Raw genomic sequence first — 72,089 nt, 5'->3', positions numbered from 1 at the left:
ATAGCTTTAGTTTCTATACACCTAGACTGCACCCCCTGTACTGTAGGTCTGAATCAGCAGGGGGTATGTTGGGACCTCTGGAGACAGATCATTACTTCCACGCACAGAGCAAGGGTCCATCTCTGCAGCATGCTTGCATTGGACAGGTTTTTCTTTACTAAGGCTGTGCTGCTTTCTAAAGAAAACACAACGCAAGACTTTGCACATCTTTTGTTCAGATGCTCCTTGAAATATTTAGGTAATTTAAATTGAAAGTTCAATTGAGCTTTAAGTATTCTTGAACATTCAAGATAATGCACATGGATTGTATTTGTATGTTAGTACCACTACCACTCATAATAATATAAACAATAATTAGAATTAGAATTCCAATGAACTCTGGCATGATCCTATCAGTAAAAAAAATGATTCTCTGCACTGGCATGACTAAACAGTGATAGTACGTACGTGATTTATAGGAATTCATATCACTTGTGTATAATAATAACAATAATAATAGGAATAATAATAATCTCCATACATCCTACTGTGAAGCTGGAGACAGTCGACAAAGACTGTAAATAAACTTTTAATGCCGAACGTCAGAGCGCCAAAACAAAAGGTTGATTATATATACGCGGAGCCCCCTCCCTCCCGTATGTATAATCCAATATCAACGGCCATGAAAAACAGCTTAAATTCCAGCAAAGCAGAGCGCTGCCATTCCCTAACTCTTAATTTGCGATGTGCCGGCCATGGCAAGATGGAAAATAAAAGTCCTGTGTTACGTATCAATCAATGGATTCAAATACGCCGCCCGTGATTTATTTCACTTCGACTGTTTTCAAGTGGCGCTTGTAAATCATATTTTGTGTTCAGCTACCTTAGCGTAGTGTTTGAGCCACCGGCAGTAGGGCTGAAGAATGAGAAAGCAGTGAAGTGCACTGAACGTCTCTGCTCCGGGGCTCTCCTCTCGCCGCGTTCTAGGGAGTGATTAATCTTGGTAATACATCACACTTCTTATTTTTTCTCTAGTTTATTTTATTTAGTGTTGTCACAAATAATATCACTTACCCATCTAGTAGAATCGCTAAGCAGTAGTAAATTAATGACGCAAACTATAGCTACAGAGCTTATCTGTCTGAGATTTGATTACAGCCGGTTGTGGAACACCGAGACATTTACAATAGATGAACTTTTATTTATTGCTGTTTCTCAGCAAGTTGTCAACTCTTATGTTTGTAGTCCTTTGAATGTCTGCTTCGCATTTGTGCGGGCCTAGATACTGCGTCCTGAATTATCTGCAGCAAAATGGAGATGGAAGGGTAGACAGATGAAGACATTGTAAAATGGAGACCACAGTCAAAATTGAAAATTAGGCTTGGTTATACAGGGAATATCATAGCCTACAGCCTATGTGCTTAGTGCTTTAGGTTTTTATTCCAATCATTGTTGCATTAGTCAACCACCTTTTTTTTAGCAGTTACGGTATATGATCTGAAAACCTTTGCTTGTGATACTGAAAATCTATTCCTCAATGCATCCACTGCAGAGTATTTTCTGCCTCTCACATGCAGAGGGACTAAAGCTGTTTTTTAGGCAGGTGCCTACATGGTGAGGTGCTGTTAGTTAGGGATTATGAGCTGGCCAGGTGAGGAAGGGTTAACATTGGCTCTGATGATTTCCCAGGCTTTTTTGGGTTCTGTCATCCACCCTGTTCAGTATATAAATCAGGGGGAAGGCTAGGCACAGGGGAGTGAGCGGGAATGCATGGGAAGAGAAGAAGATCCAGTCAAAAAGAAGATGTATCCATGAGCAACCATCACCACCCCAAAGGAACTTACCTGCTAAAGACTTTGCCACTAATGGACTTCTATCTGCAAAGGTATGCCTGGGTATCTGAAACAAGTTAGTTAGGGATTTGGATGTTCATAGACTGTACTGTTGCAGCTGTCAAGTAAAGCTTTGTTAACAGTTCTTGAACCTGGTGTGAATAATAATCAAATGTTCTGAAAACAGCAATTTGTTAACCAAATTATTTAAGTGTAGTTGCAGCCTTAATGGGTTAGTTCACCTTTTAGAAAAAAATAAAAAGATGAACTAACACCCTACACCTTCCCGGTCCCCACTGTACTTACCTCCTTGAGTGATGAGCTGCCCACACTGGGCCCTAGCCGCTGTAATTCATGCTCCCGGTGCCCTGAAAGGGGAGGGATGCATGAATAGGGGGAGGCTGTGGATAGATTTATGCTATAGGGGGTTGCCTGGAGAGAGAGGGCTGTGCCCAGGCACCCCTAATGGACAGGCTGCCCCTGCTGCAAACAAGTTTCATGAATTAATATTATTTATTTATTACAGGCACATATATATCACGGTTCATTTATGCAGCACTTTACATATATTATACATTCACATCAGTCCATGCCCTCAGAGAGCTTACAATCTAAGGTCCCTAACTCACATTCATACATACTAGGGATAATTTAGATGTAGCCAATTAATCAGCATCTCTTTGGAGTGTAGGAGGAAACCAGACTACCCTGTGGAAACCCACGCAGGCACATTGAGAACATGCAAACTCCAGGCAGGTAGTGTCATAGTTGGGATTTGAACAGGTGACCGCAGTGTTAGAAGTGCTAACCACTACTCCACTGTGCTGCCCCATATCTCTTTCTATTCAAGTATGTATTCTTAATTCAAAAAGTGCCTTCTTTTGCTCTCAGCTTCCTCCAAATCTGTAAATTCCATTTTTTGCTGCTGTGACCCGTATTCCTATTAGAGGGTAGTTACATTTTTTTTTTCATGGTCCCACTGTATGTAGAAATGTAGCCACCCTCTCTTGTTAGCTCCTAAAATGGCCTATGTACTATGGACTAAAGGGTTTGCAGTGTGCACCAAGCAGTGCACTTGATCACAACTAATGTGCACTGCTCATTTCAAACAAATGGAAGTTAAGGAGAAAAGGAGAGGTTCATGACCAGACCCCCAAAACGACTTCTCTTTGCTAACCCAGTGGTCCCAATGTCTCCATCATCTTAAAGTACAAAGCATGGACCAACTGAGGATGACAAGGGCCTGCCCATATCCCAGTGCGCTGGGGAGCTGACTAGAGTGTTGTGGAGGAACAAAGAATAAGGTAAGTATATCTGCGCATTCTCTTTCCTCTAGACCAGTGGTTCTTAACTTTGCTAGTGCCGTAACCCCTTGATAAAATTTCCCAAGTTGTGGGGACCCCTAACAATAAAATTATTTTCTGGGCATGGGTTGTCAGCACCCAAGGCAAGACAAGTAATTTGCACCCCTAACCCGTGGACATTTAGCGCTCCCTGAGTGCCTTCTACTCGTACAGTATTAAAACCCCTTATGGTACATTTTAGGATGTACCACTCACTCTTTTTCTTTCCCTTTTATCTCTCTCTATCCTAATTTCTTGTTTTTTTCTTACCATCCCTCTCTCTAGCTGTTTTTCTTGTTCTCTTATTCTTTCCCTTCCTTTTTCTTTGTTCCTCCCCCTCTTTTCCTCTCCCTTCCATTTATTCTCTGTTTTTATTCCTTCTCTTACTCCTTGGTGGGGGGAATGGGATGAGTGGCAGTGCTGGCGGGGAGTTGGGATGAGTGGCGGTGCTGGCGGGAAGTTGGGATCAGTGGCAGTGCTGGGGGGAGTTCTGATTGGCCAACTTAGGTGCTCTTGATTGAGGTCATCTGCTGATCTGAGAACTGTAGTGGGGACTTTTAATGGCAACTATAATCACAGGTAGTGTTACTCACGGTGTCTCCGGTTTCACTGTGTCCCTGACTTTGTGGTGTCTCGTAGCAATGACACCTATTCCGAAATCAGGAGATAGGGTCTCCACCAGCCCATCTCACTTCACATTCCTCACCAGTCAGCTGACCTCTAGTCTCTGCCCCCCCCCCCGCCATGTCGTGAACTGAATGGGTGGCTGCGAAGAGGCTGAGGCTGAGTGGGCAGCCGTGGGCTCCAGGTACAGCTCAGCTGGGCAGCCGCAAAAAAGGCTGGGAGAGCAGTGCAGGCATCAGGAACAGCCCAGGATTCTGTGACCCCTGGAAAATCACCAATCGACCCCTGAGGGGGTCCCAACCCCCAGGTTCAGAACCACTGCTCTAGACCACACAAGCACCCCTTGCCGTTTAGGGAAGGGGGGAGGACACTGCAAGGATTATTCTTAATTGAATCTGGGGTTAGGTTTTAAAGCAGAACTAAAGTCTCTTATCCTTTTGCAGCTGAAGATGGAGCCATCTTAGTCTCTATTTAGATCTGCAGCAACCATGATGCTATGACATCAGCCATTTGAGGGCTTAAAAGTTTGGTTGGGAGCTGACATAAGCACTCTAGCACTGGCACAGACACATGCTTTGCATGTGCTATTAGATGGATCGTACATTTAATCATTGCAGATAATATTACTGGTTCGTTTGATTATAGCTTTAACAACATTTATTGAACATTTCTAACTAGAGCTTTCTTTTGAAAAAACAATTCAATTGATGGGTATAGTTCCTCTTTAAGGTAGATTAAAATCATTTTCTGACTAGCGCAGTTGCAGCTTGGTCCACTGGCTTCGCTTCTTGCTTGGAATTCCTATCTAAATTGCATTTTAGGATATAATATGTAGAGCTGAACAGTAGGCATGTCCTAAGATGTTTGTGGGTTCTAAAAGACTTGTTACCAAAGCTTTTTTGCGTAGTGGCTGATACTACTGAGGTGTGGTTCAGAGGTCTATGAGCATGGAGTTTGTATGTGCAACCCATATTTATGTGGGTTTGCTTTGGTTTCTAACCACATTACAAAACCATAATGGCATGTTAATAGGCCTACTACGTACAACTGTGGTAGGGACATTAGAGTGTAAGCAACCAATATAAGTCCAATGTAAATGGTTGAGGAGTGTTCTTTGGACAGAGACCAATGTGAATGATTGGGTACCCTCGGAACAGAGACCAATGTAAATGGTTGAGCTCAATTGGGGACAGAGACCAAAGTGGAAAAGAGACCAATATGAATGGTTGGGCCCCTCTTTGGACAGAGACCAGCGTAAATAGCTGAGCTACTTTGAGGACAGAGACCGATGCCAATGGCTTATTTCCTCTAGGATGGAAGACCAATTCAAATGGTTAAGCTCCTCTGGGAATAGAAGCCAATTTGAATGGCTGAGTTCCTGAGGTAACAAAGAGTACTTTGAATGCAGTGCCCTATATAAACTAGTAAAATACATAAAAAGTAGCCTACCATTGAAAAAAAATCTCAGCATAGTCAGAGAACGCACAGTTGCCAAGTTGTATGGCTTAGGTGCCCCTGTGGAGGACAAGTAGAACTCGTTAATGCTCTGGAACTCACTACCCCAATATGTCCAGTTATCTCCTAACTCTGTCCACTTTTAGGCAATCCCTGAAAACTCATCTCTTCAGAGAAGCCTATCCTACCTCCAGCTAACAACCAAATCTTCTACTCCCATCATCAGTTCATCCCTCACATGAGCAGGGCCCCCTAACCCTTTTTTTTTTTAATTGTACTGTTGGTATATATTCTCCCTTCATATTGTAAAGCGCTGCGCAAACTGTTGGCACTATATAAATCCTGTATAAAAAAATGCTTGAACTTTAGGCTGAGAGCTTTCATGTGAAAGTTAACTTTAAGGCAGGTCTCCTGGACTTAGAAGCGAGCCGCAATGATACTGTTAACCTGTACCAGGCTCCACCATTCCAGCAGTTCCTGTTACCTCTCTTCCAGTGACACATCCCATGGTTACTCTGGGATATAGGAAATGCTTTCTCTATCTTTCTCCAACCTCCATGCTTGCTGGGGCTCCTCTACAAACCCTTCCATGACTGCAGGCTGGGTCCCTAGGCACTCTGTGCTGTGGGTCCAGTTCCAAAGACTGGGGAACCGGCTGCTAGTGGAGGTGCCAAGCACTAACTCCCTCCACTACCAGAGGAACCATCACCTGTCATGAGAGGGTTTACCCGTTGGTGGCGCTATCGGTCTCTTGGATCGCAGTACCAGTGTCCACCAGCGGGTGTCTTCCAACACCTGGGACCTGTAGTAAGAGGTCTCTCCTGCTGGTGGCACTGCATCCTTGGGCCGTAGTACCGGTGTCCACCAGCAGTGTGGAGCAAACAGCACACTCTGCGCTCAGCTGTAACATGAGGTCAATTACCACAGCCTTATAAATACCCGGCAAGCCCTCATAGGCTTGCCTTGGTATCTTTCTTCCTTGTGCCCTGACCTGTTATCCCGTATCCTGTAAACCTGTATCTGAACCTGAGACTGCTCCTGAGCCTGTATCCGATCCCATCCTGATCCTGTCCCTCCTGTGTTCCTATTCCCTTGTATCCATATCCCATCCATTATCTCCCTCTCCTATCCTGCCCCTGTTCAGTTGCTGATCCCCTGTGTATGACTCTGGCCTGGCTTACGTGTTTGATTTTGGTACTTCCCTTTGGCTGCATATATTATCTGTTGTCTGTGGGTTTCTGTTGGTTGGTTGAGCACTATTTATATTTGGGGTGTTTGTTTATTTATATCACTTATCTTAAATAAACATTATTCTTATTTCACTTTACATGTGTTTTGGTTTCCTCTTTACAGTCCACACAATCTGGTCACACCTGTTCATGACATCACCCCTGCCATGTCACCCATCTCCTGGCTGATTGGCTGCATTGCATATGACCCAAATACTGTAGTCCTTAGTAACAACCATTAACTTACCCTGGACAGTATTGTGTGTGTTAGAGCCATGTATTGCATTATCCTCTACCTCTAGCTCAGTCCCCTTTTTGGGTTGCAAGCCCTGTTCTTTAGATACGCTGGTCATGCACCCCTTTGAGAGACTTCAGATGAGGCAGTTAACAGTTAATGGTAAACTAAGGCAAACCAGGGCTTTTTTTCAGCAGGAACTAGGGGGAACTCAGTTCCACCACCTCTGGCTCAGATCTTCTACTCCCTGCTCACCACTATCACTATCACAGAGCAACTCCCTACATCTTGGCATTGTTTCCCAGCAGCTCTAATAGGGAATTTTAGTGAACCCTTTTGATTTGTATCTCTGGAAAATTGGTGGGAAAATCTAGCCAATAATTTCCTCAGATCCACCACACATCTATATTGTAACAATTTGTACCAGGCTGGCTCAGTAAACTTGAAGACATTGGCACAGAGGGGTAACAGGCATAGCTTGAGGCAGATAGCTACAGAACATGAGTCAGCACAGCAGAAAAACATTAACCCCTTGTAGGCACCTGCCTTTGACCGTATTTCTTACTTACTGAATAGCAGGGGTTCTGTGCAGGTAAGGCACTGATCATTTAACCACTTAATCTGTATAAGTTAGATAAAGGGACAATCTAGCAACCGCAATTAGATATCTAGCTGAATAGTGGTCAGGGAGATTCTTGCTTCTCAGTGAAACTTTATTCCATTGGGGTCTGCCACAATCTTCACTTTGGCCAATGTATAACATGTGTGTGTAAAGGGTGCTTACATCATTTGAGATCCTTTCATCCCACTTAGTTTGTAACCCGGTTTCTGTTCTATGTTTGGTACAAATCTTTCTCCAATTAGATGAAAGGGTTTAGTTGCTGAGGGTAGAAGGAGAGTTTCTTTTGCAGCTGTGTTCTGCAGCTAGGCCCAGCCATATGAGCAGAATGTATCTGTTAAAGCACCTGTATATGTGGGAGGTGAACTGAAGGTGCATGATAGAATGGAAAACGAGGTAAAAGACCTCCAGTTTTCTACAAGCCATTAAATAATACCACATGGTGCTGGAAGTGATTGTGGGCCTACAGTAGTCTATTGCCCTGCTGAAAGAACCAGTTGAGCAGTGCATATAGAGATGGGACACAAGCTTATGTTTACTCAAGATGTGGTCTTCAGAGTTATAAATGAGAACTGTTGAGCGAGCATATGTTATGCCAGAAGAAAAAAACACATATGCTGAGGTACATGTGTGTAATTATTTCTCCTCGAAGTTGACCTATGCCTTCTGGGCAATCATTAAAGCTTTTCCTTTAACCACCTGCAATAGTGCAGGGTTCACTGCAATTTCTCCTTTAAAGCAGGAACAACTGGTGCTATGTGTCTGTTTTCAAATCTGTCTCTAAGAGAATTAACCCCTCTGGTGTATGGAGGCTCATGCAGTCTCCCTTTAGTTAACCACTTAAAGACCGCCCACCGCATATATACTGCAGCAGGGTGGCTCTATTGCACGAAACAACGTACCTGTACGTCATTTCGTGCAATAGATACTGTGGGAGCGCGTGCCCACTGCACAGAGGGGGAGCCAATCAGCGGGTCTGGCGAACCTGATGTCCGCCGGCCACCTGCGATCGCTCCACAGAGAGGCAGAACAGGGATCTGCCTATGTAAACCTGCCTATGTAAACAAGACAGATCCCCATTCTGACAAGGAAGTACACAGAGATCTTCTGTTCCTTGTAAGCAGGAACACTGATCTCTGTGTTCTTCGTGTCAGTCTATCCCCTACTCAGTTAGAAAACACTCCCAGGGAATACACTTAAAGAAGAAGTAAAATCTTCCTCCTTAATGGTACTGTAAATATCTCCTAAACTTGCACCGTTTAGGAGATATAGACTATATACCCTGCCGCTGACATCATCAGTGCATGCGCACTGAAGGAATGGCCCACTCGTGCCGTTTCTTCAGGGCCCGTGCCGTGACTGGCGGAACCCGCGTGCATTTGCGGGAGTGTCATCGCGGCTCCGACCAATCATAGCACCGAAACCTACGAATCCGGAAGCAACTCGGGGAAAGTTGTCTGCCGTGTCAGCGGCCATGTAGGGCATTGTTCTAAGGTAAGTATTTCATGACGAGCTAGTATGCGATGCATACTAGCTCATTATGCCTTTTTCTTGCAGGTTTTATTTTTTTGAATTTTTTTTTGGAAGGTTTATAGCCTCTTTAACCCTTTGATTGCCCCTGATGTTAACCCCTACCCTGTCAATGTCATTTATACAGTAACAGTGCATTTTATTTTAGCACCAATCACTGTATTGGTGTCACTGGTCCCCAAAAAGTGTCACTTAGTGTCAGATTTGTCTGCCACAATGTTGCAGTCCCACTAAAAATATTTATGCCAAATAAAAAAATAATTAAAAGTCCATAAATCTATCCCATAGTTTGACGCTATAACTTTTGCGCAAACAATTCAATATACACTTATTGGAATTTTTTTACAAAAAATATGTAGAAGAATACATATTGGCCTAAATTGATGAGGAAATTAGATTTTTTTTTTTCCAGCGCAAAAAGTAAAAACCGCAGAGGTGATCAAATACCACCAAAAGAAAGCTCTAATTGTGTGAAAAAAAGGACATCAAATTTATTTGGGTACAGCGTCGGACGACCGCGCAATTGTCATTTAAAATAACACAGTGCCGTATCGCAAAAATGGCATTGGTCATTAAGGGGGTAAAACCTTCTGAAGTGGTTAAAGCAGTATTAAACCCTAACTGGGTAACAGTTAGTTTGCTATACATACAGTATAATCTAAACAATTGCCATTTTTTAAAATAAAATACTGGTTTCCCATCCTTTTTTGCAGCTCATCTCCTGCAGCCTCTTTCAAACATTTCCTGACTACATACACTCATATCAGCCTTACTGTAGGTACACTTCACTTCGCTTCTGGACTGGTTTGCGATGGTGCCAACAATGGATCCTTCTTGAGAAATGTGTCAGCATGGCTGCTTGTAGTGTCTACCAGCGGTGCATGTGACAGCACAGTTGGGCAATAGCTGTCAGTCCATAACAGGAATTGCCTAAATAAAGACCTTTATGGCAGGATCACCAGATTTCATTTCATGAATGCTGGCAATTTTGGTGCGTTGACATGCTATTTCGTTTTCTTTACCACAACGTGACATGTTGTAGTAAGTTGCAATGAGTTGCACTACCTTTACCCAGCAGACACCTACGCAGCACTTTCAGTTGAACTGGGCCTTTTGGAATTTTGGATTCCAACTTTCTATTGTGTTGGGTCTGCATTAGGCAACACAGCCCAACAAAAAAGGTGTGAAGGGTCTCTTAAAGCAAGGTTGGATTTACAGCACCTCCATTCCTTTAGCTGAGGTTGATACGCATTAAATGAACTTGAGCGGACATCCGCTGATGTTGAATGTGTGTTGCATAGATATGCATTTCTAATCTGTTGCATTAATGTGCAATTTTTTTTTTTATTTTTTTTTACAGTAGGAATTAAAATGTTTCATTTTTCTTTCATTAATATGTGTTCTCATGCAGAACCCTGTGATGTGTTGTAACATGTTTTAACGCAATGCATTGTTTTTTAATTGCAGTATGTTCCATTTTCACAAAGCGCACACCAACATAATGCATTGATGTAAGATGAGACTTTTGGAAACAATGGATTTCGGTCTGTTATTGCACTGGGCCTGTGTTGAGCAATGAAGCCCAATGCAGTCCAAAGTACGTGTTGAAAATAGAGCTTTAATGTTTATATGAGTTATTGGTAGTTAATTTTGGTACTACTTTACCCCTACAAGGCCAAATCCCTCAAATCTGTAAGTATGTGTGTTTATCAGACTTGGACACTTAGGACCTAACTGCATTTGTTTGATCTGTATTATATATTGCCAGCTTTCAATGCTCAGAAAAAGAAGTTTGTCATCTGTCTCTGATGTAATTTAATGTATAAGTACAGCATCTGGGCTCTGTAAATATATAATGCCAGTTTTCAATATTAGTGAGAAGTGTGTGGGAGGTGGTTATAAGACGTGGCTGACAACTGTCCACAAATTTATAGTCTGTAACAAAAAAATCTAATTAGTTACGTTTCTCCTTAATAACTTTATGATAAGTACTGATTTTTTTTTCATGTTAACTTGCTGCAAGATTGAAAATGTTATCTAGTTGTAGCATTTCAAATAGTGCAAAGTCTCTATATGTCACATAGCTCTCTAACATGCCAATAAAGTACCGTATTTATCGGCGTATAACACGCACAGGCGTATAACACGCACATTCATTTTAAGAGGGAAGTTTCAGGGGAAAAAAATTGTTTTAAAATAAGGAACTTTGAAGCAAAATAAGGGTCAGTGTCCATCTGCAGCCTGATCAATGCCCATCTGCAGCCTCACAATTGCCATCAATGCAGCAGCCTCACCAGTCCACATCAATGCAGCAGCCTCACCAGTCCACATCAATGCAGCAGCCTCACCAGTCCACATCAATGCAGCAGCCTCACCATTGCCATCAATGCATCAGCCTCACCATTGCCATCAATGCATCAGCCTCACCATTGCCATCAATGCAGCAGCCTCACCATTGCCATCAATGCAGCAGCCTCACCATTGCCATCAATGCAGCAGCCTCACCATTGCCATCAGTGCAGCCTGATCGATGCCCATCTGCAGCCTAGAGGGGACAGGGAGGGGGGCGAGATGAGCGCCAACAGATTACATACAGTGAGACTCTCCTATGATAGACAGAACAGTGGTCCAATGGCGGCCCAGGAGACGGGACTTTCTATTACAGAGACCGCCAAGTAAACAGGCGATTCTCACTATATGTAGTTTGATGGTGCTCGTCCCGCCCCCCTCCCTGTCCCCTCCGAGGCAGCTAAAATTGGCGTATAACACGCACACACTATTTGCACCCAATTTTTATGGTGAAAAAGTGAGTGTTATACGCCAATAAATACAGTATATCTGAAATCAAAACTTTTTTTTAGATTTGGAAAGAGTAGGAAATGATTAACTTTTGCAGTTGTAATAGTTATGACGGTGGCTGTACTAGCATGTAAACAAACAGGGCTTTTTTTTCTCAAACAATAGGTACTGGAACTGAACCACAACCCCCCAAAAACCCCTCCCCCACACACACCCTCCAAATCACATCAAATAGTGGGTGTGGTCATGTTTCACAAACAGTAGAAGGGTCTTAAAGGGGCGTTAAATATCAGGATTGCATTATATACAGAGTGCAGAGTTCATGGGGGTTACACACGGAGTGCAGAGCTGTCACTTGTAAACACAGAAACCTGACTTCTGTGTTTACAAGTGATTGTGGTGAGCAGGCACCAAAGGGTCTGAGCCAGAGGTGGTGGAACTGAGTTCCACAAAGTTCCCCCTGAAAAAAAGCCCTGTAAACAAACTCACAGTCATAAGAGCAGTTCAGATTCTGTTAAAAAAAATTCAGCTTTTACATTGAAGTTATTTGGGTGCCTGATCAATTATATACAATGGTAACAGAGCACCCTCCACCTGACCTCCACCACCATGTGTCCTGAGATTACCTCCTGGTAGCTTCTGGTTCCTCCTGGGTGCCTATGACCTCCGTGGTGGGTATCAGGATGAAGAGTGGCAGGAGACCAGCAAACTCCACAGCTGGGTCTTCCAGATAAGCTACATGCTATTGGCTCCTGTATAGATGTCCGCACACCAGTTCTGACAGTCAGGGCCGTCTTTAATATTGATTGAACCCTGGGAAAACATTGCCTTTGTGCCCCCCCAACCTAAAATCAGGTCAGGCAGCAATTGAGATTGGTTGCCAGAGGTTACAGCATATCATTACTGCTCATTGACTGGATGTTAGAGGTCACAGCAAACATTAGGAATCGTTAATTAGTTGTTAGAGGTTACAGCACAGTGTGGCACAGTGGTGTAGTGGGTAGCACTCTCGCCTAGCAGTAAAAAGGGTCACTGGTTTGAATCCCAACCACAACACTCCCTGTGCCTGTGTGGGTTTCCTCTGGGTACTCTGGTTTCCTCCCACACTCCAAAGACATGCTGGTAGGTTAATTGGCTTCTTCCAAAAATTGGCCCTAGTATATGAATGTGAGTTGGGGACCTTGGATTTGTGGGCTCCTTGAGGGTAGGGGCCGATGTGAGTGTGCGATGTATGTGTGGAGCACTGCGTAAATTGACGGCGCTATATGGGTACCTTAATAAAAAATAGGGATAATTGTAGACACGCACCCACTCAGGATGGACTGGTGTCTTTATTCAACCTTTCTAACTATGTAACTATGTAGCACATCATTTCTGCTAACCGATTGGTTGCTAGAGGCTACTGCACATCTTCACAGCTCACTGATTGGTTGCTAGAGGTTACATGTTTACCGCTCACTGATTGGTTGCTAGAGGTTACTGTGACACATTACCACTTACTTATTGGTTGTTAGAGGTCACAGCACATCAATACAGCTCACTGATTGGTTTCTGAAGGTTACAGCACATCATCTCCTCGCTGCCTGCACACCATGGACTGGAGAGGTGAGGGGACCCGCCAATAGACAGAAAATTCCTAGAACTTGCTATTAGCAATGAGCAGAGCACACACAGCTATGAAGGTTAACTGAGTGTAGCTAGGAACAGAGCCTAATAGGAGCAGTATCCCTGAGGACAGGCTACCAGAAATAAATGATTAGTTATGCCACCTGCAGTAGAGCAGTGTGGAGTGGTGAGCTATGTACAGAGTGCAGGGTTAAGGGGTGCGCTATGGACAGAGTGCAGGATTTGGGGGGGATCTGTGTGCAGGATTGGGGGGATCTGTGTACGGAGTACAGGATTTAGGGGGGATCTGTGTACACAGGATTTATGGGGGATCTGTGTACAGAGTGCAGGTGTTGGGGGGACCTGTGTACGGAGTGCAGGATTTAGGGGTGATCTGTGTACAGAGTGCAAGATTTAGGGGTGAGCTGTGTGCAGAGTGCATGATTTGGGGGGAATCTGTGTACGGAATGCAGGATTTGGGGGAATCTGTGTACAGAGTACAGGATTTAGGGGGGATCTGTGTAAGGAGTACAGGATTTAGGGAGGATCTGTGTACAGAGTGCAGGAGATAGGGGTGATCTGTGTATGGAGTGCAGAATTTAGGTGGGATCTGTCTACGGAGTTCAGGATTTAGGGGGGATCTGTGTACGGAGTACAGAATTTAAGGGGCATCTGTGTACAGAATACAGGATTTAGGAAGGATCTGTGTACAGAGTGCAGGTGTTAGGGGGGATCTGTGTACGGAGTGCAGAATTTAGGGGGGATCTGTGTACAGAGTGCAGGAGTTAGGGGGATCTGTGGAGTGCAGGAGTTAGGGGGGATCTGTGTATGGAATGCAGGATTTAGGGGGATCTGTGTACAGAGTGCAGGAGTTAGGGGGGATCTGTGTGCGGAGTGCAGGATTTAGGGGGGATCTGTGTACGGAGTGCAGGAGTTAGGGGGATCTGTGTATGGAGTGCAGGAGTTAGGGTTGTGTTGTGTACATCTAAGTCACCCCCCCCCCCCAGCAAGTACAGAGCTCTTCTCTCCCCAGATTCCAGTTTGGAGCTCACCCCCCATCAATACACAGCATTCCTCTGGCATCAATCCCCCATTTCAGTACTGAGCACATACCGAGTCCTCACCAGCTAAATAACGTCAGAGTGTGGCTGCAGAAGAGCAGCTGTAACCTACTGAATGTCCGTGGCTTGGAGCAGCTTCTGCCTGTGTACATCCCCCCCTCCCTCCTCTGCTCTCTCATAGAGATCGAGGATATGTTTTGCAGAGCAGGGAGGGATGTAAACGGCCGCCAGGAGGTGAGCGCAGTCACTTGTAAATACAGAAGCAGTGCTCCTGTATTTACAAGTGGCAATAGTGGGCAGTTCAGCAAACAGCCCTGAATCTCGGAGGTGGAGGAACTCCGGCTTAAAAAAAAACAGCGGGCAGCACAGGCTCCAGGGTCAGCTGCTTTGGGCCCCTCAACAATGGCGGGACCCTGGGCAGATGCCCCATTTGCCCTGCGGTAAAGACGGCCCTGCTGACAATGGTAGGCCTCTCAACTGACTGCAAATCACTTGCCCATCTAACTTTTACCTTATCAGGTGTGGACTTTCTATGCTGCTGAGGGAGAAGAGCAGATAAACTTATCTTCTATGGGTATGTCCAGGAACCCAGGAAGTTGTGGTAAAGGAGTTGAAGGGCCTGTACTTGCATCAGAGCATAGTGAGTATTTGGGTATAAGGAGGTTGAACAGCCTCCTTGCAATAATGTTAAGTAAAATTAAAAAATAAAAATACCTAACCTTTACATACTTGCCAAGAGACTCTCTTTTTTGAAAAAAAAGTTCCCCAACTTTCACACATTTTACAAATTGGTCTGTGCCCAACATGTCTTGTAGAATGACCAGCCAGACAGGAGACAGCACACAAGTGTACAAGAAATTGTTCTTCCAATTTTCCCATAAAAGTAGGTAACTATGCCACTTTTATCAAGAACCCCTACCCAATCTGCACACCCACCTAATCTGCAGACCTACAACACTAAAAGGAAACTCCAGATTGTTCAATATAGCGAAAGGTTATATGGATCTCAAAGATCCACAGAATTCTGGAACAACTAAGACATTGCAACTCCCTCCTCTGAGGCCTACCTCTACATAGGCTATCCCTCTTTCATCATGAATGCTGCTGTCAGAATTATGTACTTTACCAACCACACAGTGTCTACCACTCCTCTCTGCCAATCCCTCCACTGGCTTCCAATTGACCAGCGTATTCAATTCAAAGTACTAACAACAACATACAAAGATATTTACAATTCTGCTCCAGCTACATCACCAATCTTGTCTCAAAATATCACCCAAACCATCCTCTCTGCTCTCTAGCTCCCTTGTATTCTCCTCCCATGCTCGTCTTCAGGACTTCTCCAGAGCCTCTCCCATTCTTTGGAACTCTCTACCTCATTCTGCCTCATTCTTCTCCTACTCTGGCCACCTTTAGTTAATCCCTGAAAACTCATCTCTTCAGGGAAGCCTATCACACCGAACAACTGTACCTTTAATTCTTCCATAAGCTCATCCCTCACAGTTATTACCCTTTATACCACTTGCCCCACCCTATTAGATTATAAGCTTATATGAGCTGGACCTTCTTAAAGTGTTACTAAACCCACAACAGTAAATCAGTCTATATATGTAGTAAAGCATGCTTGTTATACTCACTGTGGAACCCAAGGGGTTAATCCTCCCCATCGTGTATAAAGGCTGTTTGATCCTGTCTTCTCTGATCCACCTTCTTTTCAATGTCTCCAAAAAATAACCTGGTATTTACAGAGCCAGTGGAAGGGCTGCACATAATCAGTTTGGTGTTTATTGCTAGAGAGTTTTTTTTTTTTCTTGGGAGAGTGCATGTGATCAGCACAGGGCCAATCAGCACTGTCCAGACATGTCCAGACAGAGGATCAGGGGAGAATGAAAACTCCTCCTACAAGGTTTATTAGGAACTGATACAAGTCACAAGACTGCTATATACTGCTGATGAGAAAAGGTAATTATCCATTTATATTTACTAAAATAATTGCATTTCCATGTTCTGTGTACTGTGGGAGACCAGATATAGTGAATGCAGGGTCCTGGGTTTAGTAACACTTTAACCCTCTTGTATTTTATTGCGTTGTAACTGTACTATCTCCCTTTATATTGTAAAGAGCTGCGCAAACTGTCGGTGTCTCAATAAATTATGTACAATAAGAATAATTGTCTGTGGCTGGTGTTTGCATACTAAACTACCATCATTGTAAAATGAGCATAGATGTGCCAAGTAGGCCCTAGTCCATGCAGCAGGTTCGGAAAAAAAATGCCTTTTGCATTTTTCATGTTGGTATTTTCCAATTTCAAGTTGGTAAATGACCCCCTAGTATGTACCGTGACATAATATTACACCTCTTTGCACACGTTTTAAATGTGACCATTTGTAATGTTCTGACATTTCGCGTGGTGGTCAAGTTTTTCTAATAGCAGAAGATTGCAGTTCTTTATAAACTAAAAGCAAAACATTTGCATTCCATTGTGGAAAGACACACACTGTTCCGAGTTGCATGCAGGTTGAAGCTGAAAACATCTTGTAATAAATATATTTTTTTTTCTTAAATAAAGCTCAGTAAGGTGGCCATAAATAATTTACGTTTTTTTTCTGCTCCTTCATGGAAATCTGAAAAAACAGAGGTGAAAATAATGGCTAGCAGCTCAGCTAAGGGCGTAGAGTAGAGATGACAGGTGAAGGGCAAGGGGAGGGGGAGGCAAGCTACCCAAGAGGGCAGATTAAAAGCAAATGTGGTATTTAAAGGAGCACATCTACCTCAACCAGTAAAATCAATCAGCAAGCTGCTAATGCCATTCAAAAAAACTATTCAAATGTCAGAAATCTACCTTTTCTATGACTTTTATTTTATGCAATCCAATACAATATTCTTGAGACTTATGAAGAAGACAGCGATTTCACACAATGTTTTTGCCTTATGCCATGTACACACGACCGGACTTTCCGGCAGAAAAGGTCTGACAGAATCATTTCATTGGATATTCCGATCATGTGTGGGCTTCATCTGAGTTTTTCTTTCGAAAATTCTGACGGACATAGAAATAGAACATGTTTTAAATCCTTCTGACTGAATCAATTCCTATCGGGAAAACCGTTCGTCTGTATGCTATTCCAACGGACCAAAAACGACGCAAGGGCAGCTATTGGCTACTGGCTTTTTAACTTCCTTTTTTCTAGTCCTGTCGTACGTATCGTACATTACCGCGTTCTAAACGATCGGACTTTGGTGTGATCTTGTGTACGCAAGTCAGTTTCAGCGGAACTCCGTCAGAAAAACCGTCAGAGTTTATTCTGACGGAAAAACCGGTTGTGTGTACGCAGCATTACTGTCTCACTTTCATGCTCTATGTAGAGGGATGTGGGCGCAATGGGTTCTGAGTGGGCGGTGCTTGAACCAGTGAACACCCTGGTCAGCAATTTAATGGGCTAATTTGTAGAGCCATTCTGGAGATGAGGATAACAGCATACATTATGGGTATTAGGTATCCAAATCTCTGAATCCAAATAGTAATACATTTCAACGAATCCAAAAAATATTAAAATGAAAACAACAAATTCATTTGTATTCTTTCATTTCATTCAGATGTCATGATGCGATAGTTTGGGCCTTTTGTTAATGTTTGTAGCATCCCAAATACCATAATGATATAATGAATGATCCAAATTAATTCGGATCCATTTGTTTTTGTTCTAGTGAGCTTAGTGAGATTCTTTTTGCATTGGGGTTGGCAAGCGAAGGGGAGGCTGGATTGAAGAGACCATTCGGAATTGGAGAGACCATTAACCACTTCAGTACTGGGCACCCCTTTCCTGCCCAGGACAATTTTCAGCTTTCAGCGCTGTTGCAATTTGAATGACAATTGCACTGTCATGCACAACTTTTCCCCAACCTAAAAATCAAAAGTGCTCATATTAAAGACTTATATGCAAGTTATTGTCATAAAAAGTGTATGGGGCCGCGGCTCCTGCCCCAGGGGACATGTATCAATGCAAAAAAAAGTTTTAAAAATGGCCATTTTTTCGGGAGCAGTGATTTTTTTAATGCTTAAAGTGAAACAATAAAAATGAAATATTCCTTTAAATATCGTGCCTGAGGGGTGTCTATAGTATGTCTGTAAAGTGGCTCAGTTTTCCCGTGTTTAGAACAATACCACAGCAAAATGATATTTCTAAAGAAAAAAAGTCATTTAAAACTGATCATTTAACACCTACCATTTTACAAAAAAAAAGTGTCAAAGATTGTAAAAAAGATAAGAGCCAGCTTGGGACAAGGAAAACAATAGAATCGCGCTAATTAAATAATCAAATGTGAGTTGAAAAATCAAACCATAAGATTAATATATGAGCAAACATATAATAAATGCAGTGATATAATCTAAAACTGTTTTAGATTATATCACTGCATTTATTATATGTTTGCTCATATATTAATCTTATAGTTTGATTTTTCAACTCACATTCGATTATTTAATTAGCGCAATTCTATTGTTTTCCTTATATTCTGCACTGGACTTATGTTATTCAGGAGAATTGCTGCTGTCTATGATCTTGTTTACTTATTCACTTGTTCATTGGTTTATAGTTTGGGTTTCTGTTAGCGCAGTTTGATCCCCTTTTTTTCAGCTTGGGACAAGTCCTTTATTAAAAGATAAAAAATAAAAATGTCCAGTGATGTCCATTCATCTTCTATCCCACCACCCGACGGGCCGAAAAAAGAAAAAAAAAAAGCAACACCTCCGCCTCCATGGGAGGCTCCCGCCGAGTGACGCTTCCCATTGGTGACAGCTGTTATATAGCTGAGGGCATTACGTAAACGGGTTACCCCTCCCCCTCTGACTCCACAGGGAAGCCATGGGGAAGCCCCCGTGGCATCAGAGGGGGTGGGGTCCCCTGTTTACATCACCGGATGGCCCCACCCTCAGCTTTATAACAATTAGTGTCCCATAGGCTAACGGTGTTTCGGCGGCTTTCGAATTTGCCCCGAACACCAAATATTGTTCGTTGTTCGCCGGAACATCCGAACAACCAAAGTTTGGGCCGAACTGTTGACCCATCCCTAGCCAAAATGTAATCTGCCTTATTTGGTGAAAATAACCCAAATCAGTGTATATTACTTAGTCTGTAGGAAAGTTATAAAGTCCACCAGCTATGGCATATATCTGAAAATCAATCAATCCTGATGTACTAATTTCTTGAGGCCCTAAAATACCAGGACAGTACAAATACCCTCCAAATTACCCCTTTTTGAAAAGTAGACAGTCCAAGGTTTTTAGTAAGAATCATTTTTATTTTTAAAGTTCTAATTTTTTATCAGAATTTTTTGGAAAATGGAGAAATAAAAAAAAAAAATGTTCACATTGTCCACAGTGTCATGATATAACTGGTGTGACGGTGATTAGACACTGACTGGTGACAGTACGAAAAAAAAAAGAACATTTTTATCATTTTTTTACAATTAGTTTCTTTTTTGTTACATTTTTTTCTTTTTTACAAATTTTTTAACACACCGTGACCAGAGCAATATAATGTTAGCATGCACCATTGTACCACTCCAGGGAAGTGATCAGGATTTTTTTCTTTACACATTATGATTGCTTATAGCAGTGAATTACATTGCTATTCGCAGGCATTTTACTGAATGAAACTGATTCATTAAGTTTGTTTTGTTGTGATTATTATTATTATTATTATTATACAGGATTTATATAGCGCCGACAGTTTACGCAGCGCTTTACAACATTAGGGCAGACAGTACAAGTAAAATACAATTCAATACAGGAGGAATCAGAGGGCCCTGCTCGTTAGAGCTTACAATCTAGGAGGGAGGGTCAAGTTATACAAAGGGTAATAGCTGTGGGGGATGAGCTAATGGAGAAAATAGTGCAGTTGTTAGATGGAGGCAGGATAGGCTTCTCTGAAGAGGAAAGTTTTCAGGGATCGCCAAAAAGTGGATAAAGTTGGAGACAGTCTGACAGATTGGGGTAGGGAATTCCAGAGGACGGGCGAGGCTCGGGAGAAGTCCTGGAGGCGGATATGGGAGGAGGTGATGAGGGAGCTAGAGAGCAGGAGGTCTTGGGAGGAACGGAGATGGCGATTAGGTTGGTATTTTGAGACTAGGTTAGTGATGTAGCTGGGGGCAGAGTTGTGGATGGCTTTGTAACTTATTGTTAGTATTTTGAATTTAATTCGTTGGGCGAGTGGTAGCCAATGGAGGGATTGGCAGAGAGGGGTAGCAGACACTGAGCGGTTTGTAAGGTGGATGAGCCTGGCAGCAGCATTCATGATGGACTGAAGGGGGGATAATCTGTTTAAAGGTAAGCCAATGAGGAGTGAGTTGCAGTAGTCAAGGCGAGAGATAACCAGGGAGTGAATCAGGAGCTTTGTGGTGTTATTGGTTAGAAAGGGACGTAGTTTAGAGATGTTGCGGAGGTTGAGGCGGCAAGCTTTGGAAAGTGATTGGATGTGGGGCTGAAAGGAGAGTTCAGAGTCCAGGATAACACCTAGTACCCTGACATGTGGGGACGGGTGGATGGTTTTGCCATTGCTCTTGACAGAGAAGTCGGGGGAAGAGGAACGTGGGGGAGGAAATATTATAAGCTCGGTTTTGGACAAGTTGAGTTTGAGGAAGTGGTGTGACATCCATACAGATATGTCGGTTAGTAAGTTAGTGATGCGTGAGGAGACTGATGGAGTGAGTTGAGGGGTGGAGAGATAGATTTGTGTGTCATCAGCATAGAAATGATATTGAAAGCCGTGAGAGGCTATCAGCTGACCCAGGGAAGAGGTGTAGATTGAAAATAAAAGAGGTCCAAGAACAGAACCTTGGGGGACCCCGACAGAGAAGGGAAGAGGAGTGGAGGAAGTAGAATTGTAATTGTGATTAGCTGTGATTGGTCAAAACTAATCACATGTACAGATGGGCTGTGATTGGCTCTGTCTGTACCATGTGATCACATTGACCCAGGGGCGTACCTAGGGCTTTTGGCACCAGGGGCTGATCCTATATCTGGCACCCCCTCCCACAAAATCGCAGCAGGGGCTTCTTTTGAGCGAAAGTGTCGCGTGTTGTGATTTTCCACGACTGCAGCGTGATTTATCGCACCGTGATTGGGGTGTCATTAAGGAGGTTAGGGTAGTATAATGGCAGGTTAGGGCTGTATAGGGTATTATAGTGGTAGGTCTGGGTAGTATAAGGTAATATAGTAACAGGCCAGGGCTGTATAGGGTATTATGGTTAGGGCTGTATACAGTGACAATGTGCTCAGTCACTTACAGCATGCTTGGAGATGCAGACAGTCGCACCTCCTGTGTGCTCTCCTCTTTCTCCTCCTTCAGCTTCAGGATCAGCCAGTGAATCTTTGGGAGGAGGAGTGGAAGAGACAGTCACACCCCCGGCTCCACCCACCAACTCCAGTTGTCTGATATTGACATATTGAAGATCCCAGAGGGACAGCAAGCCTGATTGGATGACTGGTAAGACAGGCAGCTGCCCTCCCCCACACCGCTGGGCCTTAGGCATGTGCATTCCGTTTCGTTCCGAATCGAAATTCGGACGAATTTTTCATTATTCGGAAATTCGGATGCATCCGAATTTCCGAATGACAAAAGTAAAGAATTTAAACGAATCCGAAAAAAACGAACGAATTCGAATCGAATTCGAAAACATATTCGAATCGAATTCGAAAACATATTCGAATCGAATTCGAAAACATATTCGAATCGAATTCGAAAACATATTCGAATCGAATTTCGAAAACATATTCGAATCGAATTCGAAAACATATACGAAATTCGAATTTCAGGACATGGCTTCTGAAGTTTGAATTTCGTATAGAATGAATTCGAATTTGAATAGAAAAGATTAGAACAGAAAATAATAGAAAAGTATAGACTAGAAAAACAATAGAACAGAATAGAAGAAAATATAATATATATATTATATTTTCTTCTATTCTGTTCTATTGTTTTTCTAGTCTATTCTTTTCTATTATTTTCTATTCTATTCTAATCTTTTACATTCAAATTTGATTTCGGTCTATATGAAATTCGAATTTTGGAAGATGTTTTATATATATATATATATATATATATATATAATTTTCTATTCTGTTTCATTGTTTTTCTATGCTATTCTTTTCTATTCTATTCTAAACTTTTCTATTCGAATTTGAATTCATTCTATGCGAAATTCGAATTTCGGAAGAAGGCTTCTGAAAGTGGAATTTCGTATAGAATGAATTCGAATTTGAATAGAAAAGATTAGAATAGAAAATAATAGACTAGACAAACAATAGAACAGAACAGAATAAAATATAATATATATAATTTATTCTATCCTGTTTTATTGTTTTTCTATTTTTTTCTCTTCTACTCTATTCTAATCTTTTCTATTCAAATTCGAATTCATATTATAAGAAATTCAAATTTCGGAAGATGGTTTTATATATATATATATATATATATATATATATATTTATTATACATATACATATATATATATTATACATATACACACACACACACACACATATATATATATATATATATATATATATATATATATATATATATATATATATATATATATATATATATATATATATATATATATATATAAAACCATCTTCCGAAATTTGAATTTCTTATAATATGAATTCGAATTTGAATAGAAAAGATTAGAATAGAGTAGAAGAGAAAAGACTAGGAAAACAATAGAACAGAATAGAATAAATTATATATATTATATTTTATTCTGTTCTATTGTTTGTCTAGTCTATTATTTTCTATTCTAATCTTTTCTATTCAAATTCGAATTCATTCTATACGAAATTCCACTTTCATTTTTTATAGAATGAATTCAAATTCGAATAGAAAAGTTTAGAATAGAATAGAAAAGAATAGCATAGAAAAACAATGAAACAGAATAGAAAATTTTATATATATATATATATATATATATATATATATATATATATATATATATATATATATAAAACATCTTCCAAAATTCGAATTTCATATAGACCGAAATCAAATTTGAATATAAAAGATTAGAATAGAATAGAAAATAATAGAAAAGAATAGACTAGAAAAACAATAGAACAGAATAGAAGAAAATATAATATATAATATATATATATATATATATATATATTATATTTTCTTCTATTCTGTTCTATTGTTTTTCTAGTCTATTCTTTTCTATTATTTTCTGTTCTAATTCGAATTCATTCTATAAGAAATTCAAACTTCAGAAGCCATGTTCCGAAATTCGAATTTCGTATAGAATGAATTTGAATTGAAAAGACTATTATAGAATATAAAATAATAGAAAAGAAAAGCATAAAAAAACAATAGAAGAGAATAATACAAAAAAATTACCGTATTTATCGGCGTATAACACGCACTGGCGTATAACACGCACCCCAAGTTTAGGAGGGAATTTTAAGGAAAAAAAAACTTTTAGGAGGGAAGTTTAAGGGAAAAAAACTTACATTTAAATGCCCATCATTGCAGCCTTCTCAGTGCAGCCTTGCCCCAGTGCAGCCTTGTCAGTGCAGCCTTGTCAGTGCAGCCTTCCCAGTGTCCATTGCAGCCTTATCCCAGTGCAGCCTTGCCCCAGTGCAGCCTTGCCCCAGTGCAGCCTTGCAGCTCGCAGTTTGAAAATCCTGTGATCCCCTGCGATCCTGAGCTTCAAAATCGCCGACCGCGATTTGAAAATGGTGCCGCCGGCGCCAAAATACACAGAGCCGGTCCTCGGCTCTTCTCGGCGGCTCTCGTTCACTTTCGGCTCCACTCGTAGTCCCGCCCGGGATGGGCGTGACTGTGAGCGGAGCTATCCGAACCTAGCCGAGTACACTCGGCTAGGTTCGGGCGGCACTCGAGTGAAGCCGAGGACCGGCTCTGTGTATTTCGGCGCCATTTTCAAATCGCGGTCGGCGATTTTGAAGATCTGTCAGCTCAGGATCGCAAGGGATCGGCGTATAACACGCACCCATGATTTTCCCCTGATTTTAAGGGGAAAAAAGTGCGTGTTATATGCCGATAAATACGGTATATATATTTATATATATTTTTTTTATTTTTATTTTTTTTCTATGCTGGTCTATTGTTTTTCTATTCTTTTCTATTTTATTCTAATCTTTTCTATTTGAATGCGAAATCATTCTATACGAAATTTGAATTTCCGAAAATGGTTATACAGAAACAGAATGAAATAGAATGAAATAGAATTCTAATAGAAAAGACTAGAACAGAAAAACAATAGAACAGAATAGAAAAAAAAAATATATATATATATATATACATATATATATATATATATATATATATATATATATATATATATATATATATACACACACATCTTCCGAAATTGGAATTTGGTACAGAATGAATTCAAATAGAAAAGATTAGAATAGAACAGAAAATAATATAAAAGAATAGCATAGAAAAACAATAGAACAGAATAGAAAAAAATATAAAATATTCTATTCTAATCTTTTCTATTCGAATTCATTCTGTACCAAATTCCAATTTCGGAAGATGGTTTTATTTATTTTTATATATATATAAAATATTTCTTTCTATTCTGTTCTATTGTTTTTCTATTCTATTCTTTTCTATTAGAATTTGATTTCATTCTATTTCTATATAACTATTTTCTGAAATTCGAATTTTGTATAGAATGAATTTGAATTCAAATAGAAAAGATCAGAATAAAATAGAAAATAATAGAAAAACAATAGAACAGAATAGAAAAAATATTTTATATATATATATATATATATATATATATATATATATATATATATATAACCATCTTCCAAAATTCGAATTTCGTATAAAATTAATTTGAATAGAAAAGATTAAAATAGAGTAGAAAGAATAGACTAGAAAAACAATAGAACAGAATAGAATAAGATATAATATATATATTATATTATATTCTGTTCTGTTCTATTGTTTTTCTAGTCTATTCTTTTCTATTCAAATTCAAATTCATTCTATACGAAATTCGAATTTCGTATAGAATGAATTCAAATTCGAATAGAAATGTTTAGAATAGAATAAAAAAGAATAGCATAGAAAAACAATGAAACAGAATAGAAAAAAATATATATATTATATTTTATTATCTTCTGTTCTATTGTTTTTCTAGTCTATTCTATTTCTATTCTAATCTTTTCTATTCAAATTCGAATTCATTCTATACGAAATTCTAATTTTAGAAGCCATCTTCCGAAATTCGAATTTCGCATAGAATTAATTCAAATTCGAATAGAAAAGTTTAGAATAGAATAGAAAAGAATAGCATAGAAAAACAATGGAACAGAATAGAAAAAAAATATAATATATATATTTAACCATCTTCCAAAATTGGAATTTGGTACAGAATGAATTCGAATTCAAATAGAAAAGCTTAGAATACAATATATTATATTTTTTTCTATTCTGATCTATTGTTTTTCTATGCTATTCTTTTATACTTTCTATTCTATCCTAATCTTTTCTATTGGAATTCGATTTCATTCTATATGAATTTCAAATTTCGCAAAATGGTTATATATAGTTTACTTTTTCAAATTCAGTTATTGTTTTTTTCGAATTTTATAGTTTTTTTCGAATGTGGTAGAAATTTTTCGAATTTGACAGTTTTTTCGAATGTGGTAGAATTTTTTCAAATTTAATATTTTTTTCAAATGTAGTAACATTTTTTTTTAATTTGATAGTTTTTTTCGAATGTGGTAGAATTTTTTCGAATTTGACAGTTTTTTTCGAATGTGGTAGAATTTTTTCGAATTTGATAGTTTTTTTCGAATGTGGTAGAATTTTTTCGAATTTGACAGTTTTTTTCGAATGTGTTAGAATTTTTTCGAATTTGATAGTTTTTTTCGAATACGGTCAAATTTTTTCGAATGCGGTCGAATTTTTTCGAATGCGGTCGAATTTTTTCGAATTCGAATACGAAACGAAACTAATTCCGAAAACGAATGTAATGAATGCAACGAATTTAACTAAACGAATTAAGTTAAATAACGAATCGAAACGAAACTAAACTAAACGAATTTTTTCATCCTGCACATGTCTACTGGGCCTCCTGCCGATCCGATGGACTTCTGATGATTACAAAGCTGGGAAAATGCAGGGGCGCCCGCACATTAAGACAGGACCACCCCCTCACCCCTCCCTTGTTACGCTACTGCATTAACCACCCCCTCGCCCCTCCCTTGGTACGCCACTGCATTGACCATCCCCTCGCCCCTCCCTTGGTACGCCATTGCATTGACCAATCACAGCTAGCAACACAATTGTACACAATGGATGGCATGAAAGGAAGCCATCTGTTGTTTACAACTGTCATGTGACCTGCTGTGACATAGTACTGGCAACGGGCCGGTACACCAATCAGGCATTTGGCTGACACAGCCGGTGACAGATCGTGTCGCTACGTAAGCGGCGCTTTCTGAGAGGATGTCATATGACGTCCACTCAGAATGGTAAAGCCACCACCCAACAAGCCAGTTGGCAATTGGAAAATTAATTCAACTTATTATTTCAGGTTCATTTGTTTTATTCGGATGAGGGCGGGGCAGTAATCTTTGACTCTTGGATAATCAGACGATTCTTTTTGCATTAACATTTTTCATTTTTATAAAAAATGCACTACATATGAAATGGAAACATATTGCAATAAATACAGTAAGGTATAGAAGTGAAATAAGATGAAATCCCACTTGTTGTGTTTGGTTTGGATGGAGGTGGATCCATAAGAATCTCTGAATCATAACAACAAATGAATCCAAAATGAATTACGTTCCAGTCGTTACTTTCGGATGCACGCAACTCCAGTTAATATCAAACACGACCAAACGCGTTAAAACTAATATAGCCAATCTTCTGAAAAAAACAAAAGAATAACAGAACTTCCGAAAATATGAATCAATTCGAAACAACGAATATATACACTCTAAGGAAATAATTAGTCGTTCCAAAAACGAATCACTCCAATCATTATCACGAAACAAAATGATTTACTTGACGCATGAAACCAAAACAAAACAGATTTTTCCATCGTGTACATCTCTAGTACATTCACATCAATCCCTGCCTTCAAGGAGCTTACAATTTAAAGTGTTACTAAACCCACAACAGTAAAATCAGTCTGTATATGCAGCATAGCATGCTTGTTATACTCACTGTGGAACCTAAGAGGTTAATCCTCTGCATTGTGCAAAAGGGCTGTTTGATCCTGTCTTCTCTGATCCTTCCCTTTTTTTACTGTCCACAATCCATCTGCTGATAGTACAGAGCCTTGGGGGCACTCTGAACTTGCTCAGTTTGGTGTGTATTGCAAGGTTTTTTTTTTTTTTTGGGAGAGAGCGTATGATCAGCACAGGGCCAATCAGCACTGTCCAGACAGAGTCAGGAGTCCTGCAGCCTCATAGGACAGTCAGAGGAGGATGAAAATTCCTCCTACAAGCTTTAACCAGTGCTCAGCTGGACACTGATAGAGGTCACAAGCCTGCAATATACTGTCCGATGAGAAAAGGTATTTAGCAGCTTATAATTACTAAAATAATTGCATTTCCATGTTCTGTGTACTGTGGGAGATCAGATATAGTGAATGCAGGGTCCTGGGTTTAGTAACACTTTAAGATCCCTAGCTCACATGCATACATACACATACTTGGGCCAATTTAGACAGAATCAATGAACCTAACAGCATGTCTTTGGAAACCCATGCAAGCAGAGGGAGAAAATGCAAACTCCATGCAGGCAGTCTATATACAGTTAAACCCCAGATGTTTTGGAACTACATTTCCCATGATGCTTAACTACACTGCAGGGTGAATGAGCATCATAGGAAATGTAGTTCCAAAACATCTGGGGTGCCAAGGTTCACCATCAGTGAACTAGATGGACTTGTGTCTTTTTTCAACCTGACATGTAACACTTAGCACTAACTTAGCTCATCATATAATCCCAAATTCTAACTTTACCTTTACAAGGACCATTCTCACTTTATTGGGCACTAATTACACCATTCTGGCACATCATTTTTTGTTGCTTTTGCCCAAAGCTATGGGGGGGGGGGGGGGGCACATTTAAAATTTTTATCTTGCGGAGGATTTTATAATCGCTGCCTAAGCAAAGCTCACTTTTTGACTTCTCGTAGATGAAGTAATTACAGAAATGAGACAATTAAAAGAAATATATGACTGAGTGGAACAATATAATTAAAGTTTCACATATCGTTACCTGGTGAACCGGCAGGAGATCATATATTTTCTTGCAAGTATTTGCACAATAATCGCAAGGCAATTTTTATTCAAATTTCCCATATAGTGTTACGACGGACTGTAAAAAATATTTTATTGTACAATCTGAGCAAATCTCTGATTTAATAGCGCCATAACGTAAACGTACGGGCACAATTGCCACGTCAAAGTCTGCGAAAACAAGGGATAAAATTTTTTAGCTTCGTTTTAAAAGCGTACTTGGCTTGTAATTCCAGGGACGCAAGCGTCTTTTCTTAATCTGATTGAATATTGGATTCTGTTGAATAGTTATGTGTTTTTTATTGTGACAGAAAGAAGCTTTATCATTATGCTCAAAATAAAATGTAAATGAGTCAGATAATGGAAGTACCTGAGCCCAATATGCCTTGAGTTCTTTTATCAGTTCTTGAAGGAGAGAGTAAGCTCTCAGATAGGGAACAGGGAATTCTGTTTTATAATACCGTGTAATAACCCATGACTATAGATAAGGCATTAAAGAGGCACTCCAGCCACAGAAGTTATAGCAGTTTAAAGAGGAAGTTCTTTTATGTGACATGTATCCTTTTTCAGAGCTGCATGCTCTCGGCAGTTTTTAGTTAGTGTTCTATTCCAAATGCTCTGATAAACCTCCTTAAATCTATGAAAGACGACCCCTTTTAGGAGTGGGACTATGCAGGCACTAACACAAATACATAGTATATATTGTGTCATCCATTAGGGGCGTCGGAGCGCCGCCCCCTCTATCCATGGCCACTACCCCCGTGCTCTATCCATGGCCCCTAATTTGCAGGACACCGCCACCCCCTAGTCATGCGTCCGGCCCCCTTCAGGATGCCGGGTGAGTGAATTACAGAGGCGGGGGTGTTTTTTTGAAGCACCTGGTTAGAGCCAGAGGCTCTAATAGGCTTAAAAATAGGGTGAACTCGTGGTGCAGAGCATTGCTTCAGGAGCCCACCTAGGTGTTACAACACCGAAAGAATGTTCGCTATGGAAACACTGATCCTCAATCCAGCCAATCAGAAGCAGGTCTGAGACCTGGTTTTCGATTGGCCACAAAAAAAGAGTGCCAATTGGCCACAGAGGACGAGGGAGGAAACGGAAGCCGCCACGATCCCCGTGGATAGCAGGGGAAGGGAAAGCCGCCGCCACCGCCGAGCAAGGAAAGCCACCGGTCAAGCTCGAGAGAAGCACTGCCCACCATAGATGGGGTAAGTGCACCAGACCCACCCAACCGATCGACTGACCAACCAGGGTGGGGGGGTGGTACTGTTTGCCGCCCCCCCCCAAAAGAATGACCACCGGCCGCCACTGGTGTCAACAATAGTACAAAAGTAATATAAAGAGATTTTTTTTTGTTTTTTTCTGCTGCTGTGCTTTAGATGCCATCCTTATCTGAGTGATCATGCACTAGAGCCTGCAGTCCTCTTTATTGAGAGGGTCTGGACCTGATTTCTCAATCCCTATTTTTTGACTGGACAGGCTGGCAATCTATTTACCCTTTCAGTGGCGGCTGGTGGTATATTTTTTGGAGGGGTCAGTCAGTCCCAAGCCCCGCACTTACCCCATCTAGGTCAGGGGCAGCGCTTCCTCCGGGTGGCATCTCCTCCTCCTTAGGCTTCACGGCGGCTTCCCCTGTGTCTCCTCCATCCTTCTCCTCAGTGGCCAATAGGATTGCTCCTCCTCTCGGCAAATCGGGTGATGGGTTTCAGGACCCGCTTCCTGTTTGGTTGGGAGAAGAATCAGGAAGAAAATAACAATAACGAATATTCACACATTTGTGTGACTCCTAAAAACATTGTAAAAAAAAAAATATCTATATATACTGTATATTGTAAAATTGTAAAAATACACCAATGGAGGTAAAGAACAGTTCCTTTATTAAAGTGGACCTTCACTCCAAAAAAAATGTTTGCAGTACTGCAATTCTTCCCCTTCTATTTTTTTCTTTATTTATCTCTTTCCACCCACTTTGCTTTAAGTACTGAGCTATAACACTGGCCATACCTTGGGCTGACTGTAGGAAAGCTTTAGATTCCTTCATCCTCAATGAACAACATGGATGGACAAATCTCCCACTGCTGGCTATTGAGTTTTGACAGCTATCTCCCGCAGAACAACAGAACAAAGGTTATAGCTGATTGGCTGCAGTCACTGTTTGCCCAACATTTTTCCAACTAGCTGCTTTGATTTATCAATTGAAGTTTGCCAAGCAGGGTGGTGTCCACAGGGCCATCCACAGCTTGGATTTCATCTGATTCCTGTGAAATGCAAAATTTAGACTGTGTTGCTTGTACCTGTCTTGTAATTTAATTTTTTTTTTTTTAAGATTTACAATGTAGCCTGAAGGACAGTTTAGAAAGTTTGGAGACCCCTGGCCTAGACTAGTATCAGTTGGACTGAGAACAACCTCAGCCCCACTGACACAGTGGGTTAAGCAAATGGATACTACACTACCAGGAGCACAAATATAGATACCCTACACACAGGTCAATCACAGTTCACTAGACCAGGGTTGTCCAACTTGTAGCCCAAGGGCTGCATGCGGCCCAAGATGGCTATCAATGCGGCCCAACAAAAAATAGTAAACTTACTCAAGCATGTAGATTTTTTTGGGGGGGATCTTTTTTTGTAAAAATGTGTTTACACTTAGCGACACATGAAAAATTCAAAGAAAAATTTGACATTGTCTTTTTACTAGACTTTTATAAGTTTTATCTTCCCAATGAAAAATGCCCCACTGTTCACAATCATGCTTTATTCATGTCATCAGTTTTCGGCAGCACCTATATTTGTGAGCTACTTTCAAGGGTGAAACACAAGAAGGGAAACATTAGAACCAAAATATGTATTTTTAACTCAAATAGGTTCATTATCTATATCAGTGGTCGTTAACTTGTGATCTGCCTAACTTTTTCTGTTCATCAGCTATCCTTATTGTTAGTGTATTTTATGCGTGGCCCAAAACAATTCCTCTTCTTCCAATGTGGTTTAGGAAGGTCAAAAGGTTAAACACCCTTGCACTAGACAATATGTTCATTAGGCTATAGCAGGATAGAATGGAGTTCTATGCAGTTAAAGTAGAGTACACCTGGTAATCCACAAAATCAGCAATAAGTAATGGCATTAGAAACAGTAACATCAATGATAATCAATACTGCAATAACTCCTCTGTAAACAGTAGGCTATATTGACTTGGGAGTGCACTCTATATTAATAGCAGTGATGAAATTTAAAACTCCCTAAAGAGGTATCTCTTAATATGGACAATAGGCAAAGTTCTTGTGAGGCAGCAATTTGAGTGAGCAGTCTTTAGCCCCAGTTCCTCAGCCAGCTAGCATTGGGGCCTAGTCTTTATGGTGGTGCACCTGATTATAGTCACAGTAAATAATGCTGCTAGTCAGATGGCCAGTCCCTATGTGCTCAGTCCCGGCTAGCAGCAGCAGGTTAATGGCAGCAGTGTCCTCTCACCAGTCCCAGTGATACAGGTGTCTCACTGTTCAGATGGCCACTCACTTCTGGTTCTGCCTGGAACAACTCAGGTCCACAGCATAAACCTGCAGGTTTGTAGTAGGTTGATGTGCACACAGGAGCAGTGATGTGCACACCTCTGTCTCCTTGCAGCAAAGAGAGGAAATCCATCGGTATTCAGTCTGTGAAAGTTCAACTCCCTTTCTCCTCTTTATACTGGCTCGAATTAGGAATTGTAGTTCTGTGGTCCATAGACTTCCACAATATGACTCCTCTTCTGAAATCCAATTCCCACAGTCCAATGCAGCCAACATTTAAGACTCTTGAGCTCCTTCTGCTTGTCAGCTCCCCCTAGTGGATGGAGGAGAGACAGTGCCAATCCATATAGCCTCAAGTCTGGTGGGGACACAGAAAGCACTGCAAAGTGTCCTAAATCACTCTCTGTATTTAGCCAGTCACCTGGCTACATAAAGTAGAAGTAATGAAAAACCCAATCACTAAGTTCTCATATAGACTTTAACATAATAAAGTATAGTAAAGACAACTTTTTTTGTATTGGATAGAGTGAAGTGGGATCAGAACACCCGTCAAGTTTTTTTACATTCAAAAGATTTGCATTTCTACGTTAATAACATCAATGTCGCAAAATAAGAATTGTAACAGTGGCATAACCACATCCTAGACACATTTGAACCATGAGAAAGGAGAAAACACATAAATTGTATCATCTGAGCTATTCACACTAAATCCAAGTGCACTGAAAAAAAGATTATCCAGGAGGTACATCTTAGTGGTAAGTAATAGTGGTATTTACCACAAAATTCACATTAGTGAGAGTAAAAAGGCTGACATGAAATGGAAGAGGTAAGGTGTCAAAAAGGATAGAAAAAGAGAGGAAGAAGGAAGGAAAAGGGAAGCCAAGGAAAGTGATGTATCCCAAAAGTAAAAGGAGACCTAGGGTGTAGAAGAGGAGCCAGGGAACTACAGTATCTCACAAAAGTGAGTACACCCCTCACATTTTTGTAAATATTTTATTATATCTTTTCATGTGACAACACAGAAGAAATTACACTTTGCTACAATGTAAAGTAGTGAGTGTACAGCTTGTACACATTTACTTGTGTAAATTTGCTGTTCCCTCAAAATAACTCAACACACAGCCATTAATGTCTAAACCTCTGGCAACAAAAGTGAGTACACCCCTAAGTGAAAATGTCCAAATTGGGCCCAATTAGCCATTTTCCCTCCCCTGGAAGATCAACATGGCACATCATGGCAAAGAGAACTCTCTGTGGATCTGAAAAAAAGAATTGTTGCTCTACATAAAGATGGCCTAGGCTATAAGAAGATTGCCAAGACCCTGAAATTGAGCTGCAGCACAGTGGCCAAGACCATACAGCGGTTTAACAGGACAGTAGACATGTGCACTGACAAAATCATTGTTCGTTTTCGTTTCATTCGGTTTTTTTTTGCTTTTTTTCAGAAATTCAGAAATTCAGAAGTTCGGAAATTCAGAAATTCAGAAATTCGAAAATTCGGAATTCAGAAATCTGGAAATATGAAAATTTGGATTTTCACATTTCCGAATTTCCGAATTTCGAATTTCCGAATTTTTGAATTCCAAATTTTGGAATTTCCGAATTTCTGAATTTCTGAAAAAAGCAAAAAAAGAATGAAACGAAACGAATGTGTGTTGAGTTATTTTGAGGGAACAGCAAATTTACACTGTTATACAAGCTGTACACTCACTACTTTACATTGTAGCAAAGTGCCATTTCTTCTGTATTCTAACTATTAAATTATAGGTATTGGAATTTCCTTTCAAATTTGGCTGTTTGTGAAAGTAACGAATACAAATTTATCTGAAGTTACGAATTATCTGAAATAACGAATGCCGCATCTAAACAAATGGAATGGAACAAATTAATAATAAATAATAATAATAAAAAGGTTTTATTATTATTGTTAATTATTATTATTAGACATTCATTATTTCAGATAATTTATTCAAATACGTTCACTAACAGCCAAATTTGAAAGGAAATTCCAATACCTATAATTTAATATTTATTATTAGTTAGTTATTATTTCAGATTTTCGGGATTACGAATGTTCAGATTTTCATTCTTTGAAAATGTTCAGATTTTCATTCTTATTTTTGGATTCTCTAATTTCCAAATTTTTGAATTTTGGAATTTCCGAATTTCGATTTTCTGAATTTCAAATTTCCGAAATTTCAAATTTACGAAGTTCCAATTTCTGAACTTCCGAAGTTCCGAAATTTCCAAATTTCGAATTTCCGAATTTTCAAAATTTCGAATTTCCGAATTTTCGAATTTCCGAATTTCCAAAATTCCGAAATTTCGAAAATTACTAAATTTGAAAATTCAAAATTTCGGAAATTTGAAATTGCAGAAATTGAAAAATTAAAAAATTCTAAAATTAACGAATTTGTCAAGATTCGTTAAAAAACTAATTCGGAACTAAACAAATTGCACATGTCTACAGGACAGGTTCTACTCAGAACAGGCCACGCCATAACCATACGCCGCACTCTGCATCAAATTAGTCTGCATGGTTGTTGTCCCAGAAGTATAAAGGGACGCCACATAAGACCAAGAATTGTGTTTGCCTTACGGCTCTGTCCGCTCATTCCTCGGCTGAGATTGCGTGCCTGCAGTTTTGGAGATCATGGTCTTGGATATCATTAGATGCCTGTTTGACCCACCGCCGCCGGCATGTGTGTCCACGTCCTCTGTTAAGAGTACCTATCTCTCTCCCCTGGTGGTGGAAGCACAGTCCTGAGTGTTTGAATAACACAACAACATTATTACCTTTACGATCCTTTGACATACTGTACATGTGGAAGAGCACATTATGACATTCAGTATTTGATGGACATTGCATTACGAGTATGTGCATACAGTACAAGTGGCATTCTATTCACCAAGCAATCTGCTAATACATTGTTTTTTGTTTTGTATGTTTGATTGGTATCACAACCATCTGATGTATAATGCACTGATTCTATGGTGTTTTCATTAATACTTGATTAGCACAGTTTATATTATTATTATTTTTGTTTGCACTAGCACTTATTGTGTGTTTTTTATGTGTCACTCAGTTTATTTCTGGTGATTGTATACAGCTATAGCTTGCACTTTTGTTTCATTTTTTGTTATCCCAGAAGGAAGCCTCTTCTAAAGATGATGCGCAAGAAAGCCCGCAAACAGTTTGCTGAACACAAGCAGACTAAGGACATAGATTACTGGAACCATGTCCTGTAATCTGATGAGACCAAGATAAACTTATTTGGTTCAGATGGTGTCAAGCGTGTGTGGCGGCAACCAGGTGAGGAGTACAAAGACAAGTGTGTCTTGCCTACAGTCAAGGATGGTGGTGGGAGTGTCATGGTCTGGGGCTGCATGAGTGCTGCCGGCACTGGGGAGCTACAGTTCATTGAGTGAACCATGAATGCCAACATGTACTGTGACATACTGAAGCAGAGCATGATCCCCCTCCCTTTGGAGACTGGGCTGCAGGGCAGTATTCCAACATGATAACGATCCCAAACACACCTCCAAGATGACCACTGCCTTGCTAAAAAAGCTGAGGGTAAAGGTGATGGAGTGGCCAAGCATGTCTCCAGACCTAAACCCTATTGAGCATCTGTGGGGCATCCTCAAATGGAAGGTGGAAGAACACAAGGTCTCTAACATCCACCAGCTCTGTGATGTCATCATGGAGGAGTGGAAGAGGACTCCAGTGGCAACCTGTTAAGCTCTGGTGAACTCTATGCCCAAGTGCTGGAAAATAATGGTGGCCACACAAAATATTGATACTTTGGGCCCAGTTTGGACATTTTCACTTAGGGGTGTACTCACTTTTGTTGCCATTGGTTTAGACATTAATGGCTGTGTGTTGAGTTATTTTGAGAGGACAGCAAATTGACACTGTTATACAAGCTGTACACTCACTACTTTACATTGTAGCAAAGTGTCATTTCTTCAGTGTTGTCACATGAAAAGATATAATAAAATATTTACAAAAATGTGAGGGGTGTACTCACTTTTGTCAGATACTATATATGGGACAGGGTCAACAATAGAATGTAGTCTGATGCACCCTGTGATATCATGTTGTCAAGCAGATTTGTAATAATGAACATGATCTATCTAAGGCAATATATAATGCTACAAGAATAAAAATCAGGTCAGTCTGAAATTTGTTCAACATATGCATCTTTAGGTCTGATTCATTTCGTGAATCAACGTTCACTTCATCAGAGGTTAATACATGCATGAGTTATAAATCTGCAAAAAAGTATTAAAAGCACATGATCATATTCCAATGATGACCACCAGGGATGTCATCCCCTGGAGCTGTGGGCAGAGGATCAGTGAGGACCCTTTTTTTCGGACTGACCCGTTTTTTATTCTTGAAACATGATATATTGCCTTAGATAGATCATGTTCATTATTACAAATCTGCTTGACAATATGATGTCTGCTTTTTATGTTAATTTGTGAATATTGTATTCTTTAATAAATGTATATATTAATAATTTATTATTTGGTTTGTTACACCTCATTCAAAGTCACAAGGGCAAATCTTTGTTTATACTATGTATATGGGACGAGGTGTAAAGGATAGGGACACATGTATGTATGCTGCCCATGGTTCCCAAGTCTGTTCAAACATATTGTGCTGATCATTAACAATGCTAGTCACATTTTCATGGATCATGATGTTTTAGTTGTCTAAAGGATACTGAGGGCGTCTTCCTTGCTCCTGCTATAGTGATTTTAGCTGCCAGCAGAAAGAAGTAAACCAAACGTTTCACTGGGCATGGCCACCCAGGCCACAGGTCATTAAGAAGTGCAAGGTGGGGTTGTTGTGAATAGGGAACCCAGTCAACTTACCGAGCATCGAAAACACCCTGTTCCAAAAATTCCTAATTTTCGGGCATTCCCACCAAATGTGAAGCACAGAGCTTTGTAACTTGCAATCACACTTTTCAGAAGCTGTCTGATACATTCTGGCCAATGTGTAGGGACCAGATACCATCTAGTCAAGACTTTAAGGCTGGCCTCTATTAAGGAAACATTCAAGATACCCTTATAGGAGACCTGTAGTCTGGACGACCAAGACTTTGGTTTCTCTTCACAGTTAGGGTCCGTCTCCCATGCCAGAATGTATGGTTTTATCTGAGGTGGAGTGAGTAGCGATTTGTACACCATTGAAATACTCCCTTAGTACCATGCTCTCTACTGCACCATTGTTCATACGCTGTTAGAGAGAGTGGATCCCCCAAGGGCAAAATAGTCCTTAAAAAATGAGCTATTTGATAAAAATGGAACCTTTCTGATGGGGGCATCTCTAAGTTTGTACAACAATGGGAGAGGGTGAGAGGGCCACGGTGATTGAAGAAATTACTGATACGATATAGGCCTTTGTCCATCCACCATTTAAATGCCCTAATATCCATACCTGGAGAGAAGTCAGGGTTGACCTTTCAGGTTTTTTTTGCTGTCTGTGCCCCCATTAGAGATTCACCCTCTCTATTTGTCCTGTTTACCGAAAGTAAAAGTGAAGGAAAATCCCAACTTTTGGGTTCTCACCAGAAAAGGAATAGGGGGGGGAATCTTCCAACGGGGACACTAGTTTTGGTTTTGGACAGGAAGAGAAGGGAAATTTCCCAAATGGGACTGCACTAAGGACTTTTAATCATTTACATTATACCCCATGTCACCTTATGAACTGTACAGCTAAGCTTTTGCCACTGTGGAGGCCACTGGCTGGGTTGCGCTATAACATTTTTTGTTTATGTAATCTGAGAAGTAGGACTGTGTAAAACAGCACAATGCAAGTTCTCAACTGGAATGACTAACATGAGGAAAAAAAAGGTGAAAGCATTTCGAAAAAAAAAATGGAGACTGTTTACTATACACAGTGCTTTGAAACTCTAGATGTCAATCAGTTTGGGTCTACTTGAATAATTTTCCTAGCTCTGTGAACACTGTAGATTTTGGGCTTGGAAGTTTTCCTCCAAGAGACTTGTACGTATGAATGTGTGAGCGTGCAGCAAACCAGGAGTGTCTTCATTAGCATCCAGTTACTCCACACATATCATATGTGATTATACCGGCAGACACTTTATATTGAATAACTTATTCACTTAGAACGCGCAAGGTGACTTCCAGTAACACTCTGGACAAATTGAATTTGGTCTTAGACCAAAATTGTTTAATGAAAGGAAGCAGTGGCCTGGGAGACACGGATTTTCTATTTTCTGCTTGATTGTCAAGCTGCTAAAAGAGGCATCTAGTGATTTCTTTATTACTATGCAGCTGTGATGTCCATTATGCAGAGGTTATGAGAGGTGTCACAGCCATGATCAAAGGATAATTGTACTTATATATCACCATAAGATCATTTGCATTAATTTACAAGTCAGTCCGTGATTTACCCATTCTAGCCAACGGGCATACAACACAATGCAAATTAATAGGAAAGATAAATTAAAGCAGGACTCCAGGCACAAATCAGAACTTCAAGATCTGAGTTCTGTGTTCTATTTGCATGTCCCAGTTTATTCTCATAGCTGCGTGCAACCCAAATGAGCTTATTTTAAACCCCCATTCAAAAAACACGTGTAGAAGGGTGTGGGTGTGCAGCTGCTGTTGCACCCAACAAATGGTATAGCTGCTGATTGCTTATCCACTTCCATGCTAGTTGTCAAAAGCAAACATACATTACATTATCACTGTTTACCTTTGGCACCATGTAAACCTTGCAGAAGACTGACTTGTCCTCTGTACTTGGCTCCAGGTGGACATCTTGGGGGAGCCTGTGTCTGATTGGATGTAGAGGGCATATATATCGCCTAGGCTCGGTTTTATGGTTTGCCCGAAATGTTGGAAGTGTGAACATAAGGATAGATGCCAACTGGGTGGGGAAAGGTAGACTAAGCCTAGGGAAAGGTTCCTGAGGAGAAAGAACAGATGTAGGTCTTTGGGAACGCAAATGCTTTATACTTCAAAATGACACTACATGCTATTAGTGCATGCACTTATGACAGTGAAAAAATACCAATAAAAAATAAAGATAAAAAATAAAACACCAAAGGGTTGACAGTGATGAATCATTAAAAAGAGTCCATGTGTAAAACTGAGTGCCAAACAATGCCAAGGAGCAATTGGAAAAGTCCTCCAATAGTGTTCAGCTCTTCACACCACACCACATGTGGGCACACCACCTCTTCCCCATGAAATTTGAACTCACCCGATCAATATGCCTCACATTCTCATGTTTGGCAATAAATCAGTTAACCTCAAAGGGTTAATATTCCACCACACTGATCTCCACCTCTGTAGATATGGATCAAATTGCTAATTTATGGGAAGAAAGAGAAGAGCTCCACTAGTACAGTATGTCTTAAACACGATTTATGTAAAAAGTAACTTCAATCATTACACTTACAATGTTTCAATCAAAAGCAAGCATGTAAAACACATGAATCCACACCACACATATCAGCGGTTAGACTTAATGCCCATAGGCAATGTCTCACCTGACTGGAAAGTGCTTCTGGAACACCATTTCTGGTTTCACATCCTACGTCACTCATGGTTGCCATACAGCTACGTTCCGACGTGTTTCGTCATCACGACTTCGTCCAGGGATCTTTTTTAATGATTCATCACTGTCAACACATGGTTGTTTTTTTATTTAATCTTTATTTTTTATTGTTATTTTTTCACTGTCATCAGTGCATGCACTAATAGCATGTAGTGTCATTTTTGTTGTGTGTATTCACATATTCACTTCTGTATACCTTTAGATATTTGTTTTAGGTGTAAGATTTTGTATTCCACTATTGTCTTAAAAAAAAAAAACTGAGCTCTGAGAAATGCTATGCATCTGTTGCTAGAATGCATGTAGGTGGGAAGAGGCTGCACTCAATCAGCAGTACTGCGATGCAACAAAGGATTAAAAAGGTGAAATTAGTATTTTATTAAAGCAGAACTAAACTCTGCATTTTTTTTAATGGGTTCCCAGAAAGTTTATGCTGTAATGTGTCAGTATGCACCACATTTGGTAGAGTTACCTATAAGGCTGGATTCACACTATCTGTGGCCACGGTTCACAGCAGGGGGTCTGGTGTGTCCCCGTTCACCGTTTCAGGTCCAAATTAGGTCTGAAGTTTTGCATGAATTTGGACCTGAAATGGAGCCAAAGACGCACAGGACCCTTCTGCAGTGCGCTCCACGGCCATCCCGGAGGTGTGTGAACCGGCTCCAGAGAGAGACGGTCACACTCTCCTGTCATGCAAATCGAATGTGGGGAAACCCACATCCAATTTGCATAAGTGTGAACCCAGCCTTAAAGGAAGCCCTCTGGTGCTGCAGTGCCAGCACTCCAGCTGATCCAGTGCGCTACCATCTTTGCCTAGTCTTCCTTTCGGATTTGCTCTGTTGAATAGCCCGGACTGTGATGACGACACTCTTGTGCATGCGCATGGGAATCGCATCATCACGGTGCAGAGCGGTGCCGTAACTTTCCTCTGAGCCGCACATGTGTGGCTTAGTGTACATTGCCGCTGACAGGCTGGGAGGAGCATTCTGACAGAAGAGACCACTAGGGTCTCTGCTGTTATAACAAACCTGCCTGGCAACTTTTTTTTTTTTTTTAAAGATTGCGAGTTTATTTTCACTTTAAAAAAAACAACGTTTTAACAAACTAAATGTCATTCAGGTTTACATCTACTTTAACGGTTAGAAGTTTTTTACACTAAGGTCCCACTTTAAGTGTCAAGAATTTCTTCCCAGTAAATGCTACAATAATGATTTAAAATATGTGCATCCAGAAAATCCACCATTACTTCTAATAAATACAGTTGCCTTCCTCAGAAGTTTTCTCCATAGTTTTTGCTATAGTGAAATGACTTTTTTTATCTTCCTTTTGGCTCTGCTTCAGTGGGCTGCTTGTTTTATGATTGTAATCCAATTTGTCTTTTTATATCATTATCCTCGTAGCATCTCCTTTGTTTCTCCGAAAATAATGGCCTGTTGTATTTTTGAATGCACATTACGGGTATTTCTTTGTCAAAATATTAGGAGATTGTTCCCCATCTGATAGTGAAGAAAACCCTCTGGAGGCTCTCACAAATGGCAAAGCTGCTTTAATTCCAGCCTTTTAATTAGACCCTATTTGACATGGAAGCTGATAGTGAAGTTCATTAGGAGAATTAACAAGTGTTGGGTCACGTTGTTTTCCTTCTCGGTGGCTCTCTTTGCCGGGCCAGATTTATGCCTTTCTACATGGTTGAAAGGTTAAGGAGAGTTTAGAACAATTTGTGCCATGCAGAGATTTCACAAGAGATAATCAGGTCAGATATTCTCAGGGGGACCACCAAGATCTCTCAACAATTGACATCCTCGATCATTGTTAAACAGCAAACAAAATAGAATGCATGAGAAAATAATACAGCATCATTTAGTGTGATATAGCACAGATACTATCTATCTATCTATCTATCTATCTATCTATCTATCTATCTATCTATCTATCTATCTATCTATCTATCTATCTATCTATCTATCTATCTATCTATCTATCTACGTATCACCACTCATCAGTCTTGTATTTATTGGTCTATCCAAAATCTTTCAGAAACTAATCCTCTGTAATTGTTAAACAGCATGACTAAGATTAACTAAAAACCGTGAAAGGAAGTAAAATTTCGGCCCCTTTATTAAAATAATAACAAAACATAACAAACATTCCTTAAAACAGGAAAACCAAAATAATATTACAATAACCAGAAAATAAAGGTTGCCGATCCTTGGAGGCACCAAGAATCAATTATCCACTTCGTATCTGCGTAACTACTTACACGGTCCCCAGCCGCACCACACTGGCTCGGGAACGAACCACATTCAGCAGATACCACAATTTTAATTACGACATAATCCACCATAACTGGCATTCCACTGGGGACTCTCTGTTATGATAAACACACAGTTTGTTTAACCCCCCCTGGCGGTATTCCCGAGTCTGGCTCGGGGTGGATTTTCAATACCAAAAGCGGTAACCCTGAGCCAGACTCAGGATCGTATCGCAGGATCCATGTAGAGGTTACTTACCTTGTCCCCTGGATCTTGCGTTGTCTCCCCGCTGTGATCTGCGAGCCGCCGCGTCTCGCTCGATTCACAGTGCCGAGCTCCGTTCCCTGCGAGTGTTGCGACGCACAGGGGCAGAGTTTCGGCGCCAAATTCAAAAAGTAAAAAAACACAGTATAGATACAGTATACTGTAATCTTACAGATTACAGTACTGTATCAAATAATTACACATCCCCTGGATACTGGAGATTGTCCATAGCAACCAGAAAATGTCAGTTTACGTCAAAAGTGCTTTTAAACCAGCTAGAAAAAAGCGATAATAAATTAGAATCACTTGCAGAATTGAGCGATAGTGATTTGTGGGGAAATCCGTCAACAAACACTGAAAGTAACGAAAGCGACAATTCTGCAACTGAGCAAATTTCAGTGTTTTTGATTTGATTATATTATTGAATAATTTTTATTATTATTATATTATTATTTTTTATAATTATTTATAGTTATTTATTATATTATAATTTTTTATTTAGTTTTTCAAACTTTATCATACCCGGAATGTCTACTAGACTCTTGTTTGGACAGATTTAAGTGAGTTATTCCTAAGAATTACAGGCCTATAATATAAAACGCCAAATTTCTGTGCAAAATAATTGCACCGCTTTCAGCATCAAAAATCTGAAATAATCATACTGCCAGGGAGGTTAAAAATGCCTCCAAAGACCCCAACCGTATTAGCAGGAAAAAAACAGACATAAGTCGAACCAATCCGATACAGGGCGGGCGGGAACGTTCCTCCTCCACGTTTCTTCACTGGATGCTGGGAGATTTTCCCTTCCCCCAAAGACTCCCCATGCAGCCCCACCCAAATGGCTGGCAGCAACAATCCCATAAGAAGTCATTAAACTGCCAGAATTTTTTTTAACCCTATCACCTCCAGATTCCCCTGTGTCCCATACCATGCCAGCCCTACGCTCATTTTTTTTCTTTTTAGTTTGGGCAGTACTAACAAGATAGAAGTGTGGTTCTATCTATCTATCTATCTATCTATCTATCTATCTATCTATCTATCTATCTATCTATCTATCTATCTATCTATCTATCTATCGCCACTAGCCAGTCTTGTGTTCATTGGTCAAAAATCTTTAGAATATCCATCCTCTATAATTATTAAGAAGCAAACAAGACAGAATTTATTGTAAACCAATACTGTACCACTCAGTAGAGTATTGCACTACTAACTGTCTATCTGTTTAGATGTAGCTATCTTTCTGCCCATCTAGATTATTAATCATATTGATATGTTTATAGCTATTAGGCAGTTTTGTTTTTATCAGACTATCCAAAATCTTTAGAATTGTCATTCTTTATAATTATTAAAGGAGAAGTGTGGGTTAATAAAGAGGAACTGCAGTCTGCTCACATAATTTGTAATAAAAACATCTTTTGCCATTCTGTAGCTTCCCTACAACCACTTTGCATATTATGTTACATATACTGTGATATATATACTGTACTTGCCAAATATACTTCAGAAATCTCTCTCCACTAAGTCTGGCTGCAACCATTTTAACTGTGGACAGCTGAAGCTGCTGCCTGTTCACTTCCTGGATTTACACAGACACACAGAGGCACACCTCCAGCTCTCATTGGCCCTCTTATGACTTGTCCCACCTCTCTTCCTGGCAAACTATCACAAGAGCTAGAGAGAGCTGTGCATGATGTCATAAGCCTAGGTTTTTTTCCAGACAAGAAACAGGAGGTGGGCTGTATAAGGTATTTTCTGGCAGAAAAAAAATGTTTACCTGTCCAAAGTTAAAACAACAAGGGCAGAAAATTTAATAGATGGAAAGTTTAAAAAATGACTGAAGGTCCGCTTTAAGAAAAAAATGTAAAAACAAAACAAAATATACATAGTCGCCTATGTGGCTGCAGCATCACCCCAATACTGCAGCTTTCCCCCACTGGCTCTAAGACAGAGAACTGAGCCATCACGTGACTGCTGGTCTTCAATGAGCAGAGAGCCCTGGACTGTCAATCACAGATCTCTGCTCTGCACCTCCAACGCTCACTGGAGCGCCGGGCTGTGGAGGGGCGGGAGTGGTTGGCTCAGGCTTCCAGAAGTGCACTGAGAAGCTGCCATAGCTGCTGACTTTTAATAAAAGGCCACTTACCTGTGCAAAGATCCAGTGCTGTCCTTACTCAGGGAGGTTCTTCACAAGTCTTCGGGTCCCCGGTGCCAGCATGTTTACAGAGGGAAGCCAGCTGTAACTCCTTGTAGCTTCACAGCCACTGAGCAAGCACGACCCGCAATGCACTTTGTGAATGGTCCCACAGTCTTTTGGGATGTGTGATGTGTCCCAGAAGGCTGAAGGCAAAGAGGGTGGGTGAACTTTCACTCAGATGGCCTAGTCCAGTGGTCATCAACCCTGTCCTCAGGGCCCACTAACAGGCCAGGTTTGCAAGATAACTGAAATACATTACAGGTGATATAATTTGCTGCTCAGTGATTGCAGTATTCTAGTCTTTATCTCCCCAAGGTAATACATAAAACCTGGCCTGTTAGTGGGCCCTGAGGACAGGGTTGATGACCACTGACCTAGGCAATCCGAGTGGGAGCGGGTACCTATCAAAACTAGGTTCTCACTGCCCCAAAAAATTATAATGTGCCAAATGTGGCAGAGGAGGGGGGGACATAAAGTAAAACTTCCCTTTTAGGGTGACTCCCTTTTAACCCCTTGGTGATGGCCCTTTAGAGGAATTAGAATTCTGGGAGGCAGGGGTGGAAACTTATGGTCATGTGACCACTGTGATTGGTTGTCACGATGGTCACATGATCGGAAAGCTCCCAATTGCAAGCATCGATCATGAGCTTTCTTTTAGCCGCAGGGCCCATGCTCTCGCCACAGCTCTATTGCAAGAGCGCACGCAAATATGCGGCTGCTCGGCGCCAAGGCCCAGCCGGTAAGAGGCCGCATATTTGCGTGCGCTTGACGCCAAGAGGTTAAAAATAAGAAATGTAGGATTAGCACTCTTTACTGAATACAGTTGATCAACAATATTCCGAATCATTATTTTCAGTGCTATAACATAAAGCGGAAACAGTGGAAAAATCCTTTTAGCAATAATTAAGACGATTTAATGAACACATCATAGTGACCCTTACCTAGAAGTGATTTCATTAACTATAAACTTAATTAATTAGATATAATGCTGCATTTTCAGCAGATGTCTAAGCTGTTGCTCTACAGCTGTTAATCAATCAGGTGATTAAGGAATTCCATATAGCTCATCTAAATCTATAATCACAAACATGAATTAAACATCAGGGGAAAATGTAAAATGAGGGGAAAAAAAAACCACTGGAAATATCCAAGTCTAAGTCAATATAGGACTGAATAGATTTATAGTGTTATGCAATGGGGCATTAAATTATGCACATCTGTCAGATCATCTAGTATAGAAGTCTTTTATTAAATATAAAATGTTCAGTCCACCTACATTTTTTTAATTTGGATTTGTGTGAATGTTAGTTATCTGATTCACCTGCTGGCCTGTTGTATCGCTTGGGAACCCTGGCTGTGATTTCTGTACATTTGAGTTCCCAGCTCCGCCATCTGCTGTGGTCGTTTACAGTAGATGTTCCCCCCAAAACAAAATAAAAACAGATGCATGATGAAATTTAGCACTTGACCTCCAGAAGATTCACCCCCCCTTCATGACCAGGGCATTTTTTTGCGATTTGGCACTGCGTTACTTTAACTGACAGTTGCGCGGTCATGCATAAAATTGATGTCCTCTTTTTCCCACAAATAGAGCTTTCTTTTGGTGTTTTTTTTTTTTTTTTTAACACCTCTGTGTTTTTTATTTTTTTCGCTATTAACAAAAAGACTAACAATTTTGAACAAAAAAAAATATATATTTTTTACTTTCTGTTATAAAACATATCCAATAAAAAAAATAAAAAAATCTAATTCCTTCATAAAATTAGGTCAATATGTATTCTACTACATGTTTTTGGTAAAAAAAAAATCTCAATAAGCGTATATTGATCGGTTTGCACAAAAATTATAGTGTCTACAAACTATAAGAACAAAAGAAAAAAAACTCTAAAGTGGGATTTTCTGGGCAATTGATAAAGAGAAATGAAAGAAAATTAAATATAAAAAGATATAATTTATTCATACAAAAATTCATAAAAAGATAGTGGTCACAAAGGTATAAACAAACATGGTACTACATTGATAATGTTTGACAGAAATGGCAAAAATCCCACTACACAAATATTGTTAATCCATGAGTGAGAGTCCAACACGTTTCGAAATATATAAAAAATACAATCTTTATCAGGGATTTTTAATTTCTGTAATGTAGAACAAAGTATCAGTACATATAAATACAATCTATGTCATAACATGTACAAAAAACTATTCAAAAAGCTTACATATCAAAAAACATCATCATTGGAAATTCCTCCATGCCAACAGTTCCCCCAGAGAGTCCAAAAGGCCTTGCATCATGCAAAGGAACCCAGGGATGGAAATATCCAACAAGGGCCTCAAAACGGAAAAACCTAAGTGCGGAAAAGGAACCTGCAGCGAGAATATATAAATATATATATATATATATATATATATATATATATATATATATATATATATATATATATATATATATATATTATAGACTAAGGCATAAAGTGTCCGAGATACCAAAATATATATCTGAATTTAAAAAAAGACACATCACATGATGCCAAACCCGGGTGAGCCCAGGGGCACCACAAATCATCCCCCAGAGACCCGAGAGATGAGAGAGAAAAAACCCTCCAAGACAACCCAGGCATGGACAGTGGTGCAGGCAAAGTGGAGAAAAAAAACAAAACTATAGGATATATACTGGAGTTTTTATTTATTTATTTATTTATTTTGTACTAATAATGGCGGCAATCAGCGACCTATAGCAGGACTGCAATATTGCAGGGGGACAATCGGACAAAATTACACTTTTGACACTTTGTGGAAACCAGTGACACTAATACAGTGATCAGTGCTAAAAATATGCACTGTCAGGCTGTGTTCACATATGTCCGGCCGCGGTTCCCAGCACATTTTTTTTTTCATATCCATACAGTACTTTCTCATGTTTCCCCTTTTCCTTTTAGTGATTGCCTTTTCTGACATCCTTTTTCACACATCTGCAGTTTTGCACACATTCCTCCTCCACATCCCTTATTATCCATCTTACCATCGCAACAGGTTGGTTTATTTGCGCATTCCATTATATACTTTATGATTATTTTGCCAATTTAGCAATGGTTGATTATATACATATTATATTATAATATAGTTGACACCTGAACAGATTATCTAGGACCTCCAAGGTCACTCATTTCTACCCATGCCATGTCCGCCTTCCCACTATTCCTTGGTGTGGGTTTTTTGGTTGGCTCCGCTCCCTCAGCTCCCTTCCCAAGCATATATTGCTGCCATCCTCAGAGAACATGGCCACAGTCACCTACGCCTTGCGAATTGGTGAGTATTGGGGTATTTTCTCTCTCTGTAAGGCCCCTCTTACCATTTGTCCATTATTTATTTATGTGTTAAATTACCTTTTTGGTCATTCATTTTCAGATATATCATACATGCATCCATCCTTGAAGAGCAAAACGCGTTGGTTATATTAGGTGTTATGTATACTCATGTATTTCATATATATTGCAGTCTTTAACCATGTGCAACATTGTATCAGCTTTGCCTTTGTCTATGCTACTCTTTCATGTGTGATCATTTCTGCAATAAATGTTTTTATTGTATTTATATTTGTCAATTTCATCGGGCAATTGTGCACACCTCATATAAAGTCCCAAGGGCGATACCCATGTTTTTATTCCCAGCATGGGGTCCGACACATTTCTGTTCACGGGTTCAGGTGCGAATCCGCTACAAATTTTTGGAGGAGAGAGGGACACAGGAGGGAGAGGTGGATAAGAATACCAGAGGATCAGCAGAGCTGAGGGTTACTACTGAGTAGGGGATCAACAGAGCTGGGGGTTACTACTGAGGGTGGATGCAGGGCACATACAGGGCATGTGCCCCCCCTTCCCCAAAGCCCCCCGTCCCCATGTTGAGAGCATGTGGCCTGGTATGGTTCGGGGGGGTTCTCGGTCGTCCCCTCCCTTTCCTGACCTAACGGGCTGCATGCTCTAATAATGGTCTGGTATTGAATTTGGGGGATTGTTTTTTCATTGTGGTGTGGGGTTCCCCTTCAAATTCAGACCATACTCGAAGGGCCTGGTAATGATTTGGAGGGGGGACCTCGCGCTGTTTTTTTCCCGATTTTTATTTTATTTCTTATTTTACATTCAGCTGTCAGCAGGGAATCCCGCTGACAGCTGATGACTCATCGGTTGTTAAGGAGACGGCGGCCAGCTTCCTGGCCTGCTCCTTAGCAACCAGCTATATACAGTGTGTTTAAAGAGAAAAAAAAACCTGCAAAACGCAAAATGCATGAAAAACTGCATGCAAAAACGACTGCTGCAAGCCGATATACGTCTGCACAATGGCAGCGGTGGGCAAATGGGCGTACCTGTACGTCCCCTTTAATTGGCGGGACCGTGTACAGTGTGACCGTGCTTGCGGTGTCCTGGCGATTGTGTCATAGAGCCACAGAATGGGGAGATGCCTATATAAACAAGGCATTTCCCTGTTCTGCCTAGTTGCCTGACAGAGATCACTGCTCCCTGTGATTGGGAGCAGTGATCGCTGTCATGTAAGTGGTAGCTCATCCCCGGCACAGTTAGAATCACTCCCTAGGACATTTTTACAGTAATCAATGCAATTTTATAGCACTGATCACTGTATTAATGCCAATGGTTCCAAAATAGTGTCAAAAGTGTCCGATGTGTCCACCATAATGTCGCAGTCACGATAAAAATCATAGATCGCCGCCATTACTACTAAAAAAAAAAAAATTTATTATAAAAATACCATAAAACTATCCCCTATTTTGTAGACGCTATAACTTTTGCACAAACCAATCAATATACGCTTATTGCGTTTTTTTTACCAACAATATGCAGAAGAATACATATCGTACTAAACTGAGGAAAAAATTAGTTTTTTTATATACTTTTGGGGATATTTATTATAACAAAAAGTAAAAAATATTGCTTTTTTTTTCAAAATGGTCGCACTTTTTTTGTTTATAGCGCAAAAAATAAAAACCGCAGAGGTGATCAAATACCACCAAAAGAAAGCTCTATTTGTGGGAAAAAATGGACGTCAAGTTTGTTTGTGTGTAATGTTGCACGGCTGCGCAATTGTCAGTTAAAGCGACGCAGTGCCGAATCGCAAAAAGTGCTCTGGTCGGGAAGAGGGTAAAAACTCCCGGGGCTGAAGAGGTTAAAAATGCAAAATGCGCCCAAAAACCGCATCAACCGCATAGATGGGAACCTAGACTTACTGCCACTTTTGCTGGCCAGCTTGATCTATTAAAGGAAGTATAAAAACAGGACAGACTTACTGTATGGATCACCAGGTGAAAATAAAGCAAAAAAGCCTAAAAAAAAAGGAAAAATTCAGCCCTCACATCAAAGAACTGGTAAGCTGCAATATATTAAATTTTTTTCTTTTTGAGTTTAATACCACTTTTACTGCAGCAGAGAAAAAACAGGTCTCCTTCCTTATCATATAGGGTTGTGTTGTGAGGCAAAACTGTAAATCCAAGGACTGGATGGACAGAAACACAAATACTTTGGCAGGTAAAAACAGCTCCCATTTATTTATTTTACCTAAAGTATGTGTTTAATATTTTAGCTTGAAGCTGATTTCTTGCAAAGTATGGTTTCTAAACTCCACTGTGCAGACTTCTCCAACACCATCTTGCCCAGGAATAAGTTGATAATTATAGTTTTGGATAGGCTAGAAAAAAAAAAAAGGAAAAAAGTGAAAACAAGCACCATTTTTAATTAACATGATAATGAAGGTTTACTAAAGCTTTGCATTGTTTAATAGGCATTTCAACAAAGATGCAGTGAGTGGTGCCAAGTCAGGGGTCCACAGAAAAGAGTCAATAATGAAACGCACGCAGTCGTTTATGCGCAATCCTACGCTTGACTCCGATAGTTCAGCTCCCGCAGCAAATATTCCTCGGTTCCGTTTCTGGAGTTTTTGAAAGTTCTCAGTGTGAGAGAAGAACAATTAAACAGTCGAAGTAATCGGGGGGAGGGAAATTGCTCCACATCATTCCGCGAAAAAGTTTTTTTTTTTTTTTTTTAAAAACGCTGCGTCTCCATAGCGAGAGCCGGAATGTGATTCAGTATGCACATATATTTTATTAATTGCACGGAACCTCATCACGGAGGGGTGCAATTGTTTCATAGCACACTGGCTTTGAACTGCTTGGATTTTGAACTTAGCGATCGGAGCCGGAGCAACTAATGAAAAAGTATACAAAAAAAGAGCGGAGGAAACTTTCGGAATAGTTATAATGAGTTTGTGTTTAGCATGTAAAAGCAGAATTTACCCTCATTATTAAAAAGTGGTTTCCCAAAAGTCAGCCTAGCGCCAAAGCCTTCTTCACGGCATTATGTAGATGGGGGCATTAAGGAATTTATCTGAAATCGGCTTCAAAGAATCGCGTTGTCAATCAGAGGACGCAGAAATTCCCTCAACTCGTTTTGCGGTGTGGTAAATATCAATGCGTTGTTCCCATAAATAGTGAATTGTTGTGAGTTATGTCCTGCCAGACAACATGTCAACCCTACTCAAGATGAGCCCTCTCCAGAGGTGGATACGATGTTATGTGAAAATAAATGAAGACCTTCTGCCCAATCTTGTCTTTCTCACAAAATCCAAATGTAAAAGAATCACGTCGCCTGCCGCATCCGCTGACTCTTTATTGTTTGATGAAAGTGAATGCACTTCATAGTTTGCATTGTTCAACAATCACTTTAACAGGCGAGGTAGACAGCTCTTAAAGGGAAATCGCATTGTATTTAGGTTCTCCTTGTAACATTTAAAGGGCATTTATGGTTACAGAATATATTTTCATTTTATGACATCAGCATTGTAAGAATAATACAAACAATAGATAAACTTGACAATCCAATATAAGCTTACTACCACTTGCTGACCCTGGCTTTTTTCTGACATTTGTTGTTTACAATTAAAAATAATTTTTTTTTGCTAGAAAACCACTTATGCCTTGTACACACGACCGGTTTTCCCGTCGGAATAAACTCTGAAGGTTTTTCCAACGGAGTTCCGACGGAATTCCGCTGAAACTGTCTTGCGTACACACGATCACACCAAAGTCCGACCGTCCAGAACGCGGTGACGTACAACACGTACGACGGGACTAGAAAAAAGAAGTCCAATAGCCAGTAGCCAATAGCTTCCGTCTCGTACATGTTTCAGAGCATGCGTAGTTTTTGGTACGTTGGAACAGCACACAGACGAGCGGTTTTCCCGATAGGAATTGGTTCCATTGGAAATATTTAGAACATGTTCTATTTCTAGGTCCGTCAGAATTTTCGAAGTAGAAAGTCCAATAAGGCACACACACGATCGGAAAATACGATAAAAAGCTCCCATCTGACTTTTTCTGACGGACATTCCGCTCGTGTGTACGCGGCATTAGAACCCCCAAACATTATATATATTTTTTTTAGCAGAGACCCTAGAGCAGTGGTCTCCAAACTTCGGCCTGGGGGGCAGGGCCGTCTTTAATATTGATTGGACCCTGGGCAAAAATGTTCTTCGCCCCCCCCCCCCCCCTCCATGCAGTTTTGCTCTCCACCTGCTCTGAGACATACAATAAATAGCAGCACTCAAAATCTGTTTACTGAATCAGAACAGGCAGCGATTGTGATTGGTTGCCAGAGGTTACAGTGTATCATTATCACTCGCTGGCTGGTTGCTAGAGGTTACAGTACACATTACGGCTCACTGATTAGTTGCTAGAGGTTACAGCACATGATTTCTGCTTGTTGATTGGTTGCTAGAAATTACTGTACATCAACACTGCTCACTGGTTGCTAGAGGTTACTGCACTTCATTACTGCTTACTGATTGGTTGCTAGAGGTTACAGCACATCATCTCCTCACTGCCTGCACACCATGGACTGGGGAGGTGAGGGGACCCATTAATAGACAGAAAACACCTAGGGATCCTAGGACTTCTGGGATCAGTGCCAGTGCTGGGGGGAGGGGAGGGTGTGATCAATGGCAATGCTGATACCAATATAAAGAGGAGTTTCAACATTGGCCATGTAATATCAATGTAATATGGGTTTACACTGACCATTAATGTAATAGGGGTTTACAGTGACCACTAATGTAATAGAAGCATTCACAGTAATCACCAACGTAAGGAGGGATTTACACTGACCACCAATGTAAGGGTGACATTCACACTGGCCACTAGTGTGAATGAAAGGATTCTACACCAAGCACCAAATGTAATGAGATGATTTACACTGACCACCAATGTAACTGAGACATTTAGCCTGCATTCACATTTGTGTGTGTCGGGTAACATAAACATACTTCCCTTTAGCAGATACACAGCAGTGCCATTAATTGTTAATGACACCCTCAGGCATCTGCTGACATGTGTCTTGGCACCATGTGATTTTGAAAAAGGGTTTGGGGATTTCTTCCACATTTGTAGAGCATAGAGCAGCCCATTGAAATGAATGGGCTGCCGTACGCGTGACCTACATCTTTTTACACCCTGTCAGTACACCTTTGCATCCTAAAACCCATGCTAACCTCTGCACCTTTGCGGGGCCGAGTCCTGCATTCTGTATGAATGGACACAGATGTGGGACTAAGGAGTGCGCCCGCACAGGTGTCATTAGTGATGGTCCCGATGTTCGAGTTGAACGTAAGTTTGACTCGAACATTGGGTGTTCGCCTGTTCACCGAATAGCAAACAATTTGGGGTGTTCGCAGCACATTTGAAAGCCGCGGAACACCCTTTAAAAGTCTATGGGAGAAATCAAACGTGCTAGTTTTAAAGGCTTATATGCACGGTATTGTCATAACAAGTGTTTGGGGACCTGGGTCCTGCCCCAGGGGCCATGTATCAATGCAAAAATAAGTTTCAAAAACGGCCATTTTTTCGGGAGCAGTGATTTTAATAATGGTTAAAGTGAAACAATAAAAGTGTAATATTCATACCTGGGGGGTGTCTATAGTATGCCTGTAAAGTGGCGCATGTTTTCCGTGTTTACAACAGTTCAAGAGCAAAATGACACTTCTAAAGGAAAAAAGTAATTTAAAAGTACTTGCGGCTATAATGAATTGTCGGTCCCGGCAATACACATAAAAGTTCATTGATAAAAAACGGCATGGGCTTCCCCCACAGTTGAACCCCGAAACAAATTTTTTTTAAAAAATGCGTGGGGGTCCCCCCAAATTCCAATCCAGGCCCTTCAGGTCTGGTATGGATATTAAGGGGAACCCCACGACAAAATTAAAAAAAAAAAGGCAGATCGTAGGCGATGTGCGGCTTTTATTTTTTAATTTTTTTTGGTCCGTGGGAGCGCGAGAAGAAGAAGACTCCATGGGACAGTTTTATTTTTTAATTTTTTTAAATAAAGGACTTGTCCCGAGGCATGTATTGTGTTTTTTTTACCATTTTCACACATTTTCTGTGAAATGGTAGGGGTACATTTGTACCCCGTTAGCATTTCACACAGGGGGGGCGGGATCTGGGGGTCCCCTTGTTAAAGGGGGCTTCCAGATTCCGATAAGCCCCCTCCTGCAGACCCCCACAACCACCGGGCAAGAGTTGTGGAGATGAGGCCCTTCTCCCCATCAACAAGGGCATGTGGCCTGGTACAGTTCAGGAGGGGGGGCACTCTCTTGTCCCCCCTCTTTTCCTGCGGCCTGCCAGGTTGCGTGCTTGGATAAGGGTCTGGTATGGATTTTTGGGGGGACCCCACGCCATATTTTTAAAAATTTTGGTGCAGGGTTCCCCTTAAAATCCATACCAGACCTTAAGGGTCTGGTTTGGATTTTGAGGGGGACCCCCACACCATTTTTAAAAAAAAATTGGCACAGGGTTCCCCTTAATATCCATACCAGACCTGAAGGGCCTGGTATAGAATTTGAGGGACCCCCACACATTTTTCTTTTTAATTTTGGTTCGGGGTTCCCCTGTGGGGGAATCCCATGCCGTTTTTATCAATGAACTTTTATGTGTATTGCCGGGAGTCGGGACCGACAATTCATTATAGCCGCGAGTACTTTTAAATGACTTTTTTTCCTTTAGAAATGTCATTTTGCTCTCGGACTGTTATAAACACGGGAAACATGCGCCACTTTACAGGCATACTATAGACACCCCCCAGGTAAGAAATTTAAAGGAATATTACACTTTTATTGTTTCACTTTAAGCATTATTAAAATCACTGCTCTTGAAAAAAAACTTTTTTTGCATTGATACATGTCCCCTGGGGCAGGACCCGGGTCCCCAAACACTTTTTAAGACAATACCATGCATATAAGCCTTTAAAATTTAGACATGTGCAGGATGAAAAAATTAGTTTCGTTTAGTTTAGTTTCGGTTCGTTATTTAACTAAATTCGTTTAGTTAAATTAGTTGCATTCATTACATTCGTTTTTGGGATTCGTTTAGTTTCGTATTCGAATTCGAAAAAATTTGACCACATTCGAAAAAACTATCAAATTTAAAAAAAATTCTACAGAATTCGAAAAAAACTATCAAATTCGAAAAAAATTCTACCGCATTCGAAAAAAACGATCAAATTTGAAAAAATTCTACCGCATTCGAAAAAAAACTACCAAATTCGAAAAAAATCTACTGCATTCGAAGAAAAACTATCAAACTCGAAAAAATTCTACCGCATTCGAAAAAAATTTTACCGAATTTGAAAAAGTAAACTATATATAACCATTTTGCGAAATTCGAATTTCATATAGAATGAAATCGAATTCCAATAGAAAAGATTCAAATAGAATAGGAAATAAGAATAGCATGCAAAAACAATAGAACAGAATGGAAAAAAATATAATATATTCTATTCTAATCTTTTCTATTCAAATTCGAATTCATTCTGTACCAAATTCCAATTCCGGAAGATGTTTTATATATATTGTTCTATTGTTTTTTCTATTCTAGTCTTTTCTATTAGAATTCGATTTCATTCTATTTCTATATAACCATTTTCTGAAATTCGAATTTCGTATAGAATGAATTTGCATTCAAATAGAAAAGATTAGAAAAAAAAATGAAAATAATAGAAAAGAATAGCATAGAAAAACCATAGACCAGCATAGAAAAAAATTATATATATATATATATATATATATATATATATATATATATAAAACCATCTTCCGAAATTCAAATTTCGTATAAAATGAATTTGAATTAGAATAGAAAAGATTAGAATAGAGTAGAAAAGAATAGACTAGAAAAACAATAGAACAGAATAGAATAAATCATATATATATATATATATATATATATATATATATATATATATATATATATATATATATATATATATATATATATATATATAATATTTTATTCTATTCTGTTCTATTGTTTTTCTAGTCTATTTTCTATTATTTTCTATTCTAATATTTTCTATTCAAATTCAAATTCATTCTCGAATTTCGTCTAGAATGAATTCAAATTCGATTAGAAAAGTTTAGAATAGAAAAGAATAGCATAGAAAAACAATGGAACAGAATAGAAAAAAAATATTATATATACCGTATATACTCGAGTATAAGTCGTTCCGAGTATAAGTTGAGGCCCTAATTTACCACAAAAAAATGGGAAAAACTTATTGACCCGAGTATAAGACGAGGGTAAGAAATGCACAGCTACTGTAAGTGGAAAAGAGGGTCAACAATGCCCATTTGCAGCCTCACTGTGCCCATATGCATGCCTTACTGTGCCCATTTGCAGCCATAGGTCCCCCGAACTTCAAACTCAGTAGTTAAGGGTTCCTAGATGCCCCCTAGCTGCAGCCAAAATTTGGGGTCTCTGAACCCAAAGGGTCCCGAAATGACATTGCTGCAGATGGACACAGTTGACCGACTTTGGGGCCCGTATCTCGGGGCCACTTGGTGCTAGGAACCCCAAATTTGGTGTGCAAACCCAGTGGAACTAGCACCATAAAATATCCAAAGCTGGGGTTTCCAGCACCAAGAGGCTTTTCTTCAGCAAAAAATTTCATTTTCCGAACTGACTTTGGGGCCCCGTATCTCAGGGCCACTTGGTGCTAGGAACCCCAAATTTGGTGTGCAAACTCAGTGGAACTGGTAGACAACATATCTAAAGCTGGGGTTTCTAGCAACAAGTGGCCCCGAGATACAGGGTCCCAAAAATCGGTTCAGAAAATGTCAAGCACTTTTCTGCAGCAGAGAATGTATCTCTTATTCACTTGGTGCTAGGAACCCCAGCTTTGGATATGTTATGGTACCAGTTCCACTGGGTTTGCACACCAAATTTGGGGTTCCTAGCACCAAGTAGCCCTGAGATACGGGGCCCCAAATTTGGTTCCGAAAATGTCAAGCACTTTTCTGCAACAGAGAATGACATTTTCTTTTTTTTTTTTTTTTTTTTTTTTTTTTTCTTTTTTTTTTTTTTTTTTACTTTTGCCACTTCAGTCGACCTTTTGAGGGGATTGAATCAATTTTGAGGATCATATTCTGAACCATCTCCCTCTCAGTGTCTCATCATTGTAGCCTTTGCCAAAATTTAATCAAAAAACTTACAAAATGTGCATCTCTTAGGGGTTAGGCTAACTCAATAACCCCGCTTGATTTCTAAACTTCATTATTTTTAATCCCCCCTAACCCCTCCCCCCTCCCTTCTCTCCAAGGTCAGCTCTATTTTACTCCTACTGGCATTAATCTAGGGCCTTCAATTCTTTCACATATCTCCAAGTTTTTTTAAATTGTTTCCACTGTTCCCAGACCGCCAGAGTCCCGTTATCTTTCTCTTCTAATTTATTTACAAGCTCCTCATTGTTATATGTTTCTTCTATCGCATCAAACCACTCCCATGTCTCAGGGCTCTCCTTCCTCTGCCATCCCCTAGGTATTAGTCTCTTAGCAGCGTTTAAGAGGAAGGGGATCAATGTCTGCTTGTATTTTTTTGTATCTCCTTCCCATCCATGAAATAACACCACCCATGGGTCCTCTGCCACTTCTATGTTAGTGATAGTCTTTATTAATGCAAGAGTCCTCTTCCAAAAAATTTTTATTTTGGGGCAACTCCACCAGATGTGACCCATTGTTCCCAGCCCATGACAGCCCCTCCAGCAGAGTGCTGTTGAACCGGTCTGGTATTTACTTAGTATTTCGGGGGTTAAATAACTTCTACTTATACATTTATAATTCATTTCTGCGGACTGTGTATCAAGTGTTAAGTTGAAAGTCCTATTTAATATTTTGCTTATTATATTTTTATCTTTTTTTGTGCCCAAGTCCCTCTCCCATTTCTCTATGTATGGCGGTATCTCCACCTTTTCAGCCCCCATCAGAATTTTATATAATTTGGAAATGGTGTTTCTCGAATTTTCTGAATCACATAACTTTTCCATTTCTGTCAAATCCTCCCCAGATCTAATGGGTTGGGGTAGTTTGCTTACGAAATGTTTCAGTTGTAGATACCGCCATTCATCTATCCCCCGTGATTCCCTATCTTGTCTAAGCTGTTGGAGTGTAATTATTTTTCCATTTTTGATTATATCTCTCACCTGTGAAATCCCCCAAAGTGATTCTTTCCCTCCTACTTTTTGAGTGCCTGGTGCAAAATATTCATTGTCTTTAAGTGACAATAGTGGAGAATTGTATTTCCCAATCACTTTTTTATACACCCCGTCCCATACTTTAAATACTATCTGTGTGATTACGTGGGTATTTTTAACTAAAGTTCTGCTATGTGGAGGGTTCCAGATTATATTTCCTAAGTGCACATTACTAATTGTGTTCTCTATTTTCACCCACCCTTTTTCATTACTTTTTTTAACCCAATCTGTTAATCTTGATAAAATTATGGCCTTGTAGTAATTTCGTATATCTGGTACCGCCAGTCCCCCGTTATCTTTACTTTGTTTTAATATCTGGAAGGGGACTCTTGCTCTTTTATTTTTCCAAACAAAATTCATCATTATTTTATTCAATTTCCTTAGGTAAAACTGGGGCAGAGGGACCGGGATCATCTGAAAGTGGTAGGTTATCTTAGGGATGAGTGTCATTTTCAAGACATTTATTCGCCCTATCCATGAGAGCGGTTTGCTGGCGAGTCTCTTGCATTCCGTTCTAATACTGTCCAATAGAGGGATGTAATTTATGTGGTAAATCTTATCTATAGAGTTTGTTAATTGAATTCCCAGGTACTTAAGCTGCTTAGTCCACCCAAAACCAGATACCCTCTTCACCTTATCTGCTTCTGCCTTTTTCAAGTTGATGTTTAATATTTCCGATTTACCCAAATTTATTTGAAAGTTGGATAAATCTCCATATTTCCTCAATGCTACATTCAATTTCTTTAGAGAGGCTACTGGATCAGTTATATATAATAGCACGTCATCTGCAAATGCTGCAATTTTGTGTTCATCCTCCCCTACCTTGATACCTTTTATCTCAGGGTCTCTACGTATCGTTGCAAGGAGTGGTTCCAGGGATAGGATAAAGAGCAACGGCGACAGAGGGCAACCCTGCCTCGTGCCGTTCCGCATCTCAAAAGGCTGGGACATTAACCCGTTAACTTTTATTGAGGCCATGGGGTGATGGTATAATGTCCTTATCCGTTGAATCATTATGGGTCCTATTCCCATAGCCTCCAGAGTCTGAAACATGAACCCCCAGTCTACCCTGTCGAAGGCCTTTTCGGCATCCATCGACAGCAGTAGCCCTGGGGGTCCATCCTCCTTCAGCTTTTGTAGCAAGAGGAGCGTCTTAACTCCGTTGTCCCTCCCTTCTCTTTTGGGGACGAACCCCACTTGGTCCGGGTTGACCAAAAGGTTTATATGTTCCTTTAATCTCTCTGCCAAGACCTTCGCGTATAGTTTTGTGTCGGTGTTGAGCAGAGAGATTGGCCTATAGCTGGAGCAGAGTGTTTTCTCCTTTCCTTCCTTTGGGATAATTGTGATAGACGCCTGAAGGGCTTCTCTGCTCATCTCGTAGCTATCTCCTAGTCCATTCATGTAATTGCAAAGCCTAGGGATTAATATTTCTTTGAATTTTTTGTAATAGAACAATGTGAACCCATCCGGGCCCGGACTTCTCCCTTGGGCTCCGCCTATTAGAGCTTTCCCAATTTCCTCCTCCGTAATTGGCTCATCAAGATGGGCCCTCGCTAGATCTGATATTATAGGTAAACTGGCGTTCTTTAAATAAATATTATTAATCTCTCTCCTGTTTTTAGATTTGGGCTCGTGCGCTTTGACTGAGTACAAGTCTTGGTAATATTCCCTGAAGGTTTCAGCTATCTTTCTAGAGGAATGTTCCATACGGCCGTTTTTAGTCTGAATCTTCTCGATGAAGTTTCTGGCTTTCTTTTTTTTTACTATTTTAGCAAGTACCTTACTAGGTTTGTTTCCCCAACAATATTGGTCTTTTATCCTCCTCCCATATGTTGTTTTTGATTCAAGTTCCAGTGCCTTTTTTAGCTCTATCCTTTTGATTGTCAGCTGTCTATACATCTTGCTAGATGGCGAGCCTGTTTGTTTTTTGTGTTCCTGCTCTAGCTTGTCTACCTCCCTTGTTAAGTTCTGAATGGCCTCGTGTTTTTCCTTTTTTCTCCGGGCTCCCATCTTAATCAAGACCCCTCTAATATATGATTTATGAGCCTCCCAGAGTATAGACCCTGAGACTTCTCCATTATCATTAACAGTAAAGTATTTTTCCAGTTCCTTTCTGACTAATGCATAACCTTCCTCCTCCCTTATTAACTCCTCGTTAATGCACCATTGATCCCTGGGTCTTATCTCCCCCCTTATTGTCATTTCCAGAACTACAGGGGCATGGTCTGAAAAGGTTATATTACCTATCTTGACGTCTACCACCTCCTCTATTTCCCTGTGATCTATAAGCCCCACATCTATACGGGAGTACGAGCCATGCACAGGAGAGTAATATGTATAGTCACGCAAACAAGGGTGAGTCACCCTCCATATGGAGAATGACATTTTCTGAACCGATTTTGGGGCCCCGTATCTCAGGGCCACTTGGTGCTAGGAACTCCAGCTTTGGACATGTTGTACCAGTTCCATTGGGTTAGCACACCAAATTTGGGGTTCCTAGCCCCAGGTGGCCCTGAGATACAGGGCCCCACATTCGGTTCGGAAAATGACATTTTTTGCTGCAGAAAAGTGCTTGACTCGAGTATAAGTCGAGGGGGGCACTTTCAGCGCAAAAAAATGTGCTGAAAAATTTGACTTATACTCGAGTATATACGGTATATATATCTATATATATAGATATATATATATAGATATATTTATATAGATATATATATATATAGATAGATATCTATATATCTATCTATATTATATATCATCTTACGAAATTCGAATTTCATATAGACTGAAATCAAGTTTGAATAGAAAAGATTAGAATAGAATAGAAAATAATAGAAACGAATAGCAGAGAAAACAATAGAACAGAATAGAAAAAATATAATATATATATATATATATATATATATATATACATATATAGATTGAAGTGTAGAGGAGAACCACACACAGCTTTCAATCTAGTGTCAGTAAACAGGTCCTCCCACCGACCTTGTATATATTAAAATAAAGTTCAGATGTGTTCTGACTGATCTAAGGAAGGCTGCGAACAAATCAGCCTGAAACGTAATCTTTGTCTGAACAAATGATTGTAATGATTCTGTTTGGAATGACTCTACTTGCTTTGTAATCTTTTTCTAAAGATTTGATGGAATAAAGCAACAAATTTTTAAGTGTAGCAACCTTTGGAACTTTATATATATATATATATATATATATATATATATATATATATATTACTAATTTTGTTATATATTTGTTTTTCTAGTCTATTCTTTTCTATTCTTTACTTCTATTCTAATTCGATTATTTTCTATTCTATTCTAATCTTTTCTATTCAAAATCATTCTATATGAAATTAGAATTTCTGAAAATGGTTATGTATATATAAGGGAAGCAGCCCTTGTAAAGTATGAAGGGCATAAATCACTTAATTAAAAAATCAACCCATTGATTGGTTACAGGTGGAGATGACCAGACCTGGGCCAGACAAACACACACAAAAACAGGGGATTTCAACAAAAAGCACAAAATGTTAACAGTTGCAGTCCCACTGATAAAACAGTGGACGATTTTCAATAAAAATTCCTCATGGGGCCCAATGACACCAACAATGGGGAACAATTCCTACCACTGACAACAACGATGGGGCACTGTTTATTCCCACCAAAATCAGGACCTTCTCTACTCCCATTGGCCACAGTCCGGCCCACCTAAAGTCTGAGGGACAATAAACTGGACCCCTGTTTAGAAAGTTTGGAAACCCCTGCCCTAGAGAATAAAATGGTGGTTGTTGCAATATTTTATGTCACACTGTATTTGTGCAGCAGCCTTTTAAATGCAATTTTTTGGGGGAAAATTCACTTTAATGAATAAAAATAAAAACAGTAAATTTAGCCCAATTTGTTTGTATAATGTGAAAGATAATGTTACGCTGAGTAAATAGCTACCCAACATGTCACGCTTTAAAATTGCGCACACTTGTGGAATGGGGACAAACTATTGTACTTTAAAATCTCCATAGGCGACCCTTAAAATTTTTTACAGGTTACTTGTTTAGAGCTAAAGAGGAGGTCTTGCACTAGATTATTGCTCTTGTTCTTATGATCACGATGATACCTCACATGTGTGGTTTAAACACTGTTTACATATGTGCGATTTATGTATGAATTTGCTTTGGCCCATGAGCATGGAGGGATGGGGCGCTTTACTTTTTTTTTCTTATTCATTTAAAAAAAATTCTACAGTCCCTTTAATTTTTAATTTTTTTGTAAACATCCCTTGTAATAAAAATAAGCATGACAGGTCCATTTTATTGAGAGATCTGGGATAAAAAAAAACCCAGATCTCTCATTTACCTTTAAAAGCAAAAAAAAAATTAGACTTTAAGAAAAAAAAATTCTGTCTATCTGCCCGAGGACCGGAAAGGACATCGGAGGTTGCTTCGGTCCTCCAAGGGAATAGAGCCGAGTGGGGTCTTGCCCTCTCTTGGCTTCCTGCCTAGCCACTTCGGATGGCTCCGGTAAGCTTAAAAAATTGACTGGGAAGCGGCGGGAGGGGGGTGGTGCAACCCCTCCCTTCACCTATAAAAGTGATCTTGCGGCAAATCCGCCGCTGGGGCCACTTTTATCTGAAAGCCGACCGCCTAAGGGAAAAAACAATACCAGTGTTATGGCAGCTAGCTCCTGCCATAACAACGGTATTTAACATCAAAATCATGACGTACATTCACAGTTAGTTGGTCGGCAAGTGAAGGAAAATTCATGAAAAAAATATGACATCAGCATTGTAATAATAATACAAACAATAGATATATTTGACTATCCAATATAAACTTACTTAAAAACATCTCCTTTCATGCTGTGAATGCTGTCTGTCTGTTAGCCATCTCTTTCCACAACTTCCTGGATCCCCTGCATGCTTTGCAGCTTTTCCACAAATGCTAAAGACTACATATCCCATGGCAGAGGCGTAGCTTAAAGCTTGTGGGCCCGATGCAAACGTTGACCTGGGGCCCCCCCACTACCACCTGCCACCTTGTGCCAAGATACTCCAAGTGGCTAAACAGTTATTTCAGATCTTCATTTACATATTGAGAGGGTAATTGAAAAGAATTGGAGAGGTATGTCAAAATGTGGACAGTTTCTCCAAAATCTTTGAAATACCCTAGAGCAGGGGTAGACAACCTTTGAGAGGTGCAGATCTACCTGAACATGAAAGAGATCAAAGATCATCAGGGTTCAGCACCCTTTTTAAGAAATTATCCAGCAAGCCCTAACTAAAGAGTAAGGAAAACTTTAAAAAATGTCACTGTAAAAATATAAATGTGTCAGTCAGTAGAGCAGTTGATGGTGTCAGTCAGCAGAGCAGTGGACGGTGTCAGTAGAGCAGTGGAAGGTGTCAGTCAGTAGAGCAGTGGATGGTGTCAGTCAGTAGAGCAGCGGACGGTGTTAGTAGGGCAGTGGACGGTGTCAGTAGAGCAGTGGACAGTGTCAGTAGAGCAGTGGATGGTGTCAGTAGAGCAGTGGACGGTGTCAGTAGGGCAGTGGACGGTGTCAGTAAAGCAGTGGAAGGTGTCAGTAGAGCAGTGGACGGTGTCAGTAGAGCAGTGGAAGGTGTCAGTAGGGCAGTGGAAGGTGTCAGTAGAGCAGTGGATGGTGTCAGTCAGTAGAGCAGTGGACGGTGTTAGTAGGGCAGTGGACGGTGTCAGTAGAGCAGTGGATGGTGTCAGTCAGTAGAGCAGTGGACGGTGTTAGTAGGGCAGTGGACGGTGTCAGTAGAGCAGTGGATGGTGTCAGTCAGTAGAGCAGTGGAAGGTGTCAGTAGGGCAGTGGAAGGTGTCAGTAGAGCAGTGGATGGTGTCAGTCAGTAGAGCAGTGGACGGTGTTAGTAGGGCAGTGGACGGTGTCAGTAGAGCAGTGGACAGTGTCAGTAGAGCAGTGGACGGTGTCAGTAGGGCAGTGGATGGTGTCAGTAGAGCAGTGGAAGGTGTCAGTAGAGCAGTGGACGGTGTCAGTAGGGCAGTGGAAGGTGTCAGTAGAGCAGTGGATGGTGTCCGTCAGTAGAGCAGTGGATGGTGTCAGTCCGTAGAGGAGTGGAAGGTGTCAGTAGGGCAGTGGACGGTGTCAGTAGAGCAGTGGACAGTGTCAGTAGAGCAGTGGATGGTGTCAGTAGAGCAGTGGACGGTGTCAGTAGGGCAGTGGACGGTGTCAGTAGAGCAGTGGAAGGTGTCAGTAGAGCAGTGGACGGTGTCAGTAGAGCAGTGGAAGGTGTCAGTAGGGCAGTGGAAGGTGTCAGTAGAGCAGTGGAAGGTGTCAGTCAGTAGAGCAGTGGATGGTGTCAGTCAGTAGAGCAGTGGACGGTGTTAGTAAGGCAGTGGACGGTGTCAGTAGAGCAGTGGACAGTGTCAGTAGAGCAGTGGACGGTGTCAGTAGGGCAGTGGATGGTGTCAGTAGAGCAGTGGAAGGTGTCAGTAGAGCAGTGGACGGTGTCAGTAGGGCAGTGGAAGGTGTCAGTAGAGCAGTGGATGGTGTCCGTCAGTAGAGCAGTGGATGGTGTCAGTCCGTAGAGGAGTGGAAGGTGTCAGTAGAGCAGTGGAAGGTGTCAGTAGAGCAGTGGATGGTGTCAGTCAGTAGAGCAGTGGAAAGTGTCAGTCAGTAGAGCAGTGGATGGTGTTAGTAGGGCAGTGGACGGTGTCAGTAAAGCAGTGGAAGGTTTCAGTCAGTAGAGCAGTGGAAGATGTCAGTAGAGCAGTGGATGGTGTCAGCCAGTAGAGCAGTGGAAGGTGTAAGTAGAGCAGTGGAAGATGTCAGTAGAGCAGTGGATGGTGTCAGTCAGTAGAGCAGTGGATGGTGTCAGTCAATAGAGCAGTGGAAGGTGTCACTAGAGCAGTGGATGGTGTCAGTAGAGCTGTGGATGGTGTCAGTAGAGCAGTGGATGGTGTCAGTAGAGAAGTGGAAGGTGTCAGTAGAGCAGTGGATGGTGTCAGTAGAGCAGTGGAAGGTGTCAGTCAGTAGAGCAGTGGAAGGTGTCAGTCAGTAGAGCAGGGGAAGGTGTCAGTCAGTAGAGCAGTGGAAGGTGTCAGTCAGTAGAGCAGTGGAAGGTGTCAGTCAGTAGAGCAGGGGAAGGTGTCAGTCAGTAGAGCAGTGGATGGTGTCAGTCAGTAGAGCAGTGGAAGGTGTCAGTCAGTAGAGCAGGGGAAGGTGTCAGTCAGTAGAGCAGTGGATGGTGTCAGTCAGTGGAGCAGTGGAAGGTGCCAGTAGAGCAGTGGATGGTGTCAGTCAGTAGAGCAGTGGATAATGTCAGTCAGTAGAGCAGTGGATGGTGTCAGCCAGTAAAGCAGTGGAAGGTGTCAGTAGGGCAGTGGATGGTGTCAGTAGAGCAGTGGAAGGTGTCAGTAGGGCAGTGGAAGGTGTCAGTAGGGCAGTGGAAGGTATCAGTAGGGCAGTGGATGGTGTCAGTAGATAAGTGGATAGTGTCAGTCAATGAGGGATGAGGGAAGTGAGGAGAGATAACTGTGCACGGACTTGCAGTGAGAGATGTAAGGGGTGGAGGGGGAGGAACCAGCTCACAGAGCAGCAGTAACAGGGAGAACACTCACGCTGCTTGGAGGCAGCCGGGATGCGACGTTCCGTGGAAGAGAATGGAAAGCTGATGACCCGTCCATTCAACTCAGCGCCCCATCCCACCTGACGCCTGAGGGGAGTGGTCTGTCACATATTATTCCTCACGTAAAGGCTTCTCAAGTAACCCCGCCACCCTCACACAGGCACAGTGGCATAAAACCTAATGTGACAGGGACCCCGCATGGGCCCCCCTGAAGCAGGGGCTGGGTCGCCATGGCAACCTCTGCGATCCCTGATGCTACGCCCATGTCCCATGGTACCTTGCTGCCTGCAAGCAGTAATTCCTGAAACTCCTCCTCTTAGAACCTCTGTAGTTCAGAAAGCAGGGTCTGTGAAATGCGTGACACAGCAGTGCCTAGACACAGGGCATAGTGACTACGTGTCACAGAATTCAAGGAAGTAAATTTGGGGGCGCTTTACAAAGTAAGTTTACAAACTTCTGGATTTTTCAGATCAATAGAAGTAGACTAGGAATAATTTAGATGCAATGTGGAAAAGAATATATGATTTTACATTACATTTACATTTTTGGTCAGATAAATATACAGTTGAAAGTGCTTTTTCTCTGTTTGATAAGTGCAAGAAAGTACCCATTGATCCCACCATAAACCTCGATCCTGATAACTTTCTGTGCTCTGCTCCTATCAGTTACATTGTTCCAAGTTATCTCCATGGGCTTTAGAAGCCCTGCCACTCTATTTTATGGAGAAGAGGAGAGGGGAAGTTTCTGTGGTTCTGTCCTGTTTCTGTTGTCCTGCTATAGTAGCCTGGAGTGAGGACAGGAAGTGTGTTACTTGCAGGATTGCTGGATGGGAATAAAGGAATAAAAAGCCTAAATAAAAGAATGCTAATGCCTTCTAAGGACTGGTAAGATTTAATATATTGTATTAGTTCGGAAGCTTTTTTGAGTCTCTGAACTGCAATAATTATGAAGGGTGTGAGAAACCTCACTAATGCCAGGAAAAAGGTCAGACTGAAGCCCGGCAAGGTTCAGCCTCCTCTCTTCATACTAATCCCATGCTGGTCCCTCAACCTCCCAATCAGGCAAGTAGTATCCTTTAGTTAAAAATTCCTCCCAACCCACTGTACAATTATGCCTCTCCTACTCGCCCCAGTCATGATCAAGGAGACCTCCCCTCAGCTTTGCTCAGTTCCAGGCCATGTACTAAACTGATGGATTTTAACCCTTCCTTAATCTAGCTTTAATGACATCCCACTCTAGCTTCCTCGCTGGCCAATGACTAGCAAGTTGGCGCTTTCGTTGTTTTGCATCTACAACTTCTGAAAGGATCACCCACGAGGCCCCTGTATGCATGGGGAGTTTCCAGCTTAACCCACAAATAAAAACTGGATATGCGTCTTATTTAAATATACTTCTAAAGGGAGGTTGTCCTAGTGCTCCTTGTGCTCCTTTGGCTGGTCTGCTGGGTGGGTCACCGACAACCTAGTGAGGTAGACGTTTTGATCTTGGGCTGACCTTTTATAGGTTTCAAGTTAACTTTGTAAGTTACTATTATAACCAATGGACAATTACTTACTGTCTTGTCTTTATGAATGTGTATTTGTATTTTAGACCAACCACCTATCTGTCCCTGATGAATATTCTTTAGAAATTCAATCGTGTTGGGCTCACATGTAAAAATCAATCAAAACATTGATTGATTGAAAAATGTATCTAAATGACATGTGTATTGATCGGTTGTTTAATCAACCATACTCTTGTATCAGCTGTTTTTTTTTTTTCATGATTTTGATAGATTTCTAATAAAATTGTTTTATAAAAAATATCTTTTTTTGGTGCCTCAGAAATCCTAGTTCATTGGATGTATTGTGAAAATCTAGGACATACCTCCACCAAATTCTCTACCCAACGACCCAGCACTCCTCCTTTGTACTATTAAATAATAAATACCCAATAGAGGTTTTAGCCCCAAACCATTTTGACTTGAGTTACAGTTTAAAGTGATTTGATTGGTTAGGTAGCAATGGTTTGTTTTCAGGGTTATGTTTTAATAATAGTGGAAGGGAAAGTTTTAGGGTTAAGGTGATGATAAGTGTTAGGGATAGGTGGTACTTGAGGGAAGTGATAGGTGATAACACCATGCTGTGATAGTTTTGGTGTTGTTGGATCACATAAGCATTTGTAATAATTATGGAAATTTGATGTGTTCAGACTCTAGAAGTTATAGTTTGAATTCTATTCTATTATGGCAGGGCTCCCCAAACTTTCTAAACAAAAGGCCAGTTTATTGTCCTCCAGACTTTATGGGGGGCGGAATGTGGCCGTTGGGAGTAGAAATTGTCCTGGCCCCTGCCAGTGGGAGTAAACAATGCATTTTTGGTATTAGTGCGAGAAATAACATGCCATCACTGGTGTCATTGCAAGAAAGAAAGAAAGAGTGCCCTATCACTGGTGTCAGTGTAAGAAAGAGCACCCCATCTCTCATGTCAGTGTGAGAAATAGCACTCCATCACTGGTGTCAGTGCGAGAAAGAGCGTTCCATCGCTGGTGTCAGTGCGAGAAAGAGCGCTCCATCGCTGGTGTCAGTGCCAGAAAGAGCACTCCATCGCTGGTGTCAGTGTACTAAAGAGCGCTCCATCGTTGCTGTCAGTGCGAAAAAGAGAGCTCCATCGTTGGTGTCAGTGCGAGAAAGAGCGCTCCATCGCTGGTGTCAGTGTGCTAGGGAGCGCTCCATCGCTGGTGTCAGTGTGGGAATGAGCATCCCATCACTGGTGTCAATATGAGAAAAGACACCCCATCATTGGTGTCAGTGCAAGAAAGAGCGCTACATTGTTGGTGTCAGTGGGAGAAATAGTGCCCCATTGTTGGTGTCAGTGGGAGAAATAGTGCCCCATTGTTGGTGTCAGTGGGAAAAATAGTGTCTTGTATCAATGGAAGGAAATGTGCCCCAAGGGCTGGATAAAGGCAAGCCAAGGGGCGGCATACGGCCCCTGGGCCACAGTTTGGAGACTACTGTATTATAGCATACTGTATATTGGATATATTGGATTCTATTGGATATATTATTCGTTAAATATATTGGATTCTTTTGGATCCTATTGAATTCTTTTCTGCTATTAGGTTTCAGGTATTCTCATCAATGGAATACCTTCACAACTTGAAAGTATGTTGGGATTTTATCATTTTTAAGACAGAATGCTTCCAAAATTTTTTACATTTCTTTTAATTGCTCGAGTTGCTTAATTGCTCAAATGTTCATGAAACAAGCCAATGCATTTCTGAGTTCCTAAAATCCCCCCTTCTTCAGGGCTCTATCACTGCTGGATGAGAAAGGTTTGTCAGGGAATCTCTGGAGGGGGACTTTAGGTTGACATACCACGACAATTGGGAAAGTAAAAAAAAATAACAACACGAAGATTTTTATTTTTTTTCTCGACATGTTTACTTTAAGACCCCTTTCACACTGGGGCGCCCGAAAAACCTGGAAAGCGCCTGAAAAATGCCTCCCCTGCAGCCCCAGTGTGAGAGCCCGAGTGCTTTCACACTGGGGCGGTGCGCTTGCAGGACGTCAGAAAAGGTCCTGCAAGCAGCACCTTTCGGGCAGTGGGGGAGCAGTGTATACAATGCTCCTCCACGACCCCTGCCATTGAAATCAATGGGCACCACTGCCAAAGCACCTGTAAAGCGATTTGACAGAGGCACATTTAACCCTTTATTCAGCCATTAGCAGGGGTTAAAAGCGTCCCGCTAGCGGCCGAAAAGTGCCGCTATAGTAGCGGTAAAGCTCCGCCTAAAATTGGTGGCGCTTTACCACTAATGCCCCCTCCCCCCACCCCAGTGTGAAAGTAGCCTAAAACATCTTCGTTTCTGGACGGTTAAAAAAAAAAATATTCAAGATATCTGCACCCAGGAATAATTTATTAGTGTAGTAATCTGGACACAGACAGCCTCAGAACATGGGTTACTTTGTTGTGTATGGAATTGCTGCATGTTCAAATATTCTTTTGTAGATGACAGATCCCCTTAATGCTTAATGTATCAGTTGCGTGACTACGCTACAATTGGCTGTAAAAATATTTTTCCATTAATGCTTTTTTTTTTTTTTTCTCACTGATGTGTACCGCATAGCGGTTGATTTGTCACAGTAAATGACACTTTCCATCATAACCCCCTTAGGTAAAACTTAGGCAACTGTTTAATAGTATTTTATTAGAGCCCGTTGAGCTGTTTTAAACTTGTCAGTGCCCCCCCCCCCATCCCTTTATTTTCTAAAGAAATATATGAAAGCCAATCTTACCTGTCTGTCCTGGGTAAGCTTCATACCTAGCATTCCTCTCTGTCAGCCTTTGTATGGCTCAAAGTTCTTTGCTTATAAGATAAGCTGTAATCAGAGGACAAAAGGTGTATAGTGAAAATTAGAGCATCAGTGAACCTCAACCGACAGCCAAGGGCAGGACAGTCCAAACACAAACCAACACACAAATCTCATTTTTCAGAAATCTCTTTCATGTCTGTCTGGAATGGCTGAACATCTTGACAAAGTACCATTAAATATGTCTGTAGACAAAATATGATGTCAGCATGAAATGTACAAATGTGGGACACGGCTGTTTGACAATTGCAGAGTCCATGGTGTCATTTTGAATACTGGTAGATGTTAACGTACAGTATGGCTAGTAGCAGTTATCATATTTAATAGGACTTCTTTAGCAAAGTTGAAAATCTTTTACTACTTATTTATGTGGCTTTAGTAGGAGAAATACTGTATAATGAAAGTGGATCCATATTATGATCAGGGCCGCTGATAAGGCAGCCAGCCCTCCTGTACTGGGCCCATAACCCATCAGTTCAGAAGCGGGGCCCGGGCACCTGCCGAGCAGGAGGCCCAGTAGTACTGCCTTATTGCTGACACTTGTGATGCCGCGTACACACGAGCGGACTTTTCGACCGGACTGGTCCGACGGATCGAGTCCGGCGGACAATTCGACCGTGTGTGGGCTTCATCGGACCTGCAGCGGACTTTTTCGGTCGAAAATCTGACGGACTTTAGATTTGGAGCATGTTTCAAATCTTTCCGACGGACTCTAGTCCAGTTGAAAAGTCCGCTCTGTGCCGCTATTCACTTGAATAGAACAAAATAGATTACAGTGCACACATACAAAAAGGACATTTAAATCCTGCAAGGCTATTTAAAACACCTGAACGTATTCAAAAATATGGGGATTTGGTTACACCATATGGCCATGTAGTGCTAAGCCCACTACTGCATCAAAGTACCCCATTATCAGTGGGTCCTACACTATTCATAGAATAAATGGTCCTGCATCTCAACCATGGGAGACAAACTCCTCTTTATGGGAGAACCATTATGGGAGTCCTATAACACAGGTGGATACTAATAAGAGGTAATGAAGGAGGATGGGGTCCTCCAGCCCAAGGGATTTGGCCAGGACCCTTACAATCTAAAAAAAACAGACTTGGGGGGGGGGGCATACCCTAAAAACGCATTTACATTCAAGATGGGCTTAGCTCTATATGGCCATATGGTGTAACCAAATCCTCATATTTTTGAATATGTTCAGATATTTTAAATAGCCTTGCGGGATTTAAATGTCATTTTTATATGTGTGCACTGTAATCTATTTTGTTCTGTTTGTGGTCTTATAGCAGCACCATCTTGAATGTAAACGCATTTTAGGGTGTGCCCCCCCAAGTCTTTTGTTTGTATATTGTAAGGGTCCTAAACAGATCTCTTGGGCTTTTCATTTGAAAATGAAATCTTTTTTCCTTTAAACGTAAAGAGTGTCCCCTTTTCCTCTGTGATGATCTTAAAGTAAATAACTCAACACCAAGTTCACTATATGGACCACTTATGTTTTTGTACATGTTGATCATATCCCCCTTAATCTCCTCTTCTCAAGAGAGAATACATTCAGTTCCTCTAATCTTTCCTCATAGCTGAGCTCCCCCATCAGTTTGGTTGTTCTTCTCTGCACTTTCTCCAGTTCCCCGATATCCTTTTTGAGAACTGGTGCCCAAAACTGAACTGCATATTCCAGATGAGGTCTTACTAATGATTTGTACAGGGGCAAAATGATATCTCTCCCCCTGGAGTCCATACCTCTCTTAATACAAGAAAGGACTTTGCTCGCTCTGGAAACCGCAGTTTGGCGTTGCATGCTATTATTGAGCTTATGATCTACCAGAACCTCCAGATCCTTTTCCACTATGGATTCCCCCAGTTGTACTCCCCCTAGTATATATGATGCATGCATATTCTTAGCCCCCAAGTGCATAACTTTACATTTATCAACACTAAACCTCATTTGCCATTTAGTTGCCCAATTAGACAGTCCATTGAGGTTGGCTTGTAAATTGGAGACATCCTGTAAGGACATTATTCCACTGCATAGTTTGGTGTCATCTGCAAAGACAGAAATGTTACTTTTAATCCCAGACCCTATATCATTTATAAAGATATTAAAAAGTAAGGGTCCCAGTACTGAA

This window comes from Aquarana catesbeiana, linkage group LG07 (genome assembly GCF_042186555.1).
Source record: "Aquarana catesbeiana isolate 2022-GZ linkage group LG07, ASM4218655v1, whole genome shotgun sequence".
Classification (NCBI taxonomy): domain Eukaryota; kingdom Metazoa; phylum Chordata; class Amphibia; order Anura; family Ranidae; genus Aquarana; species Aquarana catesbeiana.
Note: the sequence above shows the minus strand (reverse complement) of the source record.